Raw genomic sequence first — 72089 nt, forward strand, 5'->3', positions numbered from 1 at the left:
TGAAGTTGTGTAGTCTGTGTTACAGGTCTTACAGATGCACATTCTGAATGTTCTTAAACGAAAAGGCAAGATTTAATATAAGTGATCTTCATGTGAAATATGATGCTCAATAAAATACATAAAAGTAGCCACACACTCCTTACAGTTTCTTTATCTTTACAATATGTCACTGCCTTTTTTCATTCTCTGTGTAGGACTCAGGTGAAGCCTGCTTCACTTCCTGGAGGCATTAAATATTGTTTCTCCAATACACGCATATCACAGTAGGTAGCCAATACTTTATTAGTAGGCGGGACAATCTGAAATGCTCGCATTTGATTGGCTATATAAAACTGACCTTTTAAAAATGTTGGCTATTTTGCCTATTTCCTGGAGAGAGGGCTTTTATTAACATTTTTCTCTACTATTTCGCATTATAAAAGTGTTTTTTTTATTGTTAAGAAGGATTCTTTCCGCTGTGATGCACTTGATCAAAACCTTGTCTTTGTTTTAACTTCTTCACTACCGTTGTCAGCAATAGATGTCAAACAATTGTGACAAAAGATTACCCAAGTGGACAAAATGAGGTTTAAAACCTACAAACATTTTCAGCAATGGATGTTAAACCAATGCAACAAAGAAATCTCTAGTATACAAAAAGTGAGGGTTTTTTTTTTCAACAGGAACAAAACACAAGAATTTCTGAAATGAAATGTTGGCTGTAAATTTAGTATGGTGTTATACTTATAAAGCGCTTTTCCACCTTTCAGCACCAGTGTAACAGCGCTTGAATAGTAGGCTATTTTAATGCTTGTTGGCATCCACATAGCCCTTTCCCACTGGCCAAAAAACCCATGTCAACCCACTAACAATCAGCTTTTGGTGGCAGTGGGAAAGGTGCAGCGACCCGTGTCAATCAACCCGCCAAGCGACTCGCGTTAAAATCACCTTGGCTCTGATAGTCATGCAGTGTGAAAGCAAAACCCCAGGTCCAGTCAACACCCTAATCTACGTGGTGACGTAGGCTCTTACGTGATGCGTCATAACAACGTGCCAGTCGCCTCCCATTTAACACGCCCCACAACCGTAGTTACGTCGATGCTAACAACAAAGCTAGTAGAAGAAGAAGAATTCACGTCGCCTGCGTTGCCTCAGCACAAGCAGAGTGTTGATCCTTTGCTGCATTTTGACCATTTTGAGGGCAGTAAAAAGCATGAAAACAGAGAACACAAACGGAAACGAGGCTTCCATGTTGCTCTGGATTGTTTACTTCCTTGAACTGAATGAATTCGGTCGCACTTGTCTACGTTCATCTTAGTGTGGTGACGTCACGTAACCTTACGCACGGCTGAGGAGGGGTGGGGGGGTAGACGGGTGAAAAAAACAAAAAAAGACACAGGGTTTTTTTTGGGCAATGGGAAAGGTGCCAAATGCCAATTTCTAGTGGGTTGCATCGGCTTGGAAAAAAACACGCGTTGACCCACTAGTTTCACTGGGAAAGGGGCAACAGAGTTGTAAAATAGACTCTGAATTATTCCTTAGACCTTTCAGGAGTGTAATATTTTAATGGCATAGTTCTTTGGTGGCAGTCACCACTTGACCTATGTTAAGATGACAGATATCTTGCTTATATGAGATACAGTAATAAAAACAAAATGCTAATGTATCCCTGGCCCAACCAGCTACTACTTCTCAGCTACATTCATGTGAAACAGCCAGTGTGATTGTGTTCCATGTGTAGAGAAAGAAGCAGTGTGAAGCAACAACAGGAGAGTGATGAGGTTGGTTACGTGTAAACATCAGTGAGGGACACAGACTGCACTATGGCAACAAGCTTTTAGGGAGATAAACAGACACACCATCAAAGCTGGGAGGAGCACCAGGTTGCTATAAAATCTTCTTCAAATTTGAACAATTTGAGGCAAAAACTGGTTTATTCCTTATATGTCGCTGCGTCTGCACTTTTATAACTAAGCAGTTACAGTCACTCAACAACAATGGGGCTTTTGCAAGCATTCTGCACATAAAAGCTCAAAACAACAAGGGCGATATTCTCCTCCAATAAATGCCACTGCCAAAAACGCTGCAAACAGTCAATGACAGAGCCACGCAATGTTCAATAACGTAATAATAAAAATGACTAAAAAAGGGTGGGAAAGTATAATTTAAGAGAAAAAAATTGATAGAAATTAGATGGAGAGATTGTAAAGTGGAAATAAAGTACAGTGGTACGACATACGATCACTTCGACACACGATCTTTTCGACATCCGACGTAACATTTGACTCGCTATTTGTTTCTACATCCAAAGATATGCTCGAAATATGATAATATATGACAGCGCTGCAGTTTGTTTACCCGCAAGATGGACACAAGCAGATTTTCTTGTGAGAGAAATCAGCACGGGTTCCACAGAAGGTTAGTGTAGGTGGTGAAAAAGGTGACACTTACCATTGAAATGAAGTTGGAAATGATAGAAAAATATGAGCGTGGTTTGCGCATCGGTGAACTGGCTCAACAATATGGTTGTAGAATGTCCACGATCTCGACGGTCCTCCTCCGACCTCCGTTCGCCACGTGCTGCGTTCAGCACGCAAAACCCCTGCCACATTACAACCCGATTTGTTACATTATTACAGGAATTATTATTTTCATTATATTACTATTATACATTTTTATTGATAATTTATTGGTTTTACTATGTGTAATTGCCATTTGTAATAGTATTAGCAGTATTTATTAAGGATTTAGTGTAGGTTTTCGGGCTGTGGAACGAATTCATGGAATTATAATTTATTCTTATGGGAGAATCTTGCTCTACATACAACCATTTCGACTTACAAACAAGGTCCTGGAACGAATTAATTTCGTATGTAGAGGTACTATTGTATGCTGACATATATTGTTTTCAAGACCTCAATTATTGTTGAGGTCAATCTGACGTGAATACATTTGCTGTGAGAAAAATAGAAGAAGGCATAGTGAACTCATTGATAGTCAAGAAACACAATGAGGTAAAAGTACATTCACTGTTTTTTTGTTTTTGTTTTTTTCATTTTGCAGAGGACCCCCAACGTCTACACTGTGCTTTGTCGCACTTTACGTGCGTGGATTTACACTTTACATAATAGGTCCTGTCAGAATGAAAAAGAAAGCTTGTGACAGAACTTCTGTTCCTATGACAAATGAAAGGAAAGGCCACCTGTAGACATTGATTTTGTAAAGATATGAATATTTGCCAGAACTACCGTTAAAATGGATTAAAGGTTACCGTCTGCGTCATTTTGTATATGCCAGCAGACACAATGGAGCCTGCTTTTTCTTATCTAAACTCAAGGGCTAGATTGAGAGCACATGCAATGCACATCTAGTTCATAGATTGCATCGGTTTGGTTTTTGGGTATTCCAACTGTTAGGTTCCTTGTTGATGCAATATAAAAGCCCTTTTTTGCTCCTATTTTTGTTTTGAATGAATATGATTATTTGTTTTGAATAGTACAGAATTATCACCTGACTGGACCAACGTCATGTCATCAATTTACCTTGATTCAATTAAATATCGTCTGGGTCCTTTAAGATTTCGTTTTAACTCTCATTGCTTTATACTGACCATAAATAACAGTTTGCTTATAGGTTCTTAACAATTTCAGATGTGTTGATTAATAAAAAAAAATAATAATAAGTTGCATCACACATAGTTAATTGTTTTTGCAAATGTGTTCAACAGTGCCCATTAAAAGAAAAATGACTTTGTGCTCTGATGTAGTTTCTCTATTTAATCCCATTATCCTGGCAAGTGTGCTTTAGTAATTATAGTGAGCGTACCATGGAACCATTAAAGTAATATATACACACACATACTGTCGCAACATAACATTTAAGGATGATCAAATAAACCTTACGAAGGTAACCTAAATAAGTTTCTATTCTGGGGGACATCCTTAGACCAAAAGTAATTAAATCACTTCACGTTATGTCTTATGGAAACACAAAAGGTTGATTTATGAACAACTTGGAAGTCTTATTTCAGTTTTTGTCCATTACAGTTACTATGAATTCCCAGTAAGTCAACATCTTCATTAAGTGAAGTTCTAGGCTTCTTGGAAGAAGACCGTGACACATCATCTACATCAGTGATTCCCAAACACATTAGTGTGCTGAGAGAGGCCATTAGGTGTGTAGCGAGAAATATCCACTTTCATTTAATTGGTCCCAAAATTATTTAAGATGTGTTTTTCTTCAATTCCTGAAAGCTATCAGCTTTGTGTTTTCACAGATTCAGACTTCACGCTTACCAACTGTACAGTATGTGTGGGTGAGTGCGTGCGTGTGTTTGCGTGCATGCGTGTGTGCAATAAATTTCAGTAGATTCAAATCATGAAGGCAACTGAGTAGCAGCAGTGCCGATTATAGCGTGCCAAAGATGAGAAATAACAGATTACACCACCATAAAGCCACTTTATAGTGTTGAATATCGACCAGTTTATTTATTCGGGAAAAGAAACAAATAGAGGTCGTAACTTTACAGTGCAATGGCCCGAACGGTGCTATATACAGTGGTACCTCTACATACGATCGCTTCGACACACGAACTTTTCGACATCCGACGTAAAATTTGACTCGCCATTTGTTTCTACATCCGACGACATGCTCGAAATACGACGACAATGGCAGCACCGCAGACGAATGCACGGCGGATTTTCTTGTGTGACAAATCAACACTGGTTTCAGAAAAGGTTGGTACAGGTGGTGAAACAAGGAAAAAGTTGATGCTTACCTTCTAAATGAAGATGCAAATGACAGAAAAATATGAGCGTAGGGTGGGCATCCGTGAAATGGCTCAACAATACATCTCCACGGTCCTCCGCCGACCATCGTTCGCCAGTCTTTATAAGTTAAGCTGACAATTCTTATTGTGGTAACATCTCCAGAGAAATCGCCAACTTCGCCACGTTTTTATCATTTATTTCACAACTTATTCAAAACAAAAACACCTTCTGTCTGCCGCAATTGACGGTGTTAAGAAAACATTCAAAGTGAAAGTGAAACTCAAGCTCACCGATCTGCCTCTGGCACGTCAGCACCGCGGTGCGTTCAGGGTCAGCAAAAAACGTCCGCCACATTAGAACCCGATTCGTTACATTAATACAGGAATTATTATTATTATTATTATTATTATTATTATTCCGATTTTGATTTATAATTTATTTGTTTTGCTATGTGTAATTGCCATTTGTAATAGTACCAGCAGTATTTTTTTAAGGATTTAGTGAAGGTTTTTGGGCTGTGGAACGAATTAATGGAATTATATGGTTTCCTATGGGAAAATCCTGCTCGACATACGACCATTTCGACTTACAAACAAGGTCCTGGAATGGATTAACTTCGTATGTAGAGGTACCACTGTACTTTCCTTGTACTGTTATGTAATGTACATGGTGCACTGAAATCCCAAATTTGAGACTAAAACTTTGAAAGCTAATTTTGCTGAGTTCACTGCTAAGTGTGTTTTGGTGGGATTTTTTTTTACTATCGGAAAATGATAAGGATGTATGTGTAGACTAAAGTGTTTGGATTGTAGAAAAGTCGAAAGCAGTAGCAGTGCTGTTAAACTTTGCTGACGCTACCTTTTCTTTATCTTGAGAGTTGCGCATCTTATACCCAATGTACAACGATACCCTCAATTAAAATGGACAGAATTTGTTACAAGGTGCAAAACAGTTCAACCTTTCATCCTCAGAGATTTTCCACAGTGCATCAAATCTTGTAGTATTTCTTAATAATTGCTTTGCACTGTAGCCACAGTAGCTTGAAAGCACTTGGATATGGCTTAAAGGCTTTTCACAATGCGCCACAGCTGCAGGTCTTCAGTAAGCTCATTTGCGGTCTTTCACCTATGGAGTTGATTCTTATTCCTCGTGAATCAGGATGCTTTAGAGCAGCTTGGACCATTTGAAATGGTTTAACAGTATACAGTGGGGCAAATAAGTATTTAGTCAACCACTAATTGTGCAAGGTCTCCTACTTGAAAATATTAGAGAGGCCTGTAATTGTCAACATGGGTAAACCTTAACCATGAGAGACAGTATGTGGAAACAAAATACTCAGAAAATCACATTGTTTTATTTTTAAAGAATTTATTTGCAAATCATGGTGGAAAATAAGTATTTGGTCAATACCAAAAGTTCATCTCAATACTTTGTTATATACTCTTTGTTGGCAATAACGGAGGGCAAACGTTTTCTGTAACTCTTCACAAGCTTTTCACACACTGTTGCTGGAATTTTGACCCATTCCTCCATGCAGATCTCCTCTAGAGCAGTGATGTTTTGGAGCTGTCGTTGGGCAACACAAACTTTCAACTCCACAGATTTTGTATGGGGTTGAGATCTGGAGACTGGGTAGGCCACTCCAGGACCTTGAAATGCTTCTTACGAAGCCACTCCTTTGTTGCCTTGGCTGTGTGTTTGGGATCATTGTCATGCTGAAAGACCCAGCCACATCTCATCTTCAATGCCCTTGCTGATGGAAGGAGATTTTCACTCAAAACCTCTCGATACATGGCCCCATTCATTCTTTCCTTTACACAGATCAGTCGTCCTGGTCCCTTTGCAGAAAAACAGCCCCAAAGCATGATGTTTCCACCCCCATGCTTCACAGTGGGTATAGTGCAATTCAGTATTCTTTCTCCTCCAAACACGAGAACCTGTGTTTCTACCAAAAAGTTCTATTTTGGTTTCATCTGACCATAACACATTCTCCCAGTCCTCTTCTGGATCATCCAAATGCTCTCTAGCGAACCGCAGACGGGCCTGGACGTGTACTTTCTTCAGCAGGGGGACACGTCTGGCAGTGCAGGATTTGAGTCCCTCGCGGCGCATTGTGTTACTGATAGTAGCCTTTGTTACTGTGGTCCCATCTTTCTGTAGGTCATTCGCTAGGTCCCCCCGTGTGGTTCTGGGATTTTTGCTCACCATTCTTGCTATCATTTTGACGCCACGGGGTGAGGAGGGAGTTGAAAGTCCGTGTTGCCCAACGACAGCCCCAAAACATCACTGCTCTAGAGAAGATCTGCATGGAGGAATGGGCCAAAATACCAGCAACAGTGTGTGAAAAGCTTGTGAAGAGTTACAGAAAAGGTTTGACCTTTGTTATCTTCAACAAAGGGTACATAACAAAGTATTGAGATGAACTTTTGGTATTGACCAAATAATTATTTTCCACCATGATTTTCCACCAAATATATTCTTTAAAAATCAAACAATGTGATTTTCTGTTGTTTTTTTTTCCAGATTCTGTCTCTCATGGTTGAGGTCTACCCATGATGACAATTACAGGCCTCTCTAATATTTTCAAGTGGGAGAACTTGCACAATTAGTGGTTGACTAAATACTTATTTGCCCCACTGTATGTCTGGTTTCTACCAAAGACTTTGCAAAGCCTATGGTAACTTGGTAAGTCTAAAGGGTATAAATAATTTTAGACGTATGCCACTTTTTTGCTGATATGTCAACAAAAGCAAAGATACATTTAGATATTTCCTGACATTAACAAAGCTGGAAACACAGCCTAAATACAGTTTGGGTACTAGCTAGCAACATGTTTTGGCAGCAGTGGAATGAAACCTCACACATAAACCAAAGTGGTTGTGTTGGCCACTCTAGCATGAACAGCACGCACAAGCTGATCAAGTGTTCATATTGCTTGAGGTCAGCGTTGTTGACAGACCACTCCATTATTTCAATTCCCCAAACTGTTAAGATGGTTTCTGATAAACACCACTCTGTGGGCGTCACTACTGTCATCTTGGTGAATCGAGTTTAAACTATAGTCCTAAAATGTGCATGCTGCTTGTTGTAGAATCCCAGAGTCATCGTGACATCTCTGCAGGGAGAATTTTACTCCCCACTTTCTACCATGCAACACTCCAATTAGGCAGATAATTGTTGGCACCTGGGAATAAGTGAGGTTTGAAACAGTCCAGAGAAACGGAAGAAAAGGCAGTTTGACATAGGGGCTGTTTACATGGTGACGCTCAAAGAATACGACAAATTTCATGTTAGCATTTATATGGTTCTGTCTCCATTCGAACGATGCCCCAATTCCGCGTGAAAAAGGATGTAGTATTCATGCCAGGCCCCAGAGGGCAGTGCAGTTTTACAAAGCCACAGCCAATGATGCTCTTCCTTGACAACAACCTCCTCAGCCCGGAAGACAATATACCCGCCCACTCCAGCAGTGCCTTTTTTAAAAATTATTTATTAACCTCACACACATTTTATTTTGCATTTTTATTCAATGTTTTTCTGTATATTTAATTTTTTTCTCATATTTGTTGTCTGTTTGCGGTTCTTCACCAGTGTTCTCACAGATTCAGAGGTTTTTCGTTGTCTGTCATTTTGACTGACAGTGTCATAAAAATCCGGTCATAATCTATTTTTACCCGTCACTTACATTTTTAAAATGATAATAATGACATATTCAATAGTATTTAGTTTTCATTCATTTTTAATTAATATTCTGTCCGAACAAGCTTAAAAAGAGGCCAACAGACAGCGGAGTGCACCAATCAGCGACGGGCAGACGTGCTGTTAGCAAAGCGACGAGGGCAGGACGAGGGACTTGCGCGCGGAAGTAAACATGTGAGGAGAGTGGAGTTTATTCAACATGGCTAGCGCGAGACAGACTGTTGTCAATGACTCGTGTCGATGTGTTTTAGCTCATTTAAAACTGAATTTACTGTGGATTGGAACATATTCTCGGCTCTCCCGTTCGCCATCCCTGTTGTTGTAGAGACGACTTTCGGCGCGCAAGAGTGACGTTGCTCGTGAAGAACATGTCACGCAAATAAACAAATCTGATTTGTCGATTGATTTTGTACCTACTCGAGAGGCCGTTAATGGGCTGGGTCCCAGACTTTTCTCTCAGTGTTTGAAAAATACAGGGAGAACAGTCTGGCCGTGCCAGGCAAACACTCAGTTGCCTTGACATTTTTCCGAGTAAGGCCAACGACGTCATGCATCAAGAGAGACAATAGCTAATTAGTATGCTCACTCGCCACCCTGTGGTCTGGGGTGTGAATTGCAACCTGTCAAAATGACAGATGGACTTCAATTTTTTCCGTCACCGTTTTAAAAAACCAGTCAACGACGGAAATTATTCGGTTAACGTGACCCCTGCACAGATTACTTGTAAAAGTGATTCAATTACTGATTACACCTCAAAAAAGTAATCTAGTTACTTTACCGATAACTTTATATCAAAGTAACTAAGTTACTTTAAAAGTAATTTATCGGTAACTTTTTACCTATTTTTCTCCCTTTGCTGCCTCAACATAAAAATGACAAAAGAAAAATGTCATCGCATGTAATTGATTTTAAAGGGGAAGATCAGATTTTTTCACAAAAGGCTTAATCTTCAAGTTAGCGGGGGTTTAATTAGTCGATGAATTTAATTTCAATCACCATTTACTATAGGTACACGATAATTATTGGTCCGATAATTATCAGTCCGATAATAGGAATTATGACGTCATCCCAATACAAACAATAACACAATTAATAGGCCCGATAATATACAGGTACAGTATAATATTTTTGCTACAGTGTCGGTGGATTGAGATGTGTGCGTTCGTTTCCACGGTGAAGGTGTGGCACAAACTAGGCGCTCCTTTTCTGTTACGTACCGATCAAGCGACGGCAGTGTGCAGCTGGCTAGTAGCAACTTTTTCAAGTTGTCAGTGGAAAACGCTTCACGCGCAATTCGTAACAAATGCAAAGCCGAAGTTACACGAGGAGGGGAAAAAAGTGTTGAGCTACAACACAGCTTAATTAGCCACTTAAAAGATCATAATCGCTTCGATTGTGTTTTAAAAGAATATGAGGACGCGTGAGGTGCGAATGAAGCTGCCCATCCAATACCGAAGCCAGCTAAGAAAGCCAGGGTTGTACCATTTAACGAGGCCTTTGAAATGTTTCACAAAGATGACCGAAGGCTACAGCGATCACAAACATGATCACAGAAATTATGGCGCTAGACAACCAACCCATTTCCCTTGTTGAGGACATAGGATTCAGGCGGCTACTTCGTCATTTGGAGCCCAGGTTCATTCCAAGCAGTCGCCACTTTTCAGATGAATGTTTACTTTCAAAGTATGAAGAGATTGCCACACGCTTCCATACTTCGATCGGCAACCATGCATGCATGTAAGTTTCACCACAGACATTTGGGCGTGTAATGTTAGTCCTGTCAGCATGCTTAATATGACGGCGCAGTGGCTGGAGAAGGATTTCGTGCTGTGCAGAGAAGAACCCTCATGCCTTATTGAAAATGGGTTCACTCACTGACCGTTTATATGGATTATTATAAGGCAAGCCATTAATCCTTTTTGTTCTACCATATTTTTGATAATGAAGAATGAGTGATGAGCCTTACTATATAATGTTTGCATTTTACAGTGTTAGTTATAAGTTAGTTATTGAGAGGCCTTTTGGTTATTGATAGGCTTGCTGTCCTATAATTGCCAGGTTAAGAAAGTTGTTTCATGGACTAAGACCACAAGTCTCCTCTCCTGTAGCACCAAATGTTTTTATCTGATGGCAAGCACAATACCTGTTGGGTTTATGTTTTAGTTCAATGCTCATTTTTCAGGGAACACATCTTCAATGACATTGACTAATTGATTGTGATTGACTCAAATTATATTGATTTGGAAAAATAAATATTGGCACTTTATTTGAAGTTGAGACTGTTCTTGTCTTTGTTTCATCCATTATAATAATGTTCATGTCATCATGAAAAATCCGGTTAGGTCAAAGGCAAATCTATGTTTTTTGTTTTTTTTTAACCTCCAGGTGTTCAAAAAGTCAGGTGAATATACATTTTAAAATTATATATTTATTATCGGTTATCGATATGGGTATCGGCTTTGAGGAGCAGGAAGTTATCGATATCGGTATTGGTTTCAAAAAATGGATATCGTGCATCTCTACCATTTACCGCGCTAGCTTAGCAACTCCGGAGCCCCTGAAACTAACAAATAACTGACAAACTGTATGGAATTTGTTGAAACGCAATCAAACAAGTACTTATATAGCGGATTTTATCCATTTCCCTATAAATGTCGCAATCACCGCTGTGCTTGTGCTTGGAACTACTCACACCTACATGAACCACAAGACCACCCACGGTGAGATCAGAGAGTATTACAACTCTCTTTCTACATGGCTCTGGTGGGGGCGGCCGGGAATGTGCGCGCACAACACGGAATTACGCCGTACACACACGCAGTCAATTTGGCTACTATACGTGGCGGCAACTAAGCACTTTACACTCAATCGGACTTACAACACATCCCAAAGATGCTAAACCTCATGACATACAGTAAAAGTGCAACACGAATATGATGTAAATAATGCTTGCAGATTTGGCGAGGACAAACGGGAGCGATGACTACCCCCGTCGCAACGGCAAAGCTACGAAACGGCCGCGCATGTAGTGGCTCCAACCTATCGCTGGAAACCTCCAGAATGAAGGTAAAATATCGCGTTCTTTCATGGACACTAGGGGTGGAACGGTACACAAAAATCTCGGTTCGGTACGTACCTCGGTTTTGAGGTCACGGTTCGGTTCATTTTCGGTACAGTAAGAAAACAAAATGCAAAATATAAATGTGCTAGTTGTTTATTACACACCTCTGTGCTTTCAACAATAGGAAGATTAGCCTATACAAAGCTAGAATTCTGCTCAAAAAGTAGCGGGTAGCTTTCTTTCTGGAAGAAAGAAGAAAAATGAAGTCCTGTGCTAAAGAGAAAAGCAATCCCAATGACAAAGATTTTAACATGTATTTTACAAATGAAATGCCTCAATGAATATTTTTTTTTTCTTATGAACGGTTTTCAAAAGCTTTATTGGTGGATTTTCTCAAGTTAAAGCGCCACACAGAAATTAATAAATTTTAATTGTGTAAGCACTAAGCAGGATCAGTCTATTATTCTTATTATTTAATTACAGGTGTTTTAGCTCATTTCAATTTATTTTATTATGTGTTTATATTTTACAAATGTGATGTATTCATTTACATTGTATATTTTATGTTGTATATCTTTAGTTCCTATGTGAATATTAGTTCCCACTTGTTTTGTTGTGGTAGGAGGGTTTTGTATTGAACACGTGGCCGTGTTGGTTATTATGATAGCAGAGAAGACAGCAGTAAATCAACAAAGACAAGTCAACTGTGCCCCGATCTGCTACTCAAGAGATCTGATGGAGTCAAAAAGTAGGTTACGATTGCATATTAGTTTGAAAATCGACCAGATCCACCGTATTTTTACACGACTTCCGGTCTGCCAGATCCTAGCTACCAGTAGTAGTATTGACGCGTCAAATAATAAACTCTGCCGTTCTTTTCGTGTGCGTCGCGTTGAGCCGCTTCTGGGACGCATCTAACACGCAGCCGCACTGCGACTGATGTGCATTGGCTGATCGACTTTCACGCCCGTGTTTCACTGTGTTCTCGCGGCGGCCACGTTGTCGCGCCGTTGACGTTTCTGGGTCATATACTGTCCTACCGTGTTGGTCCTCATTATAGTAGAGAAGACGGAGTAAATATAATCTATACAAAGAAACTGTAACCCGATCGACTCACAGCTTCGAAAAGTAAGGGTTATATTACGTCAGAAACTCATTCGGTACGCCTCCGTTCCGAACCAAGCACCATGTACCGAAACGGTTCAATACAAATACATGTACTGTTACACCCTTAATGGACACACACAGATCAACATTCTGTCGCACATCCCAAGAGGTGGCTCCACCCAGCTCGAATGTGCACCCGCGCTCCTCACGTCATTCTCAGTCCCAAAACACTAAGCGCATGTGACGCCAGATCAAAACAGGAAGTAACTATGAGTGGTTCCTATGGAAACGAACACATAGTGGGAACCTTTCTAACGTTTTCTAATCGAAATGCTCTTCGTACATGACTATAATATTCTTCATTCTACAGTAAGTACATACATTATGAGGGAATAACAAAACTAACGCACAGACACTAAGGAAACTAACTTTAATCAGATTACTGGTTTGGAAAAATGAGCATTAGATTGCTCATTACTGAAAGAAAGTAATTGGATTACAATAACGCGTTACTCAGTAATGCGTTTGTGACAACAAAGTTCTTCACAAGTTTAAATGATTGGATAACATTGTTTGTCAATAACAAAACAAAACAAAAAAACTCAAAGCAATGGCGTCCATGCATTTATTTTCTCTATCTTCAAAAGGCACAAAAATGTGAAAATAAAATATATATTTAAATTCGAAATATTATAAAAACAGTAAATTAAAGCCACCGTTCCGCCATGTTTGCGTGCACTCCCCGCAATCGAATCCTTCCTCTTGGGAGCCTGGAATCAAAAGTTGTGTCTTCGTGTTCCGTTTTCGCCGTCTCCATGTGAAGGCGGGGCCATTCCGCAACACAATTGTTGCGTCTTGATGTCGCGGCGCCACCATGTAATCGGCCCACTAGACGGCAGGGGCAGAGATTGGGGCTCCAGGGGGCCTAGTTTATGGGTCTGAAGGGAGCCCAGGTAAGAGCGAGCAGGGTGTAAAAATGTATGATGATGTGTGGAGGTCTAATATCGTGTTTAAGCGGGCGTACATATAAGAGCTAAAATCTAACTCTCCGGTAAACTTAATTTAAGCCCCAGTCCGGAAAAGTGCAATCCTACGAACAGCTACGAAGAACCCTCAACCTCCCAGAGGTAGAGGATCTGAGCTTGAGGATGACAGAGGGTAAGAGGGACGTTTATACATTTATACATATACAGTATATGAGTAGAACAATGGCCTGTCGTTGCCTGGGTGAAAAAGTGAAAATTGGCTTTTATGTTAATTTTTGGAGTCCATTAGAAAACATCCAGCCACAATGAATCCCTTAAGCCCTTTCACATATACCTGAGCACTGTTTAAATCACGGGATTTAAACGGGTAGCCCTTATGTGTGAAGCAATTGTCGACTGACAAGGAGATTGCGCGTACATTTAACAGGTCTTGTCTTAGTCTTATGTCCGGAACTTTCCCGGGATGAGGCATGTGTGAAAGCAGGCGTTAAATTCACAGGTCACAGCTCAAAATCTGATAACGTAAATATCATATCGATCGTCATTTCCTCTTTCTTTGCAGTAAGACGAAAAGCGGTAAACAAACATAGCAAATTATCAACATGGCAAACTGGAAATAGTAAAATTACACTGAAAACATAACGAAATTAAATAGCTACTGGAACGTAAAGCCGAGGAAGAAACGTGTGGTTTATTTTGTTGCCGATGCGGACCCAAAAAAAATGACGTCATGTCCAGGTTATAAAATTGCGCCAGCTGCCTTCCCCGGACCAAGTTGGCAACACGGGACAAATCTGTCAAAGTGTCCAACCCGCAGTATTCCCGGGATATCTCACAATGTGTAAAAGCAATGACTTGGTAAAATCCCGAGTCACTTTACACGGGAATTTACCGGGATATAAATTTTAAAGGGGCTTCAGTAATAATCCAGAATTTTTTTCTTTTAATCCGGCATCTTGTTGAGGAGTACTCAAAGCCACAATTAATCATGACAGCACATAAAATTTTTATACATGAAACCGTAAAAGGAAGACAACTGCAACATTGCAACTGCAAGTCTTTTGTGAGTTTTCATTCCGCACTAAATGGAGGCCTGCAGAGATCAAACCCATCTACACTCCCTGAAACATAAAGTACAATAAAACTTTGTCAAAATCCGCCCAGCCGTTTCGGAGTCCATAGGGAACGAACGCACACACACGCACACGCACACACACACACACACACACGCACACACGCAGACAAAGTTCCATTTATATATAAGTATAAATAGATATACATACACAAAGCACTTTTTCACGTTGGAGTTTGTTCCACTTTAAATGCAGCTTTCTGTTCCTAGGTAGTTGTACTCTTTTATTGTTCTCATCATTTATTCTTTTCTCCTTTCCAATGAAGCTCTCAAAACATTCTACTGAACGCGTTCATCTTCTTACCCGAAACTGCAGCAACCATGTGGACGTTAGCCAAGTTTATCTCATCTCGTATAAACATTGCAGAAAGGTTCTTTGACCAGAGCCACAGGTACGTCATCATCTATGACCTAAATTCCCTTTGAGCAAAGCAGTGGATGACATCAGTAGAAGCACAGAGATTTCTATAGGATACATATAGTTGCTAAGTTGACTTCATGTCACTGGCATTGTTACACACTGATGATCGGACATCTAATCAGGCCTACATTGATCCTGATCCCCTGGAGGGTTTGTCCTTTCATTCAAAGAGTTCCTTGATGTCAGTGGGCAATCAATGTCTTTGCAAATGTACCACTTTTATGGACAGAGTGGCAATCTTTACTCGGATGAATGAGGAGACATGTCAACCAATTAACAAGCCAGGTGCAGTCACTTCAGCATACTGTAGAATTCAGTTGAATGCACATGTACTGGTGGAGTAAGATATACAAAAAGCAAAGAAAAAAGAGCAGAATAGCTCATAAAATCCACCTCCTGAAGCTGACATGGTGCTTACATTATATACTAGTACATACATACATATAGTCAGGAGCACCCCTTGTGATTTTGCAACTTCACCCACTTAGAAAATATGCAGAAGTCTCACATTTCAGTCACAGATGCATTTCCACTTATAGAGACATAATCTTAAAAAAAAAATCCAGAACTCACATTGTATGATATTTCAATAATTTATTTGTAATTTACAGGGGGTCATAAGTATTTGTACCCCTGAGAAAATCAGTGCTAATATTTAGTGCAGAAGCCTTTGTTTGCAATTACTGAGGTCAGACGCTTTCTGTAGTCCTTCACCAGGTTTTCACATATGGAAATAGGGATTTTAGCCCATTCCTCTATACAAATATTCTCTGGATCTGTCAGGTTTCGGGGCTGTTGTTGAGAAACATGAAGTTTCAGCTCCATCCAAATATTCTCCATGAGATTTAGGTCTGGGGACTGGCTAGGTCACTCCAGAACCTTGATATGCTTTTTTACACAGCCACTCCTTGGTCAGCTTGGCTGTGTACTTCGGATCATTGTCATGTTGGAAGATCCAGCCACGACTCATTTTCAAGTCTCTCACTGAGGGAAGGAGCTTGTGGCTCAAAATCTGACGATACATTTCACCGTTCATCCTTTGCTTTATACAGTACAGTCCTCCTGCATCCTTTGCGGAAAACAGCCCCAAAGCATGAGGTTTCCACCCCCATACTTCACAGTGGGGATGGTGTTCTTGGGATTGTACTCAGTAAAGTTTGCACCAAAAAGTTCTACTTTGGTCTCATCTGACCACATGACTTTCTCCCATGACCCATTTGCATCATTCAGATGTTCCCTGGCAAACTTCAGACGGGTCTTCACATGTACTGGCTTCAACAGTGGAACCTTCTGAGCAATGCATGATTTTAAACCATTGCACCATAGTGTTCTACTGACAGTACCCTTTGAAACTGTGCATCCATCTCACTTCAGGTCATTGACCAGCTCCTGCTGCGTAGTTCTAGGCTGAGCCCTCACATTTCTCATGAGTGATGCCCCACGAGGAGAGATTTTACATGGAGCCCCAGTCCGAGCTAGATTATCAGTCATGTTTAGCCTTTTCCATTTTCTAACAATTGCTGCAACTGTTGATTTAGTCCCACAAAGCTGCTTTTCAATTATCCCACTGCTTTTCCAGCTTTGAGGAGCTCAACAATTTTTTCTCTGGTGTCTTTCGAAAGCTCTCTGGTCTTGCCAATGGTAGCAGTTGGATTATGATGACTGTGGAGTGCACCCTCAGCCTAATACTTGGTAGCTTTAGACAAAACAACTGCAAACAACCGCTTCCGGTATCCCTCAGTGAGTTTCTTACAAAGCTCTGCTGGAATTGTAGACCATTCTCCTTTGGGCAACTGCTCCATGTCTCTGAGATTTCAAGGGTACCTTCTCCAAACTGCCATTTTCAGATCTCTCCACAGGTGTTTGCCGCCCCTTTAGAATTCTCCAGGGCTTTCTGTCAAACCATTTTCTAGTGCTTTCTGAAGTGTGTTTTGGGTATTTGTCCTGCTAGAAGACCCATGACCTCTGAGGGGGACCCAGCTTTCTCACACTGGGCCCTGCATTGTGCAGCAAAATTTGTTGGTAGTCTTCAGACTTCATAATGCCATGACACGGTCAAGCAGTCCAGTACGAGAGGTAGCAAAGCAACCCCAAAGCATTAGGGAACCTCCGCCATATTGACTGTGGGGCTATTGTTCTTTTCTTTGAAGGCCTCGTTTTTTGTTTTCCTGTAAACTCTATGTTTATGCCTTTTCCTAAAAGCTCTACTTTTGCCTCATCTGACCAGAGAACATTCTTTCAAAACGTTTTTGGCTTTCTCAGGTATGTTTTGACAAACTCCAGCCGGGCTTTTTTATGTCTCTGGGTCAGGAGTGGGGTCTTCCTGGGTATCCTACCATAGAGTCCCTTTTCATTCAAACACCGACAGATAGTACGGGTTGACACTGTTGTACCCTTGGACTGCAGGACAGCTTTAACTTGTTTGGATAATAGTCAAGGTTCTTTATCCACTATCCGCACAATCTTTCGTTTAAATCTCTCGTCATTTTTTCTTTTCAGTCCACATCTATGGAGGTAAGCTACAGTGCCATGGGCTTTACACTTATTGATGACACTGCGCAGAGTGGACACAGGAACATTTAGGTCTTTGGAGATGGACTTGTAGCCTTGAGATTGCCCATGCTTCCTCACAATTTTGCTTCTCAAGTCCTCAGACAGGTCTTTGGTCTTCTTTCTTTTCTCCATGCTCAATGTGGTACACACAAGGACACAGGTTGAGTGAACTGTAATCCATTTTAACTGGCTGTGTGATTTAGTTATTGCCACCATCTGTTATGTGCCACAGGTAAGTAACAGGTGCTGTTAATTACACAAATTAGAGAAGCATCACATGATTTTTCAAAGGGTGCCAATACTTTTGTCCGGCCCATTTTTGGAGTTTTGTGTAAAATGATAACGATTTAATTTTTTTCCCCATTCTCTTTTGTGTTTTTTCATTGCAAGCAAAACAATGAAGATATTACTGCCAAAGCATTTGTAATTGCAATCATTTTCTAGGAGAAATTGAAAATTATCTGACAGAATTGCAGGGGTGCCAATACTTTTGGCCAGCAGTGGATAAATATATATATACAGTGTATATGTAAGTGAGTACACCCCTCGTATTTCTGCAGATATTTAAGTACTAGGATATCTTTTCATGGGACAACACTGACAAAATGACACTTTGACACAGTGAAAAGCAGTCTGTGTGCAGCTTATATAAGAGAGTTCATTTATTTTCCCCTCAAAATAACTCAAAATATAGCCATTAATATCTAAACCCCTGGCAACAAAAGTGAGTACACCGCATGGGAACTACATACATCCCTAGATATCCAAATTGAGGACTGCTTGTCATTTTCCCTCCAAAATATCATGTGACTCATTACAGGAGTGCTGTCAGCATTGCTGCAGAGATTGAAGAGGTGGGGGTCAGCCTCTTAGTGCTCAGACTATACGCCGTACTCTACATCAAATTGGTGTGCATGGCTGCCACCCCAGGAGGAAGCCTCTTATGAAGACGATACACAAGAAAGCCCGCAATTAGTTTGCGGAAGACATTTCAACAAAGAAGATGGATTACTGGAGCCATGTCCTATGGTCTAATGAGACGAAGATTAATTTGTTTGGTTCCGATGGTCTCAAGCATGTGTGGCGGCGACCAGGTGAGGAGTACAAAGATAAGTGTGTCATGCCTACAGTCAAGCATGTTGGTGGGAATAACTCCCCGCCCCCACCCCACCCATCTCTTCAATCTCTGCTACAATGCTGACAGCACTCCTGTAACGAGTTTCATAACATTTTGGAGGGAAAATGACAAGCAGTACTCGATTGAGACATTTAGGGATGTATGTAGTTCCTATGCGGTGTACTCACTTTTGTTGCCAGGGGTTTAGATATTAATGGCTATATTTTGAGTTATTTTGAGGGGAAAATAATTGGCATCACAGACTACTTTTCATTCTGTCAAAGTGTCATTTTGTTAGTGTTGCCCCATGAAAAGATATACTTAAATATCTGCAGAAATGCGAGGGGTGTACTCACTTTGTGCTACACTGTATGGTGGGGTGGGGGGCAGACACCTGACGCCTCTACAAAATGTATTATAATATCAAAATATATTCCTTTAAATTTACTGTATATATGCGAGCATATGAGGAACATACAAGCCTTATAAAGACATGTTTCACTTCTAAATATTTTCTTTTGTATTCCTTCATTGTATTCCACCAATTAAATTCCCTATGCTTGCAATATAAAGGAAAATCTGCACTAGTGAAACGTGAAGAAACTGAAATAGCTTCTTACAAGGGGAAATATAATTGACTCACTGGACTGGATATGCTAATCATACCTCTGTCTTTAATCAGAAGACATGCTGCATCCCCCCACCCCCATTTATAGAATAATTTAATATCCTTGTTCTTGTTCTGCAGTATTTCACGATATTTTAATGGTTTTGTTAGCATGCATCTTTATCCTGAAAGAAAGCATGACGTGTAAATCATAAATAAATTAAAAAGACCAGACCAGACCAGACATGATTGTACCCTATTCTTTTTCCTTGAGTAAGAATTCCTTATTTTTTCATTGTCAGAGTCTAAAATGAAAAATTGATGCATACTATCTGCATGATGAGATGTTTATTGGGAATGAAGCGGAACATGTAGTGAAGTGTAGGTTGTTCTTACATTCAAACCGGTTATAAACAGCCATATGGCATATATTCTATATGATATAATCAATCATTGTTATATGACTACCTCTCAAAATGTACTTTTGTACACTTGGAATTCATTGCAATGTACATAATTTGTAGCCATGCAAGCAGTGCATGCATTGTAGTGATGAGGATTTTCATTTTTTGCATTCCATACCAGCAGCGTTTCTCTGTCTGCCTTATCAGGTTTTGGGCTCAACATTAACAAGCCTGCATCCAATTTGCAGTTGCTATCCTGTGGTGAAATAGATTTCAAAATGCTGCATCCCCTCGTGCAGAACCACGATGCTTTGTTGCCACCTGCTGTAAAGCAAGCATTTTGTTCCATAACATGACCAGTTGCAAATAAGACAAGTATTTTCATCATTCTGTGATCTTATGTCTAGGGCACAAAAACAATCATTATCTCAATTATTGAGACGGTTTATTGGAATCATATAAAAAGTTAACAGCTACAATTTGAACGATGACGAACAAACGTGGATCAGCAATATTCATGAAGGGAATAATAATAATACTAGTATATGAAATTGAAAATGCATGGTAAAAACCCCAAAATTATAGAATAAAGGGTCCACTTTATTTCCATCATTACAACACTCAGTGGAAAATGAAACAACATTTTGTGAGAAATTCTTAATCTTAGAGCCATTTTATTCACATTATGTTCCCTCATAATACTCGGTCATTTTTATTTATGCTCAGTCTACAATTCCTCACAAAGCAAACTTTCATTATTAGCATGCTTATTAAAAAGTCAAAATTCAAGTAACAATTGTAGAAATACAAAATGTTCAAAATCACATCACAAACCTCAATTATAGACGCCCAATTATTTAAAAAAAAAAAAAAAAAAAAAAAAAGAAGAAGAAAAAGAAACGTTGGTTTCACCAGGAAGGCATCAGCAGAACTGAAATTTGGAAAAGCAAATCAGGTATTTAAAAGTTTTTTTAACGCACACTGCTCAAGTTTACCTTCCAGCGGTTCCCGCACTCGTTGCACAGGACAAAAGTTGTCATGGGCTCGTCAGCGCTGCGTGTCTGCACCTGTACAGCATACACAAATGAGAAAGAAAGAAACCAGTTTCTTGAGTAGTTAGGATCATTTATACACCTGTATCTGCAGATTTTGAAAGGCAACACATGTACAGTGGTATGAAAAAGTATCTGACCCTTTTAGAATTTCTCACATTTCTGCATAAATCACAATCAAATGTGATCTGAACTTGGTCAAAATCACACAGATGAAAAAAACAGTGTTAGCTTTTACTAACACTACCCAAACATTTATAGGTTTTCATATTTTAATGAGGATAGTATGCAAACAATGACAGAAGGGTGAAAAATAAGTAAGTGAATCATCACATTTAATATTTTCAACCAGACGCTTCCTGTAGCTGCAGATCAGTCTGGCACATCAATCAGAACTAATCTTGGTCCATTCTTCTTGACAAAACTGCTCTAGATTCTGGCCACAGGTTTTCCTGCAAAACATCCTGATAAACTTTTGAATTTATTCTTCCGTTAATGATAATGAAATTAGTGCTTTTTTGCAAACTTTAAACAAGCAACAATGTTTTTTTAGACAGCAATGGCTTCCTCCATGGAGTCCTCCCTGTCTGAGTACTCTGCGCTGAACTCTTGGCGTCATCTTTGGTGGATGGCCACTCCTTGGGAGAGAAGCAACAGTGCGAAATTCTATTTGTAGACAACCTCTCTGAGTGTCTATTGATGAACATCCAGACTTTTAGAGATAGTTTTGTATCCTTTCCTATTTTTATACAAATCAACAATCCTTGATCGCAGGTCTTCAGACAGCTCTCTTGACCGAGCCATGATGCACATCAGACAATGCGTCTCATCTAGACATTTCTTACCAGGAGTGTGTTTTATAGTGGACAGGGCAGCTTTAAACCACTCATAAGTGATTGGGCACACACCTGAATTAAATTGTTTGGTAAAAATTGGATTCAATTGTCTCCTTGGGCAGAGAGTTCACTAACTTATTTTTCCCCATTTTGTCATTGTTTGCATGCTATCCTCATTAAAATATGAAAACCTATAAATGTTTGGGTGGTTTTAATCAAAGCAAACACTGTATTTTCATCTGTGTGGTTTTGACAACGATCAGATCACATTTGATGGTGATTTTATGCACAAATGTGAGGAATTCCAAAAGGTTCAGATACTTTTTCATACCACTGTAAATCACATTATTTTGTCAGACAACTACTTGTTTGTGACTTACCTGATTATAGGTGCAATTCTTCTTTTTGCACTTGCCGCACTGCAGCAAGTCGGTGGTGGTACCCCCAGTTTTTGCCATCTGGTGCTCCCTGATGGCCTCCTGGGTGAGGACGTTCCTCAGTTGTTTCAGCTCATCGCTCGCCATTTCCTAATTGGCGGTGTAGTGAGGCAGAGCACAAAATTTGGTGGAAGTATAAAGTGAAATGAATGTGCAGTCATACTGTAAATTACAAGTTGGTCACAAAGTTCATGGGAAGTGATAAGCGCGGTTAGCGTGTTGGCAATCTTACAAATTTTGGTATCAGAGTGTCAATATAATTTTTTCAATTGTTGTCATGCTCATCACTTTCCAATTCAATGTGACAAAAATTCTGAGTCTAGTCCTGACATTTGTTTTACTTTAAACAATCATTAGAATGGTTTGATTTAAGTAAGTAACTTTCACCATTGGCACTTAAATACTCATTGATGTTTTCGGGGAGAGTCGGAGCAGGGCAGTACAGTCCAGGGCTGGCTCCCCCTTGATTTCAATGCATCATACACCGAAGATGTGGGGCGGCTGGGACTAGTTGGGGGGTGGGGAGTTTCGGGGGTGACGTGACAGTTTCCTCCTCACCAGTCGGGATCCTGGCAGCCACAGTAAAAGGGGGGTAGGGAGGTCCCACACTTTTTCTCTGTGGCGTGGCACCCGGGGCGTGGCATCCTCTTTGTCTGGGCTGCCGGTTGCGGGGGTCAGGACTCCAGTCCCGCGCCATTGCGCGGCGGCTTCTCGGCCCTTTCCTGCTTTTGCCTTCCCCATTCTTCTCTGCCCGGGTATCCTCCTTGGGCTCCGGCACAGGTCGTTGGCTAAGTGCTAGTGGGTTGGCGGGGTGTCGCCCACTCCGGGTGGGGACTCTGTCTTGCCCCAAGCCTAATGGGCTGTGGGGATCCCGCAGAATGCTTTGTCGGTTGGGGGGTTGCGGCGGTGGCTGGTGGGCTGGGTGGTTTTGGGGGCGGGAGTTGGGGACAGTGGCGCATCCCCTCATCTCTTCCCTAAAGGCCGGTTAGTGGGTGCACGGATGGTCTGGGGGCCACCCTGGATTTCGGGGGGCTGACGGCTGCCCCCTTGTTGGAGCTGCGGGAGGAGGAGGGATAGGCTGCTATGGCTCACCCCCCTGATTGGCTGGGTTGGGGCTGTGTCCCTAGGAAGGCCCCTGCGCAGTATTTGTACTTATCTGCAGGACTATCACACGTCTGATGGATTCATGCATGACAGGGTGCAATTAAACACACTCAAGTAGAGAAACTATCGATGCCAGGATTAACAATCAGGCAGCATAGAATAGGATGTCAACATATCCACCCTTACAAGTGATTCACATAATACTGGGTTCTACACCTGACATTGCTGATTTGTGTACGCTCCACCCCACCTAATGACATCCCTTTCTGACTGTCGCCCCCTCCTTTTTCTCCTTGGTCATCATGCGTCAACCGGAAATACAATTAGCTAACGATAGCACTACTATTTTCATAGTTAGTGTAGGCGTTGAATGTATTTCTTCTTGTTGTTGTGCTTCTCTTTTGTCTCTCTATCCTTTTTTATTTTCCTTTCTGCCCCCCACCCCCGTTAGATAGCAAGAAAGAAAGAAAGAAAGAAAGAAAGAAAAGGTTTGATTTAATCCAATGGGAATTTGTATCATTTACCAACGTTTTTGGAATATAAGTCACACTTTTTTTTCCTAGTTTGACTGGGTCTGGGTCAGTATATTTGGGAGAGTGCAAGATGTCTTTTTTTCCCATTGACAGCCATGAGAAGAACACTCCAGACATGCCCTCTACTTCCAGAGTAGGTGGAGTTGTACGGGAAGAATAGTGATGGATTTGGTAGTGATTTGATTTGTGATCGAGAGTTTGGTAAGCATGTTATGTTGCCTTGGTTAGGAAATAGATTGACATCTTCAAATGGACTGAACATCAATTGCAGCCAATTAGGTAATTATTCTTTTTTATCCAAATTACCTCAGCACTCATAGTGGCAATACGGTTCAAATCAATGCTTCCTGCGAGAACGTTCCTGCGAAGACCAGGGTTCTTTGGGTCCTTCAGGTTACTAATGCGGCTCCTTACTCTGTTCTTGTATTTCATGTCAGTAGCCTTGATCTCCTGGTAAATATGTGGTTCAATATGTTAAGAAAGAATTGGTTTCCTGACTGAACATGGAAGGTTGGTCAATCATTCACTGCCATTTTTCCAGAGGTAATGCGAATATTTGACTTCCATAGCCGTCAATACGTTATTCAAGGATATGATCTTCGATCTCTGCTGCCATCATTTCACAGTTGGTGCCAAAGTCTTTGTAGTCATCTGTGAGCAAAACAGAAATCACCACTTTTAAACATTTGACCTTTTCAATAGTGGTTAATGAAAAATAAGTCCTCACTGTCAGTGCGTAGGGCAGCTGCCAGCATCTCAATGCACTTGTCTCGGATTGAGTCACCGGTAGTCAGGTGAGGTGGTAATGGACCCCCGATGGAGGTGAAACCAGGTGACATCGGGCTAGTGGGAGTAGTTGGAGTTTTAGGGGCTTCGATTTTGCCCTTTCTGAATGAAACAAGTTTGTCAGTGACAGCTGCAAATTGCAATCAATTCAGACTAATAAAGGGTAAATATTGCTGTAAGGCTACATACAATCTGGTGTAGAATGCCCGCTTACATATATACTATACATAACTTGAACATAATACTTTGCCATTAAATGATTAAATATTTTAAATTAAAATTAAATTTGAAATTATATAAAATAATTTAATGACATTATTTACTAAAATACTATACCATTTTAATTTTCCTTCAAGAGGCACTAAAGTTATTTTCCAACATTTTAAAATGTTTCATGCATAAGATACGTCAAAATGTGCCCGGGTTGACGTGTGTTATCTATGAAGTTTTTTTTTGTTATTTTGAGTGATTTCATTCTGCAAACAGGTTTTGAAATTGGTCGCAGTGTGACGTCACATCGCGTCTAATTGCATCGCATCTCCTGTGTAAGACAGACACCCGCAAGACGACGATGACCTCAAGCCTTGATGCACTGTGTGACTGCCGTCAAGTGAGTGAATATTTTAGGTAGCAATAATAAAGAAATATCTGAGCATTTTGGAACCAGGAAGTCCTCGCAAAATCATGACTGAAATGTGCCTCTCTGCGCACAAGCGCACACGCAACCCTGCAGAAGCAGAAATGTGAAGTGAGAGATTATTGTTGTTTTTGTATAGATGTGAAATAGCAAAGCATGGTGATATTGAAAAACAATTGTTAACCCGTGTCTTCGCGATGTGTCAAATTAACCGCTGGAATCGCAGACGCCCACGAGCTTCCCGCCGACACACCCACTCCACTGATGACCAGTAAGAGCAAAAAATATTCAAATTTGATCAAGTCAGCTGCACACGGATAAGAAAGTACACATCTGTAGAAGTAGCTTTTCTAGTAGCTTGAACAACTACATTCTGGGTACTTCCATTGCAAAGGTTTGCGCAAACTGTGTAAAATGGCATCCAAGGTTATAACAAAAAAGTTTAAAAATAAATCATTAGTGCCACTTAAGTGTAAATATGTGATGGAGGTTTTTCTAGCATATCTGGTTTAATCTAAGCAATCTGGTTTTATTTCCCCTCTTGAAAATAATATTTTTGAAATTAATCTAATGTATCTTTTTCTATTTTTATATATGGCGGAAAACAGACAGGGTTGAAAAAGCAATTTCTGCTCTTGCACCCCTCTTTAAAATAAACTGCTTTATTTTAAGCCAAAAAAACTTTTGTGTTTGAGATAGCAATATGTCTTTATGCTGCCATAGCAGTTTCATGGCGCATTAACCCCCACAAACTATTTTTAATTTGTCCGTTTTACCCTGGGGACCCTCGTTTACAGGCACTGCGCAACTACTTTTGTTTCAGCCCAACCATAAAAAATAGTTAAGTAATTATATTTATTATTTAAAATGTCATTTTTAGCTTAGAATCATTAATTGATGTCTAATATTTAGTTTTAAAAAACTGGGTTCGCATATTTTAAACTTTTAAACAAATTACTTCACAATGAAAAAAAAAATAGTGTCTGTAAATAGGTCACGGATATCTACCTCATAACTATCGCATAGTTGTATTATATATATATTTTTTAATTTATTTATTTTTTGTTACTGTCGCATTTTCCCCTATATTACTGTGGTTCACCCATATAGACCCTACTCACCAACGTCACAGAATGACGTGGCGCTGTATCCGGCCACCATATTGTCCGTCATTGTTTATCCGTATTCTCAATGGTTTCAGTTTGTCGTGCAATTCATGGAAGCCCCGGTGCTTTCAGAAGCTGTAAACTCATTGGATGCGTTGCATAAAAGGTGTTACGTGGAAAAGCTTCAGTCTATCCATTCGCCAGATATATATTTGATGCCTAAATCGATATTTTTCAACCCGGTGTCTTCGCCCTCTCTGCCTGACATCTGCTACCCTGATATCTACAACTATCTTGTCCACACAAAATCAGCCTATTCTCACGAAAGTTTGAAAAACTTTAAGAGCAGCACTCTAAGCAACATTACCCCGTGTGACCCTTTACTTCCAATTTTCTAAAATGGCGACAATCATTAAAAAAAAAGTTGATGGATATTGGACTATTTCTTCAATAAAACACGCAACAACTGTGTCTGCCTCATTTGCAAAGAGACAGTCGCTGTTTTCAAAGAGTTCGATGTGACACGATAATGATATTACCGAACAAGACACGCTGACATGTACGACAACATTACAGGGAAGATACGCAGCGAGAAATTATAGCAACTTGAAGCTAGTTTAATTTCACAGCAGCAGTATTTCGCAAGAGCCCGAGTGTCGAAAGAAAACGCCACAAAGACGAGACTGTTGAAATTATGAATTTAAAAAAATAATAAAGCAAATGTAAGACACAGAAGGGCTTGCTAAATTTTTTTTTAAATATATTGTTCTATGTAAATCAGCCAAGGTAGCCCCCCGCATTTTTACCACACCAATTTGGCCCCCTTTGCAAAAGGTTTGGACACACCTGTTTAACTGATGATCCGTAGACGAGGCCAGCTTCTTTCACTTGGTACATGCTAAATATTATTCAAAATGTAATGATGGTGGAAGAAATAAGCATCTTGAATTTGAAACTGTATGTTGTCGGCGATTAGCCTCGCAATGATCTTAATTGTGGTTGTCAGCCCAAAACCCTCTAAATATATATTAAATGCATCTTACCAGATATAAAATGACTATTACATAATCCGTGGTAATCGTTTGGAGCCCAGTTTTCTCGTCGAATTGCAGCAGTCCATCTCGCTCTCCTCTCCGGTCTCTCGGAATACGGTAGAACTTCAAGTCTCTCCGTCTATCTTCTCTGTTATTGCAACCAACCCCCACACACGCCTTCACCATTTTGATTATTAATGTTAACGAGCAGAAAAACACGCCATAATAGGAGGAATTTACGTAGCGGTATGGCGCGGAGGCGTGGTTGTGACGTCATGTGAGTAGGGTCTATAATCCCCAAAAAGTCCAGCTGTGGCCATTCACAGTTGTGTCTTGACAAAGCTGCATGACACGCACACAGCACATGCTGCACAGTTTTTGGATCAAAATAAGGTAAGTACGTGATAATATCTCGTTAAAATCATGGTTTCTTTAATTTTGCTCTCTCATGCTCTCACCTCGAGTTAGGGTCTAGGGGTTTGAAAAAAAATTTTTTAATGCCCTCCTGCTCCAAATTCTTTCCAATGCATATAGGACAATTTGGAAAATTTGACCAAATTGGGGGTCTCAGAGCGGAACTTCAAGCCACCTAAGTGTTTTCTGCCATATGCATATACCATATATTAGAATAACGCATGAGGTGTAAATACCGTTCATTGTGGTCACTTGATGGCTTTATTTGTTGAGAGCCGATTTGAGAGGCTTTTGAACCATGAGACTCTCGCCTGTCAAACAAAGTCAATATCGTCAAGCGCCAAAGGTTTCAAGGCCAAGAATGGTTTGTGTGCTGTACCTTTCAGATGTAACCTTCTTTGCAGATGGTAGATTATTCTGCTTTGTCTCAGACTCGCGCCTAAATAACAACACACTTGGGTAAACACTTTTCCATAAGAAACAAAAACAAAATATCTTGTTCAAACCTGGCGGGTTTAGAATCAGTTGAATGGTGTTTCGATGGCTGGCTTAATTTCGAGTCAAGGGAGTTCTTTCTGTAAGAAAGACAAGAAAAAAGCTAGAAAAAACACTATATTTGGGTCTTTAGTCATTCTAGTAGCTTTGTGTTTAACTGGCAGGAATTCACCACACAAAGTGTTTTGTTTCTAAATTCATCACAATCCTTCTGTAGCATCTCTTGCTACGTATCCATATTTTCCCTCAATTTTACTTCATGTACAGTAGGTATGAAGGAACATTGTCCTTAAGGTGGCAGGTGGCACGCAAGCATCTCGCATCAACAAAATCCCCCATTTGCCCACCTGCCGCTCATCTCGCCGTCTCCGGTGATAGAATTTTGTATCGAAGTGCATCTCAATCATTTGTGGTTACAAGTGAACATGAACCATTTCCTCCAGTTTTGCTATGGTTTCTTTAGTTTTTACGGTGTATGTACGGCTGCCCATTCTCTCTCTCCTCCTGCTCGCCAGACTTTAGTCCTTTTAGTCCTTATGGTAAGTGCCTGTATATAAATAACATTGTTTTTATGCTTTTATGTTCTTTTCCAGATTATTTAGAATTAAAAATGACGCCTTGAATTATTGTTTAGGGGTAACGTGGTAAGTCATGGGAAATGTTGCACGCAATAACTGGAATTCATGTATTTTATATGGAGAAAATCAAATCATGATACCAGCAAATTCACGTTACAAGTCGTGAAACGGATTGGGCTTGTATAATGAGGGTTCACTATACATGACATTTTGCTCAAGGCTAAACTAGACAATCCATCAATACCATATCAAGATCTGCCCAACAGCCAAACAAGCACTGTCACACTAGTGCAGTGTTTTTACACCGGAGTGCCACAGCACACTACTAGTGTGCCATGAGAGATCGTCAGGTGTGCCGCGAGAAACTATCCAATATCGCTTTTTTTTTTTTACGTCGCTGGGCATAGTTGAAGGTTGCGGTCGTGTGCAGATGAGCGAGGTATTGCTCGTGTCATGTTCTAGAATTGCTCGGATTTCTAGCCATCAGCCACCTTGCTGTCTGCGACAATGTGGAATCCAGCACGTCTACTGTACATCATTTGATTAGACCCGTTTGGTGTGGAAATACCGGATTTTTCGGACTATAAGTCGCAGGTTTTTTCATAGTTTGACTTATACTCAGGAGCAACTTATGTGTGAAAATATTAACACATTATGATATCATTTCACATGTTATTTTGGTGTTTTGGAGTGACACTGATGGTTTGGTAAACTTGTTAGCATGTTCTTTATGCTATAGTTATCTAAATAACTCTTAATAGCTATGGCCACGTTCGCGTTCTGCTTTTGGCAATGTGTGCTCAATTGTATTATTGACTTTTTTTATATTGAAATGCATGCTTTTAGTTTGTGGCGCTTTCACGCCCACGTTGGGGCGCACTTGCACTTGTTTACGCAAAGAAGAGCGCTCACAAGCCAGAAGAAGGTGGACAGCTACGCAGCGTCTCTGTGCGAGTGGGCGAGAGAGAGAGAGAGAGAGAGAGAGAGAGGGAGAGAGAGAGACACACGGCTGCGAACTGACGTTCATTGTTTATGCTTGTAAAATATTCCTACAGAGGCAACGCCTGTGTTTATCATCTTTTCTGTTGTTGTTGTGTGTTTTCCACCCACGATCGGACACTTAGAACCAGTTGTATGGTTGTTTGAACGATGTGCTAATGCTACCGAATGCATGCTAACCTGTAATAGCACCTAATTATCATTTATGTACATTGACGCGAACCTGTTTGGTATTGAGGACGAAATTGATTCAGCAAATTATACGGACGTCCAGCATCATAATTTGAGAGTTTAGCTCACTGTGTAGCCAGGACCGAGCCATAGCGTCCTGGTGAGCACAGTATATTCGCATTTTGTTGTTCACGCACTGTACACTGTACACTTATTCAGAATGTTGTTCTCTATTGTATTTTTATATTAAATTGCCTTTGAAGATGACATATCCGTTCTATGTGTTGGATTTTATCAAGTAAATGTCCCCTAAAAATAAGACTTATATATGTTTTTTTTCTCTTTGTTGGGCATTTTATGGCTTGTACAACTTATACTCGGGTGCGACTTGTAGTCCGAAAAATACGGTACATGAAAGTGTCCTTTCCATTTTATCCATATGTGACGACTGTCAATCAAACTGTGTTTTATTCCAACACATTGTCGAGGACAGCAAGGTCGCTGATGCCTAGAAAACCAAGCAGTTCTTGAACATGACACGAGCAGCTCTCCAACAGCGCCATGGTGCCAAGTAAGCTTAAACATCATCTACAAACGAAACATCCGTCGTTTCAAAACAAGTCGGTGGACTATTTTGTTCGCCTTTGTGAAAACACAGAGAAACAGGCAACTTTTTTGAGAAACTCTAAAAAGGTAAATGAGAAAACTCTCAAGGCCAGTTACCTTGTTGTTAAATCCAAAAAGTCCCACACTGTAGCAGAGACATTAATATTACAGGCCTGTAAAGCCATTGTCAGTGAGATGCTCGCCTGATGCGATTAAAAACATTGCTAATGCCCACTGTCTGATGATTATGGGCTTTTCAAGCCTAACTAATAAAAAATAACTGAGAGACTGAGAGCTGTTGAAAAAGATTCCTGCCAGGGTATCGGCTTTGTGTTCATCTAAACAGGGACACGTTTCACACTGAGTAAGTATAAATATTAAGAAATTATTTTATAATTGAATATAATGTAAATGCACACAAAGTAATTTTGGAACATGTATTTCTTGTGGTGTTCCGTGAGATTTTTTCCAATATATGAACGTGCCATGACTCAGAAAAGGTTGAAAAACACTGCACTAGTGCATCTCCAACCTTTCTTTCCTGACATCCACTGACTGTTTTGTAGCCACTTTGCTATCCAAACTGTATTTCCTGTAAAGAAAAGAACACAGAAAACCTTGTGACTTGGCTGTGTTTGCTCATTATCTTGAGTTTGCAAATTATTTTCACAAATCTAAAAAAAATAATAACTTAAAATAACGAAGTATAAAGGCTTTTTTTCTACTGCTTTCCCAATTGTTTTATCTTTCTTTATGAGTCACTCAATGGGTGTTCATTTTCCAGACCTGTCTCTTTTCACACAGTCTGGTGTCTTCTGTGAGGCCGTTTTATAATCTGAGGTTTCCTTCCTGTGGTGACAAAACATCACAAGGCTTCAAAGTATTCTCTTGCCAGAGTTGCGGCCTGATGTGATCCAAATCCCACCTCTCCTTTTTCCCATCCAGCGAGGGACGCTTTGGAGGAGGTGGGGGGTGAAGATGAAGAGGCAACGGAGGCAGAGGAGCATTAGGATCTGGGGGCTCTTTTCTAAAAGGACAAAACAGCTTGAGCGACAAGTCAATCGGGTCATGGGGAGAGCTGACATCTTCCGAACACACTGACCTTGGTGGCGGAGAATGAAGGTTAAAATGGAGCGGCGCGCATGGGGTTTTTGGATCATTTGGAACTTTTCTAATGTGAACAAAATGTCAACTTGCCAAAGAGAAATTCATTCACTGCACAGTCATGCATGTGAGCACATCATATGAATGTGACCTCTCTTTCTTGGATTCCAGGGAAGCGGCCTTAGCCTTTGGGGAGGCAAGCCCTGAAGCGTGAGAGCGCCCCAGCGAGGAGTCTTTACCATCCTTCCTGAACAAATTTCATACATGAGCAGTCCTCGACATCAACACTCCCATGTCGCAACATGTGCCGGTGCTAAACATGCTCGAGAAGACGCACAAAACTGGGCCAAGGCGGCATGCAGCATGCATATACGAACGAGGCCATCGTGCACTGTGACTCAGGTTGATGACCTCTCTCTCTTTCCGTCCACAGAGGGGCGCTTGAGCGGGAGAGGAGGCCGAGCGGGTCGGGGAGGTGAAGGAAAGCGAGTAGGATACAAGATGCTGCTGTCCAGAACTCCTCTCCTGAAATGAAGAGGCTCCTTCTGAATGATTCACTCCCATATGTCATCACCCAGTGATAATACATTTTTTTCCAGATGGCAAAAGAAGAAGCGTTCCCCAATTGCACCGCTAGTAAACAAATTTCTCTATGTAATTTGACAACACCAGAGGAATCGATGCAATCGTGTAAAAGGTTTGAATGAAGGATTTGGGGGAAATTCTCTTAAGCAGCTTGAAAGAGTAAACTATCAGATAAACGGAACCATCGCCCAAAACAAAACTTTTTAACAAGTATATTGATTCAAAAACTAACGAGATGGATTATTCACCCATATTTACCATGTGTTATAGCATATACGTACATAACTAGGAGATAACAATAAATAAAATGTCTTAATCTTGGTCATATGATCAAATTGTGAATAAACCATTTTCATCATTATAGTTTGATTGGGTTAACTATGAGTGACGCTTTTTGACTTTGGTAGATAGTCTATTTCTCTAGCCCCTTTCAGACATACACTGAACTCCATTTATTCATGTATTTATTTATTTTTAACCTGTCTTATTTAGCTGCTTGACACGGAGAATGGAGATCTGACTGTCTGATTGATCTGAACAGTTTTAATGTATCACATGGGACTATGACATACATCCATTGTGATCATTCAACGTACCTCGTTTATAAGGAGAAAGCAGCGAACAGGAAGGGGTTATGGGGGAACAGAAGAAAAGAGGGAGAAAGACAGAAAAGCACAAACAACAACAGAAATACATTAAACGCCAACTCTAACTATGAATATGTTGTTGCTATTGTTAGCTAGTTGTATTTCCGGTTGACACCATGTGGAGGGCCTGATAACCAAGGAAAGAGGGGGTGGGGGTCTGAGAGATAAGTGATTGGGAGGGGTGAAGTTTATATAAATCAGTCGTGTGGTCTAGAACCCAGTATTTGTGTGAATCCCTTGTGAGTGTATGTTGCCATCCTATTCAGTGCTGTCTCATCGCTAATCCTGACACCGAGGTTTTCTACTTGAGTATGTCTTATTTTACTTAATCATGCATGAGTCCCATCTTACATGTGATAGTCTCGCAGACGGGTGCAGATGCTGCGTCCATGGCCCTTCCCCACTACGTTGAAATCCCGGAATATAAACGGGTAGCCCTTATGTCTGAAAGAAATTTCCCGGTTCGACTGAAACGGAGACGACACAGACATTTGGTCGCGTTCTAGTATAATTTCCGGGACGTGGCATCTGTGAAAGCAGGCGTTTCATTCCGGGATTACAGCACGAAAGCTGATGACGTAAATATCGTCAATTCGCCAATCGCCAATCGTCATTCCCTCTATCTTCGCAGTAAGATGAAAAGCGGTAAACAAACATTGCAGTTATCAACATGGCAAACTGGAAGTGGCAAAATTAAATAGGAAACATCACGAAATTAAATTGCTACTGGATCGTACAGCCGGTTAAGAGACAGTCCATCGTCCATCTTTGGAAATGTGTGGTTTATTTTATTGCCGATACCAACCAAAAATTACGTAATGTCCGGGTTATAAAATCCCGCCAGCCGCCCTCCCCGTACAGAGAGTGCCGAGTTGCCAGCACGGAAAAGTCTGAAAGTGTCCAACCCCAATGTCTGAAAGCCATGACTTGGGTAAATCCTACATCACTTTAAATGGGAATTTACTGGGATATAAATCTGAAAGGGGCTTCTGTTATACATCTACTATAATAACTATAACTATAAATTATCCGCTCGACCTTTCTGTTGCTACAGACCTTCAGTGTTGCATTATTCTTTTTAAATTTACAACTTCCACTCAAGTTATTCTCATTATCTACAGATTCTGATGGATTAGATTTTAAGAATTTAATATGAAATAATCCAACAGCACAAACCCAAATAATTTTTGTTATCGTTTCAGTGCAGATCAGCGGTTGTTTCTTGCATTCTGCCACCTGTAAGTATCCAAGTGCTTGTTGAGTGCAATCATTCTGAATTGGCCTGGGGCATATTCTCACCTTTCAAATAACGGCTTTTGGACACCAGCCGGTCTCTCCCTGTAGGCGTCACTCACAGGTTTGTCTGGCAATGTGTTAATAAGCCTCCCATGTCTGGTCTCTTTGTTTTTCACATCGTCGAACTTTCTAGGCTCTTCACGTTCTCTTATCTCCTTTAGATTGTCTTGTATGTGCTTTTGTCTCTTCTCGGGCTGGTTGTTTTCTGCTTCTCTGGGCTTTTTACCTTCTTCTTTAACTGTTTCTTTGAGTCGTTCCTCATGCAGTTGCTTCTCATCCACAAACTCGTCTCTGTGTGACCGTTTATTTTTGGGCTCATCAGTATGTTTTCCTTTCCTGTGTTTTATGGACTGATTAGCATCAGGTACTGAATCATGTCTCTGTGTGAAGTCCAATCTCCTGTGACCAACAAAAAAACAATAGATGCTCTATTTTTTTTCTATAGGTAGTGAATATGTAATACGTTTTTTTATTTGTCAATATGCAAGAGAACCACACGGCAACGTGAAGAATTGTGCTAAGCTGCCTGAAAACAATTAGTGAGAGGAAAATAATGGTAATTGCTTCATTTGCATTACAAAAGTGAGATGGGTCCACTAACTACATTTTGCATTTAATTTGGGCAAAAATGCTGAAGAGTTCTGAATTAATAAACAGGAGATGATGAATGTTGATCAAAGATTGTGTCAAAATGAGACTATGTTATCAGCCTTACATGAACAGTACTTTTGTACGAGTGTCTATTCATACCCAGCCTCTCAATAAGGGGTGTCTTAATTCAAGCACGCGGGCAGATTGTGCCTTGTTTTGTTTTCATGACGCTCTGCAATTCTGAACTAATTATAAAATACCTTACTTCCGTTATTATTAATTCTTACTTTTGACAATCAGTCATGAACGAAGGAATTAATATACACCAGGAATTTTACAAAGTCAGCAACTAGCATGCTACTTAAAAATAAATCTAATCTAGAAATTTCCTCAACCACCAGTTAAGATGGTCATAATAGATCATAATAACCAGTCTTTGTGAGAAGCTCCATTTGAAAAAAAAAAAAAAAGCTTTGAATTTGCACTTCAGCACAAGGGGGATGGAGAAAATTGTAAAATGTGCACAAATGCTGAGAAAAGTCATCTTGCTGAAATTTACTTAGAGTACAATGCAGGAATGACATCAGAGCAATATGACTGGATGCTTGGTGTTGACATCATACAATTTGTCAGTAATATTGCAGAAAAAGTCTAATCTTATAGGGCGCTTTCACACTAGCACTGTTTGGTCCGTTTTAAACGGACCAGAGTTCTTTTTCTCTTATAGTCTGCAAATGTGAATGCGTATCCGAACTCTAGTTTGGACCAAACAACCGAACTCTGGTCCGCGCAAAAATTGTGGGTCTCGGTCCGCTTTAAGCGTAACCTGCTTCACTTGTGAATGCAACCGGAGCAGGGAGCGCTTTGCTACTTTATGTGCAGCGTCAAAGCATGGAGCTGCGATGCTCTAGGCCAGGGGTGGGCAAACTATTCCACAAAGGGCCGCAGTGGGTGTGGGTTTTTGTTGCAACCCATTAAGAGGACACCTTTTCACCAATCTGCTGTTTTACAAGTGCAATCAGTCAATTGCAGTCAGGTGATTCTCTTTTCTACTGAAACCTCATTGTTTAAACTATCTGTGCTGGGTCAGCTGGAACAAAGACCAGGACCCACTGTGACCCTCGAGGACCGGTTTGTCCACCCCTGCTCTAGGCTGTGCATCCCTGGAAGCAAAAGTACATTGCGATCAAAATGTTGTGCTGCACTAAGCAGTTGCATTTGACACACAGAATCAGGTTCTAATGTGCACGCTAACAGTGCTCACTGGTTTACTGATATAACACTGACAAAGTGGGACGATTGTTGGCAATATTCGGCACGTTTTCACTGAAAAACAACCAAGCGGCTTATCAATGAGATTGGGGTATAATGTCTTTAAGTGGCGTCTTAATTGATTTGGCTTCCGGCTGTCCGCTATAATCATTTTTAGAAACAGTAAACAGTGGCCTTTCCACGTCTACCACTGTATTATATGTCAAAGCTTATGGCAAACGGCCCGAAAAAAGCGCATTCTCGGCGGCCAAGGGAGAACCGTAGGTGAGGGCGGTCGTCGTGACGATCCCAAGCCGAAAATGGCACTTCTCAGGCGGACACGTGAGAGCCGGAGAAGACGGTGGGTCGCTGTGTGACTCCGGCCGGAAAACGGCTTTCGAAAACGGCGCACAGCTCTCCAGCTCTTCATGAATCTCTTCCGTGTGCTCTTGCTTAGTTCAAAAATACTGCGCGCACTTTGAAAATGAGAGCGCCACTGCCACCAACTGAGTGGATGTGCAAGTACACTTTATTCGAGTACGGCAAAAAAAAAAAAAAAAAAAAGCATGTTCCCCGAGGTCACACGCGCCACCCCTGGCGTCGCTCTGCGCCCCCCTGGGGGGGCGCGCCCCACTATTTGAGAAGTACTGGTCTAGGGTGAAAGCGCCCTTAGAAGTACTAATGGCAATTTTCAATAGTAGAGCAGGAAACGACGTGCCATTGGGAGTTGACCTGACAAGCTATTGTCCAATGTTTGACTGATGCAGCAACAAATTTGTAATCAGCAGTGTTATGTCCCGATCACATATTTTTGCACACGAGTTTGAGTCACCTGATTTTGAGAATCTGCTGATACCGATCAGATACTGAAAAAAAGTGTTGAAAAAAGTTTTGAACATGCTGCTGTCCCACCGTGCCGCCTTCATAATGTGAATTATTTTTAAACAAAAGAAACGTAGAAAATTGCTTGCCTTTATTGAATCCTTCATTGAGTGAGTCCACTCAAATCTGCTCACTTACACACACACAATGAGTTGCCACAGCACACTACCGTTAGTGTTTAACAAGCTAAACGATTACTGACGCATTCAACCCCCTTGAAGGTAGCGCTCCCAAGCTTTTCTGGCAAGATCGGAGCTTCAACGCCTGTATATCATCGTTAACTTTAACAAGCAAACTCCAGTGGACTGCTGACCAAGAAAAGCAGCAGGAGGCAGCGTGAGAGGCTGTACGAGCTTGAAGCAGAAAAACATAAATACATTTTTTAAATTAAAAACACGATCTTTTTCATCCGATTCCGATCCTCTGAAAAATGGCGCGATTGACCCGATTTCTGATCGCATGATCTGATCGCGACATTCCTAAGAAATACTGTAGCGTTGTGGAGGAAAAAGTACAGTTATAGCCCCCATACTAGTAAGACCAAACTATCCAAGACCAAGACTTCCCAATGATAAGAATTTACCGAGACAGAGATTAGATCGTAACATACGATTTTAAAAAAAGAAAAAATTCCATTAAAGTTGTAGTCATTTACAGTGGAATGGACTAAACACAAAAATTGATTTTGTTTTTTTTTCCTTAAAATTACATTGACGACGTTGAAGTGGTCATCTTTACAGAAGAAACAGTCCGCCCCTTTGGCAAGTCAAAGAGCCAGATAAGGTCACGACTTTTGGTCGAGAACGAGGCAAGACCAAGACTCTCAAACTGTGGTATCGAGACAAAAAGCAGTCTTGAGAATTGCAACACCACTGATAGAGATGGGAATCGAAATCCAATTCCAATTCCGAACCGGTTCCTAGTGTTTCGAGGCCTCGACATCACAATGAAAAAGCCTTAACGATCCCTTTAATGATTCCTAAAGACGCGTATTGCGTCATCACGTGACGTGTCTTGTTGTCCAGACGCATCAAACTAGCATGGCGCCAAGAACCACACGCTCCAAAGTTTGACTACACTTCACCAGGAAATAGGGTGAAAATGAAAGGTTACGATGGTTTAGCACGATCGAGCATTGCAGCCGTAAACATAACAATGACAGCACATAGGTTCAAACGCTCGAAAGTGTATCTTCACTTCACGAGGAAAAATTACAACAAAGCGACTTGCAGTCATTGCAAGGTGGAGATAACTGCATCAAGAGGGAATACGACTGTACTGTCCTCACCGAGACGCTAAGCCTCAGTCCTGGATATTCAGCTGGCTAAACTCCCAAATGACGATGCAGAAGACATTGATATAATTTGCTGACTTTATTCAACCATCACTTGAAGAGTGAAACCAAAATAGAAATGAAACAAATCAATTTCGTCCCCAATAACAAACGGGTTTGCATCAACGTAAATCAGCGATGATTAGCTGCTAATAAAGTAATAACACAAACGGTTAGCATGCGTTCGCTAGCATTAGCACAAAGTTCAAACTACTACACAATTGGATTTAAGTGTCCGATTGCGAGTGGAAACACACAACAACAACACAAAAGATGATACATACAGACTAGGGGTGTGGATCTCCATTACTGTGGCGATTAGATATGCATCTCGATGCGATATAATTTGCGATACACTGAATCCCTGCCCGATACGATAGTTACGATTAATCCATGTTTTCAATACGATGCGATATGATTCACCCTCTATCCCACTTTGATATGATACAATACAACCTGTTCCCGATACAATGTGATGCACTTTGATAAAGTGCGATACACCTGTTTGTGATGCTTTTTGATAAATTAGTTCAATCGAACGCGATTCAATGTGAAGCAAAAATTATACATCATATTTTATCTACTAAGCAAGCAAACAAACAAAAAATAATATGGCAATTAAGTATGTTACAAAAGGCTTTGGTTTATTAATATAAGAGTAAAACAAAACAAATAAAGATAGCTTAAAGATGCTGTACGTGTAAACAGTAACATTAATCACTCTCAATAAGTGACTTAAAGTAACACTTTGCAATGTCTACATACCTGTCTGCCAGACAAAACCTAATATGAAATACACACAACTGTTTGTGCAAAGAAGACCACAAACAACTTGGCAGTGGCATCTGCTGTAAACTGACCACTCTCACTGAGTGTTTTAAGTGTAATGTTATCTATAACCCAAATAGTAATATGAAAAACAATAACAAATAATGACCTTTCACAATTAGGTCTATCTTTAACAAATCACAACTGCTTGTGAAAAGAACAATACAAACAACTTGGCAGTGACATCTGCTGTAAACAGACCACTCTCACAGTCTTGTTGTTAGCCCCCTGCATTGTCATTTTCGCGACGTCGATACCATGCTGTCTTTTCCATTGAGTTCCCATGTTTGTTGTGCTGCCATTGTAAGGTTTAGAAGCGCGGCATTCTTTACAAATAACGTGAGTCTTGTCAAGTCTGCCATGTTTCTTGTAAAATCCATTGTACTGCCAAACGACGGATTTGAACTTTGAGGGTGCATTGAAAATCTGATCAACTTCAGCGCCACTGCTGCTTCCCTCCGCCATGTTAACTTGTAGCACTAGCTGATGGTGCATTCAAGATACCTCGGAAAAAAGGACAGAATGCAGTACAACGTGGAAAATATCGATACAACGTTGAAGATTACCGATAAAACACACAGCGAACAAATGCATCTTGATTTTACGCCGTCTTTGCACCGATGTACAGTGAATGAATTGATACACTCGCATCGCACACCTTTTTATCTCGACCACAATCCATATAGATTATTTTCCACACCTCTATTACAGACATTGCCTCTGTTGATATTTTACCAACATTAACAAAGAACGTAGGCTCGTAGCAGTGTTTCCCTCTTTCACTAACTCACTCTCTCGCTTGGATGCTTTGTAGCTGCACTTCTTCTTCGCGTGCAAGCGCGCTCTTCTTCACGTGAGTGCGTTCTTCTTCGCGTGAGCAAGCGCAAGGGCGCCACCACTTGACCGTAAAAGCACCATTCATTCATTCATTCATTCATTCATTCATTCATTCATTCATTCGTTTATTCATTCATTCATTTTCCATGCCGCTTTTCCTCACGAGGGTAAAAACAAAAAGGCATGCATTTTAATACTATGGTAAATAATATACTTTAACACATATTGTCAAAGGCAGAACAACGACCTATATGCCAATATATACCAATGTTTCAGTAAAATGTTACACATGTTACACATGTTAAAATGTTACACATTCTTGTGTATTTGCCACTTTTTGTCACAGTTAACATTGAGGCATTGGGCTTCTTTTGACCTCGTTGTGAGTTTGTAAGGTTGTGACTTCTGATTAAACAAACTCGATGCCAATCAAAACGTTTGTTCTTCTTTTTCCCCAAATTAGAATCGATAAGAGAATCGATAAAGAATCAAATCGTTAAGCAATATCGATAATGGAATCGGAATCATAAAAATCGTATCAATTCCCATCCCTAACCACTGAAATGACCTCACTTTTTTTTTTCTTCAGTGATAACTAGTTTTTAACAAATACAATAATAGAAGCTCAAAACAGCAGTTTTTTCACATGTTTAACCACTATTTTACAACCAAAATTAAGCAGTGAGGCCCCAACTGGGAGGTAATGTGACAGAGTTGCCCATGACTAAAAACTCACTGACCTCGGTGAGTTGTTTGGAGACACTGCTACAATGCTGGAGTCCAAACCGTTCTTCTCCTCTGCTGCTTTCTCCATAGGAGCATGGCTGGAGTCTGCGGGTGTAGTCAGGGGAAATAATGTCTGGACATGATCTGCTTTACGCCTCAGTGATTATTGGATCTACACATGACATACCCAAAAGCCTTTTCCATTCCTTAATGAGGACTTTTGCCAAAGCAATGACCTCTTCGTCTGCGCAGTGCTTTCTGATGCTGTTCACAGACATGCCAATCCTGGTCTCCTGAAAGAAATTTAATGGAAAATTGACATTTTAGGACACACTTCACGTAACATTTCCATTAGAGTTTAGGTTAACTGAATTCTTTATCTTTCAAATATTAATGTAGGAAAATTCAGTTTCCAACCTTTTTGAATTTGTTCAACCTTAACTCAACCTCTCTTGCCTACCAAAGCATTTTGTAAACTAGAACTGAGAATGTACTTCTGTATGAACGGATACCATTTCTATATTTCTTTCTGTTTTAAAGGGAAACATGTTCCGATACATTTCTGACCACATATTCACACACTACAGTGAATTTATCAGGCTAGTGCAATGTGTGTGGGTAAGAGGCAGAGGCGTAACAAGGGTCCCCGGGGGCCTCAGGCAATAAGCAACATGGGGCGCTTCTGAGTCACGTGACACACATACATGATGTGTACATAATGAACACAAAGGTGGGGGGGTGTGAGTGCGCGCTGCGTGCACGTGCGGTCATCTTGGCCATAAAAGTGGTGAAAACTAAGCACTTTACACTGACTCATATGGATGTACTTACAATCGTTCATGGACACACACATTTTAACAGGTGGCCGTCCTCTGCTCAAAATGCGCACTTTACGCCTATTCCCACACCCAGAATACGCAGTGCTTGTGACGTAGGACAATGACAGGACTGGTTGCTATGGGAACGGACGCATACCCAAGGAATCTTGCTAAAAGGAGTATTAACCCTTGAGAGTCGAAGGACGCGCCGGCGCATCCTCAGCGCACGTCGTCTTTGAAGCGCCCTCACGTTTTAATTACGTCACCCACATGCCGTTGGTTGGTCTCGTTTTAAAGTGCGGAAGTTGCGGTTTACTCTCATTATTTGAAGTCAATCGACCAACTAAAACGTGAGATATTGTCATTTAAGTTTTATAGTTTTATTTTCGACCAACTAAAACGTGAGATATTGTCATTTAAGTTTTATAGTTTTACTGTCCTCTCAAAAAAACATTAAAACGCTGCATGGATCATTTGTTTATGTCTATATTTCCATCATTTCTTGTCCTTTTTCAAAACGGAAGCTCCATGAAAAAAACACAAATCAAACGGACCTTTTTGAAGTCACAATGGAAGCACAAAATGCGTTTTTTTTTAAATAATTATAACTGCCATGCAAGGTTCCACCGAACGAGAGGGAGGAGTGTTCTGAAGCAGCGAGGTGGCGAGCGACGGCCGTTTGGATCGAGCAGCGACTTTGTGTGACTTTGAGAATGAACGGAAAACTAAATTTAGCGCAAGCAATTGTGCTTTTTGATCAACTTGAGGAAGAGGATGGTCCAAATTCGTCATCATCGTCTTCTTCGGAAGAGTCCTCGAGTGAAGATAGTGTCGGATTTGAACATGTGGGTGACGCCATGACGAGCAGAGGTAAGCCAACTCACTTTTTTTTTTTTTTTTTATGCAGAAAAAGTTTCTTTTGAAAGTTTCTTTTGATATTGCAAGACAAATTTAATTTTGATGCAATATAAGTGTGTGTTTGTGTATATAATAATAAAATGTGCATATCAGATCAAAGTCGTACGTGCACTGTGTGTATCCCAGGCATGAATTTATAATTTGTGGTGTTCTTCTTTCTATATGAAGATTAGGGATGTAGCACATATTCAGCTATGGTATTCTTTCTATTGTCATACATATAGATTTCCATTATTATTTATTGCTGTATATATTTTTATTTTATACTTTATCATTTTCATAAATACTGACTTTTTTTTCATGTACATTTATAGTAACAATGAAAGTAAAGTGAAATGAAAATGGAAGGGTGGAAAGAGGACCGACACCCCATGGAAGTGTGGGCTGTGTGATGTAGCCCTGTGTCTAATTCCAGGACGAAACTGCTTTTCGGAGTGGCATGCCTGAAAAAAATTTAACTTATTTATTGTAAATATTTTTGAAAATACTTTTTTTTCCAATGTTATATATATATTTTTTTTTCCTCCACAATCAGTCTTCTCAATTTGTGTATATAAATGTGTGTTCAAGAAGCTTGATTGTGTGTACATAGTTTTCATCAGGTGATGGGCCGCAATACCTAAACTCATAAAGAGATGGCCTCTAAACACTTTTTGTGTTAGATGGTATATTTTTTCACTGTTCTTCCCTGTTTGGTCTGCTGTATATAACCTATTTTGACTAGAGCATGTATAAAGGCAAAAAACGCCGATGGCTATACCTGTTGTGTATGTTGAATTGTCAAATATAAGACTATTTATTCTAAATTTTTTTGGTTGAATGTTCGTCCTAACATGTTGAATAAATATTACAAAGTTTCAAAACGGTTCGTTACGCATGTTTGGTTGTCAATTGGACATCAATATTAAAAATTTTGACAAAACGATTTTGGAATTTTTGGTCTTTTTGGGCCCAAAATGATGATTTATAATTGGTCAGTGAAGGAAACAACAGTTTGGACATGAAGTTCAAGGTGTCACAAAAAAAAGGGACCAAACCATGCCATCGTAAACAATTCTTTCTTTGAAATATAAAGGCAACTTCAAAGGCATGCAAAATCAGACAAAATAGGCCCAGACCTTAAAGGGGTTAAAATTGCTAATAAAATCGTTTAGGATTATTTTGTGCATGTATGTTATATTTTTCTTATAGAGTATTCGACGAGGAATACGATAGGCCCATTAATAGACTTTTTGGGAAAAATCACCATTTCTTTAAATAGTCACATGAATAACGAGGTGGCCTGTGAAAATCAACGTAAAACAACTAAGCAAGGACTTTCCAGAGAGAACTTGGTGAGTCACTCTTTAAACAATCATGTGGTATTAATAGCTGTTTGAACTTTCTTAAGCAGTCATATTCTACGAGACATTGTTAGTGTCACTTAATCTGTTAAATGATTCCATGTTAATGACACACTCCCTACACTTGTTGCTGCGGCAGTGCAGTAAAGCTGCGTGTGCAAAATCTGTTGGCCCTCTGGGGGCCCCTGCTGGCTGGGGGCCCTAGGCAATTGCCTGGTTTGCCTAATGGGACACGACGCCTCTGGTAAGAGGGTGTGCGTGTGCACGGGTGGAGGTGCATGTGTGTTACCTGTAGCAGTTTAAGCGTCATGTTGAAACTTTTGAGTTCCTTCAACAGGTCCATGGCACCATCCTGCATGTACAAACACTTTTAAATACATTTACAATCTCACTACTTAATTATGTGAATTAAAAAATACAATGTGACAGACTGCTGCATAGTGCTACACCAAATTAAAGGAAAACATATTTATAAGAAGAAAGCAATTTACATCAATCCTAAACAGGTATGAAATATGTAAGCGTCTCTGCAGCGTTTAACAAGCCAAATTTAAGACTTTTTAAGACCATAATGAATACAATTTAAGACCCATTTCACATCAATACAGGAAAAAAGTAAAAAAGACGAAGTAAAATTGGAGGACCGGAGTTACTTGCAAAGTACTGTATATGATTTTTTTCACAGCTCTTTCAAATTGAACTACAAAATGCTTAGCCAACTGAAAACACCAGGAATTTCTCTGTTGTGAATCAAGACTTGTAAACTCTGCAGCCAATGGCCCTTGGCCACTTACCCATGGATGCAAGTACTGTAATCCTGTTTTAAGTTAAAGTTTTCTCAACTGCTATGCAAACTAAACTGTCAACACATAACTGCGCGTGCACAGCAAGACATGGTTGTGTTTAAGAAATTCTGAAGGGGCAGCACAGGTAGTTCCGCTTTGTAGATACGTTATAGAATCCTCAAAAATCGAAACATTTAAGAGCAGGACTGAAGTTTATACATGTTCTAAATAAAAGTAAAGTTATTAGATTTTTAAGACCTTTCATCCTTGTATTTAAGACCTTTTAGGAGACTTTTAGACATTTTAAGGCCTTACATTCATTGAGTTTAAGACTTTTTTTTACTTTTTAAGCCCCTGCGCATACCCAGTTTTATTAATGTTGATACCACTTGTCATAATACATATCATAAAGACAGTACAACACGATGTACTAAAACCACAGCTGTCCAAATGTTTTACAATGGGGGTCATACGTATACCAAAAAAATCAAAAGATACAGGGGCTACTTTAACACTCTTGGAAGTCATTAAACACATAAAAGACTAACCCTCGAGTAATTCTATACTGTATTATGCCAATTTTGAGGGAGGTACAGTGATCCCTCGCTAGTTCGCGCTTAAATCTTTGCGCCCTCAGTTCATCGCGGAATTTGATTTCAGTTATAAAACTAATAAATACAGATGAGCTGTCCCGATCCAATCACGTTGTCTCACTCACCCTTCTGGTGCTTTTCTTCGTCAGGCAGTGCCCTGGAGTTGCTTATTAAAGTTAACGATGACTGACTGACATTAAGGTTTGATCTTGCCAGAGACGCTTGGAAGCCGAAACTTCAAAGCGGTCCTTTGCCTATCTATAAAACCTGATTTAAACCAATAGTAATAGTAGTAGTTGTCATAGCTTATATCAGGCATCACAGTAATGCAGAAGTAGTGTGGCAATTTGTACTTTAATGTATGTCGCAAAAGTAACTGCCTCAGCATTGTTCCGATTATAATGAATGGGGTGTTCAAAACAAACACGAATGCTTGCATATTTTGTTGGAAATGTGTTATTTTGTTTTTAATTCATGTTCAATATTTGGATCATGCATGCATAGGCGGAGTTTGACTTTTGGGGAAGGGACAGGCACAACATGTTGATGACCTCGAAATGCAGAGTCAGCATTAAAAGTAACTTACAGGAATATTTATAATAATAAGTTGAAAATGAGTGGGGGTTTTTTAGCTTCACTTAATTGTTTGAGTTCACATCATTCATAACTAATGTGTGTGTGTGCGCTCCAGCTGCCAGGGGATACAATTTTTGACAGGAGAGGCTCTGTTGTACAATTAGCGTCTTTAGTGGGGCAAATTGAAACTCCGCTCACCATTTAGGCGCTGCTCTCTGGCGTTTCGTGGTCCACATTTTCATTCCTTGATTCTTGCTCAGCATTGTTGTCGCTTTTGAAAGCTTAGGTTTGAAAAACTTACATCCATCTTGCTTCTTCGAGTTTGAAAAGAGTCTTTTTTTGTTCATTTCACTCATTTTTGTTGTTTGTTTTATTGCTTTATAACTTTTATAGACAATATGTTACCGGAAAACTCTTAATTTTAAAATCATATGTAGGAACGTCAATTACATGCAATGACACTTTTCGGCCATCAGCGGCTAACTCCGCGTATGCATGCACGTATGAATTGCATATGGAACGCTTTTTCAGCAAATTTCAAGCACTTGAACCCTTTCATGGATGAAAAGTGCTGTTTTTTATGCTTACAAGGCATTCCGTGAACACATTAGCTGCGACTGACGCTAGACAACCAGTCAATTTTGACTAGTTTGCCCCTCCCAGCAACAAAGAGATTGGACGTTTAGCAACGTCAACGACACTAAAACGAGGATTCACACACAGTTAAAATGAATTTGACGTCTATGACCATTAATGGCAACCACTGAGTTAAATACTATGAAAAAGAAATCAACTTTAGATTGATACTTGGGGCCGTAACCACTAACCAGTGTAAATTTCTGTATTTATTAATTTTAATTTTTTAAATGGTTTTTATTAACATTGTATTAATTAATAAAAGTACTTATAATTTTACAAAAAATATAAAAAATGCAAGATTGATTAATAATTTAAAAATATAATAATTTGTAATAGTATTTTTTTATTTCCAAGAAAAACTGGCCACTTGCTTTACAATGGGTTAAAGGTCTTCAGTGCCAACTTTTGAAAGCTGTCTGTGTCCCTGAAAGGGTTAAACGTGCGATTTCGAGACACGCAACTGTGCACGAGTGCACTTGCATGTGCAACCTTCAACTAGTGCACAAAATGGACTTGTTTATGTGTCGTTCAACACATGCACTACCATAGCCAAGCAGTGGCAACACTTGACCCTCATAAAGTTGCAACTGCTCCCAGATCAGTATTTTGCGAACACCTGTTGATCGTTTGTTACCAGCTCCCTTGACAAGTGGCCGCACACATACGAATAAAGAAGTATTCCGATCGGTAGCGCAAGTTCATTTTAAGTTGCAACAACGCAAACAAGTCTATTAACGCTTCGTCAAGAAGACATTGTCCTCCCACTGCACTACAGCACAAAACAGCGCGCCACCTCTGGGTGTCCAGCGCCACTCACCGTGTTATTTCGTGACACCATCTTTTCCAGCTTCTTGGCAATCCGAATCAGGTCTTCTTCCCTCGTCATGGCTGCATCGAAATCACCTTGCACAGGTAAAAAAAAAAAAAATGTTGCGTGCAAAAGAAAGCTTTAAAAGTTGTACTCGGCCGCGGGTCGGACTTTACGCACGGCGCACTCCATTCAGCCAGAGGGCGTGGCCGTTTCCTCCCCCCAAGTTGACCAACTCGACACATGACAGCTAAATATAGACTTGTAGTGGATGGACACATCGGGTCAGCCGAAAGTAGACAGAAGGGAACTAATGCAAAAACGGGAACAATTTTAACAACTTTAACAGTTGACTCATAACATTAAATGACTTCCAAACATAGCAAAGTTTACTTCTTTTTTTTTTTTTTTTTTTTTAATGGAAAAAAAAAAACATGAAAGGTAACACCAGTTACTTTGCCAAGTAACTAATTACTCTTACATTCAGGTAACTGAGTTACTAAATTACTTTTTGGGAGAAGTAATTTGTAACTAATTAATTACTTTTTTAAATTAATTACTTTTTTAAAGCAAGATTAACAAACCTTGTCACAAAGATGAAGTCTGCAGAATGAAAAGTGACAAAAGCTCAGATTTTATTCTGCCAATTTGTTGCCGAACAGTTTGCCTGCAACTATTGCTGATCACTTCTCAGAATTAGCAAAAGAAATTTTCCCTGACTCAAAGATTGCATCGGTGAGTTAATTTTATCAATTCACCTTTTTAATTTATTATTGGACACACTAACGAACTACCTTCAAGTCAAACTGAATTGCGAGCTGAAGTGCAGCCATCAAGACATGATAGAAATTGCCAAAAGTGCTACATACAATTATAACAAAAGTCACTGTTAAATTTTAGTAATCATGATGTAGCTGAAGATATTGATTGTTCTTTGATTGCACCAGGTTATATGTTACAATATTACCAATAAATTCAAATTATTTAAAAAAAAATATTTTATTTTTGTTTCATATGTCACGCTATATACAGCGTTGTAAGATTAGTCACCAATTTCTAAGGGCATACGTCACTACTTGTAAGATTGCCAACGGCCTCGGGTTGACAGGTACGGGTCGTGCGTGTTGACTGGAGAACATATCTTTATCAGTTTTGTTGAAACTGTTATTTCTGATTGTTATGAACGCATCACTGGAGAGACGTTAAGGTGAACAGTACACGAGTTCTTCAACTCATACATTTAAACATCAATGCAAAGTGAGTTAACTCAGTTAACTTAATTGGGAATTCATTCGTTCATTCATTCATTCATTCATTCATTCACACAGTTAATTATATTTTAACTGCACATTAACTCAATGTCTCATTGTGAGTTCATTAAGATTAATATTTCATTAATATGATAGTACATGTAAAATACAAGTTTGGCAACTACTACTTTTGAATTCATTATTCATTATCATACAGAATGCAATTAATCACATTCTCACAGTTATTCGTTTTAAAAGTGCATTAAATCACTGTCTCCCATTGACAGCGGTAGACACAGTAGGCACAGACTATTGCGGCCCTCAGCAAAAAATCCCTGGGGCCCCCAGCCCACCTGTGCAGGCCGCGACAATGTGTTTTTTGCACATAATAAATGCACAATAAATATGTAAACAATGTATAAGTATAATGTATGTATTGGCCGACAATATATCTAATATTATAATAGAAAAAAAAAAACTCTTCCCACATCCTCACTCCAACTCCGCTGGTAGGGTGGGTGGCTGTTGAAGCTCGTATCCTCTACTTGAGGGTCCTGGGCAGTATCTTTACTGCTCCTAGGACTGCACTCTTCTGGACGGAGCTGTCTGATGTTTCTCCAGGTATCTGCTGGAGACACTTCTCCAGTGTGAGGCACACGGCCCCCAGTGCTCCTATGATCATGGGCACCACAGTTGCTGTCACCTTACAGGCTCTCTCCAGCTCTTCCTTGAGCCCTCTAGTTTCTCGTGTTCCTTTTTCCCTAAATTGCTATCGTTGGGGATGGCTACATCGATCACAACGGCTGTCCTCTGCTGCTTATCCTTGATCACGATGTCCGGTTGGTTGGCCATGACCATCTTATCAATCTGTATTCGGAAGTCCCACAGGATCTTAGCCCTCTCATTTTCAACTACTTTGGGAGACAACATATATATATATATATATATATATATATATATATATATATATATATATATATATATATATATATATATATATATATATATATATATATATATATATATATATATATATATATATATATATATATATATATATATATATATATATAAATATATATATATATATATATTTTTTTTTTTTTTTTTTAAATAAATAATGTCAAATAATATAAATTTAAACTTATAATTTTACTTTTCACGAAATACACAGGGTCCAATGACAGTGTCAAGTGCAGGTTCTTACGGTAGATGGGGTGAAGCCCAGCAAGGGGTGTTTACTACTGCAGTGTCATTTCCCTGTTCAAATGGAACAACACTACTATAATTACAATCTATCTCACATGATTAGTAAATTATTATTATCATAATCACTGGTTCCAGCTCACCCACAAGCCTAACAAGGACAAGTGCTATTATATTACTATTTATAACCCATTCAGTAGTTTTTTTTTTTTTTTTTTTTTTAATAAATAGTAGGGCTGTCAAAATTATTGCGTTAACGCGCGGGAATTAATTTTTTTAATTAATCACATTAAAATATTTGACGCAATTAACGCACATGTCCCGCTCAGACAGTATTCTGCCTTTTGGTAAGTGTTACAGCAAGGTTTTTTGTGCTGTCTAACAGCGAACTCTTGTGGTCACTTTGCGACATGGTTTATTGCTTTCTTGCCAGTTCAATATGGCTGCACGACGTCTCAGGCTGACGCCTACGTTGTAATGTTGTGCTTATATGATCCTTGGACAAGATTTGTCCGTAAGTATGGTTGTTGTAAAGAATGTACATATTATGTTAGTAAGCAAAATGTTATATTTTTTGTATGAGACGCTTTTTGTTTATGTTTAGTGAACCTGTATAGCGTGCTAAGCTAACGTTGTTGCTAATGCAACGCGTGTGTACTTTTTTTTTGTAGTTTCACTACGGTCTATAGAGGACAGTGGTTTGAGGCCATTTTATTAATAAATCAGATGAAAAAGGAAGAAGTCTGATTATTAAGGCATCGTTCACTAGCTGTCTAGCTTTGGGAAAAGTAGACGCTTCGGAGTGAGGACAGCATAGACAGATTTAAATGACAGTAGAGTGAAATGCCCACTACAGTCCTTATGTACCGTATGTTTAATGTATATATCCATCTTGTGTCTTATCTTTCCCTTCCAACAAATTATTTTACAGAATATAGATATAATTTACAGAAAAATATGGCATATTTTATAGATGGTTTGAATTGCGATTAATTGCGATTAATTACGATTAATTAATTTTTAAGCTGTAATTAACTCGATTAAAAATTTTAATCGTTTGACAGCCCTAATAAATAGTCATACATTTTTTGTGGGTTTATGTCCAGCAATTATGTAGTAAAGAATGAAATCCTTTTTTAAATTATTCTCTTGAAGCTAAGGAACTCTCTGAACTTGCTCCAAAGCGCTGACTCCAGTTAAACTGTCATCATAAAGCCACTATTTCGCTCAAAATAGAAAATAATTGAAGTAGTTACAATACAATTGACATAACAACTAATTTGCTGTTGATAGTAATGAAAGACCTATCTATTTCAACTAGGTTTCAGTTCAATGATACTGAAACATAATCATATCCCGCCAAATAACAGTGACACAAAACACATTATAACGTTAATCTGGCAGGTCCACTATTATGGAACCCTTAATAAGGTTTCCATGGCAACAACTAAAGGTGCTGGGTGCTGTCTGCAAAGATAACAATTACTCATACCGTATTGTATAGCTTACAAATTGTGTCTTCGCTAATGGAACATTGGTTCATTATTAGAAACTTACTAGCGTGGGTTTGAAATGCGTTGTGTCTACACAAAGGAGGTCATTGTCTAATTATTAACCTTAGCACACTAAAGTCTGCATGCCACAGTACACTACTCCACATACTATTTAAACAACAGCACATACGCTACTGTGCCAAAGACACTAGACACTGTTTACAACACTTTTTTTTTTAGTCACAACTTCCAAAATATATGGAGAGAAATATTTGCTTCAACCTGTATCCAAACACACATTATACTGTACATTTTTGGGATACATTTAAGTGACTACCACTAGGGCGCGCTGTTGTGTTTCTTAAATTTCTGCGTAAATCGACTGCGTTCTTCTCCTTTTAATTTTTGACCATCTTTTAAAGCTGTGGTGAAGGATCACAGTTTGCAAGGCCCTGCTGGCCACAACACTATCAAAAGCGATTGTCTAAATGAGCGAAATTCTAATATTTATGCCCTGTATTAATTGAATCACAACAATTTTAAGTTGTTATTATGATGTATTCTATACATAAGTATTGTCATTATTATTATTTTTTTTTTTAATACTTCAGTAGTTTCACTTTTGTGTGGGGGGGGGGGCAAAACATGTTGATGACCTCGAATCGCAGTGTCAGCAAGAAATTAACCTTACAATACATATACAGTGGGGCAAATAAGTATTTAGTCAACCACCAATTGTGCAAGTTCTCCTACTTGAAAAGATTAGAGAGGCCTGTTATTGTCAACATGGGTAAACCTCAACCATGAGAGACAGAATGTGGGGGGAAAAAACAGAAAATCACATTGTTTGATTTTTAAAGAATGTATTTCCAAATTAGAGTGAAAAATAAGTATTTAATCACCAGCAAACAAGCAAGATTTCTGGCTGTCATAGAGGTCTAACTTCTTCTAACGAGGTCTAACGAGGCTCCACTCTTTACCTGTATTAATGGCACCTGTTTTAACTCATTATTTGTGTAAAAGACACCTGTCCACAACTCAGTCAGTCACACTCCAAACTCCACTATGGCCAAGACCAATGAGCTGTCGAAGGACACCAGAGACAAAATTGTAGACCTGCACCAGGCTGGGAAGACTGAATCTGCAATAGGTAAAACGCTTGGTGTAAAGAAATCAACTGTGGGAGCAATTATTAGAAAATGGAAGACATACAAGACCACTGATAATTTCCCTTGATCTGGGGCTCCATGCAAGATCTCACCCCATGGCGTCAAAATGATAACAAGAATGATGAGCAAAAATCCCAGAACCACACGGGGCGACCTAGTGAATAACCTACAGAGAGCTGGGACCACAGTGACAAAGGCTACTATCAGTAACAAAATACGCCACCATGGACTCAAATCCTGCACTGCCAGACATGTTCCCCTGCTGAAGAAAGTACACGTCCAGGCCCGTCTGCGGTTCGCTAGAGAGCATTTGCATGATCCAGAAGAGGACTGGGAGAATGTGTTATGGTCAGATGAAACCAAAATACAACTTTTTGGTAGAAACACAGGTTCTCGTGTTTGGAGGAGAAAGAATACTGAATTGCATCCAAAGAACACCATACCCACTGTGAAGCATGGGGGTGGAAACATCATGCTTTGGGGCTGTTTTTCTGCAAAGGAACCAGGACGACGAATCTATGTAAAGGAAAGAATGAATGGGGCCATGTATCGAGAGATTTTAAGTGAAAATCTCCTTCCATCAGCAAGGGTATTGAAGATGAGACGTGGCTGGGTCTTTCAGCATGACAATGATCCCAAACTAACAGCCAGGGCAACAAAGGAGTGGCTTCGTAAGAAGCATTTTAAAGTCCTGGAGTGACCTAGCCAATCTCCAGATTTCAACCCCATACAAAATCTGTGGAGGAAGTTGAAAGTCCATGTTGCCCAACGACAGGTCCAAAACATCACTGCCCTAGAGGAGATCTACATGGAGAAATGGGCCAAAATACCAGCAACAGTGTGTGAAAAGCTTGTGAAGAGTTACAGAAAATGTTTGCCCTCCGTTATTGCCGAAGAAGGGTACATAACAAAGTACTGAAATGAACTTTTGGTATTGACCAAAAACTTATTTTTCACCATGATTTGCAAATAAATTCTTTAAAAATCAAACAATGTGATTTTCTGTTTTTTTTTCCCACATTCTGTCTCTCATGGTTGAGGTTTACCCATGTTGACAATTACAGGCCTCTCTAATATTTTCAAGTGGGAGAACTCGCATAATTAGTGGTTGACTAAATACTTATTTGCCCCACTGTATACTGTATATATATATATATATATATATATATATATATATATATATATATATATATATATATATATATATATATATATATATATATATATACACACATACACACACATATATATGGCGGAAAACACTCAGGTGACTTGAAGTTCCGCTCTGAGACCCCCAATTTAACCAAATTTCAAAATTGTCCTATAAGCATATGTGATACATCATTGGGAGGCTTAAAATCTCTATTTTCTGGGGGAGGAAATTTTTGGAACAGGAGGGCATTTTAAAAAATAAATAAATAAATAAAAATAAACAGCAAAGCCCTAACTGGATGCGAGAGCACGCGAGAGCAGAATTAAAGACGCAACGATTTTAACGAGATATTATTGTGTACTTACCTCGTTTCGATCCAAAAACTCCATGTAGCATGTATCATCAAGTGTCAAGACACAGATGTGAATGGCCACAGCCAGATTTATGGGGGATTTTATGGTAACATAACAAGGGTAGCATCTAGGAGAGGTCGAGATGTTCTTTTTCATATATTTATCCATTTATTTACCCTTTTAACATTTTTTTTCTGTGTTTGCATCGATTATTTATCATCTAACATATTGGGGAAAATGTGACAGTAACAAAAAAAAAAAATACAACTAAGCGATAGTTATGAGGTAGATAGCCGTGACTTTTTTACAGACGGCATTTTTTTCATTGTGACGTAATTTGTTTAAAAGTTTAAAATATGCGAGTGAATAATTTTTTTAAGTTGTTTTTTTATAAATATTAGACTTCAATTAATGATTCTAATATTAAAGTGACGGACATTTTGATTAATAAATATAGTTACTTACCTTCTTTTTATGGCTGGGTTGAAACAAAAGCGGTTCGGTGACGTCTGTAAACGGGGGTTTCCAGGGTAAAAGGCATTAATTAAAAATACATTGGGGGCCTAATGCCCCATGAATCTGCTATGGCAGCATATAGACATATTGTTCTATCAAACACAACAGTTCTTTTGGCTTAAAATACAACAGTTTATTATATAGAGGAGTGCAAGAGCATGAAAAATGCTTTTTCAGTCTTGTCTGTTTTCCGCCATATATATACATATATACTGTATACACTGTATATATACATATTACATCTTGATACTGTTGGTGTTCAATCCTCGGTTGAAGCTCAGGTGTTGTCGAAGCTTGTGAAGCCTCAGGTTTGAAGAAATGTTAAATATCTATCTTGCCTCCTCAGATGTAGTTTTGGCTAAGCAAAGCAAGAGAGCATCTGTAAGGTGCTCCTCGCATGATCTGTTCGAAAAATAATTTTGACCCAATATGAAATACGTTGTAGGATTATATTTAATTTAATCCATTTTTGTTGTTTGTTTTATTGCTTTACAACTTTTATAATCAACATTTTAGCGTCTAGGTCTTTATTTTAAAGAGGAAGTTCAGAATATTTTAAATTAGCCTTAATCTTCGAGTTAGCGGGGGTTTATTTAGTCGGTGAAGTTGATTTTAACAAATTCTGTGCAGTTTGTCAGTTATTTGTTACTTTCAGGGCTCCGGAGTGGCTAAACTAGCGCGAGTTAGTGGTGCTGTGTAGCATGGCAATAAAAAAAAACAATGTTAACAGATCTAACAAAGTCAAACAAATTCAAAATGCAGATCATTGTTTGAAATACCCATGCGGCCAAAACAACGTCGCACTAAACTGCCGTAACTCATTTCATTCAGCGGTACTATTTTCTTTTTAGATACGTGATGCGACCCCAATAGAGAGGAGTGCTTCGGCAACTCGTGCTCAGTCTGCTGGGGAGTCCCTTTCGTTCCCACAAAAAAAAAAATCAGCGGGGACAAAACCGATGTGATATCACTCCGCCCTGCCCTAGACAGCCTGTTCCCTGAAGAGATGCTGGATTACAAATGTTGCTGTTCATATTACAATTATTGACATGCAATGGTACGTTTTAATAACTTTATCCTGAAAACATAGCCAACACTATCGTTTGCATGGGTCATCGTTGATTCTCATGCGTGCATATGTTGTTTTTTTTATTGGTATGTGAAGCACACATCATTGACTCGCGCGATCTTAGCCACTCCGGAGCTCTGAAACTAACAAATAACTAAGAATCTACACGGAATAATTTGAAATCAACTCCCCGACTAATTAAACCCCCTTTAAGTCGAAGATTAAGCCGTTTGTCAAAAATTCTGAACTGTCTGTTTAAATTCATTTATGGGAAAGTCAGTTACATGCAATGGCATTTTTTGGCCAACAGGGGGGGCACTGCCCTCCTATCCCCCTAAATCTCCACCTATGTTCACTAGATAAACATTGATCCTGAACTGCTCCAAATGTTGACATTGTTATGTGCTGTTATATTGTAGTGCATTTTTGTATAAGATTATGCTTTTCATGACTGCAATATGGTAATGGTGGTATTAATATCTTTTCAGATACTTCCCCCCTACCACTTCAAATGAATTTGACGTCTATCGCCATAAATTATATGAGGTGTCTTAATCTGGGTAAGCCCCACTGACGGCTCAGGTGACCATTTTAGTGAAATGATTTTCACACTGCTACGTAGGTCTCACCTCATTTAATTTCTGAATTACAGGCAAAATCTTTATAATAAATCATTGGCTGCAAATGATGCTTAAAAACAAACCAGTTTTGCTCTCGAAAAAAAGGGGTTTTAGATTGACCACAAAGTAACTTTGGCATATTGCCGTTCTACCACACAAAATAAGGACAGAGATCAGCAGCCTTCATACAGCTGCAACTACTTTATTGTTATTTGACTTATTAGCTCTCATGATCATTCAATGCCAGCCATCACAGCTAAAATTAACTTGACGTCTATCGCTGTCAGTGGCAGTGAATGAGTCTATTAAAAACGAATCTTTCAGAGCCACATGGTAGAATATAGTATTGTTCTCGATGGAAAATTTCAGCTCTAACTTTTGAGACCATCTTGTTGTTTTTATAACAGTAAAATAAAATTTCAAAAAAGGCCATATATGAGAACACTGACAGAGCAATGATGGAATGAAAGCAGTTCTAACTGTGGTAATAGTGGGGGGAGGTGAAAGTGCAGACTAAAAGCCTGTCTTCAGTAAAGAGTATTATCTCTTTGCAGTACTCTTACGCAACCGGTCAAGCGTACGAGCCGACCCAGCCTCGGCCTCAAGGACAGGCCGCCCGTCTGGCAGGTAGTGACGTTGTAGGCCAAGTGGAGAAGTGGGACACTTGGCTGTGACATAAGAGAGGAAGCGGGCCGAGAGGAAGAGCCGGTGACCGAGATCAGTCCCGAACATCCTTTAGCTCTATGTACTAAAAGCATTTGTGGCAGGAACAGAGGGGTGCAACTGACCTAACTCAGACCTTTGACCTCTTTCTCACTGATCCTTTCAAACTTAAGAACACAAATGAGTTTACATTTTGTTCTTTAACAAATCTACACAGTGGACAGGAACTGTCCTTTTAAATGTGTCAATTCATCTTAAATGTAAATTTTAAAAAATCTATGTTTGGACAAGAGACATGAAAAAGTCTGCTTTGGACCATGAGTTGTTCATTTTGCTCTCAGCGCGCTCCACTTTTTCCGCAGTTTTGTTATGATACAGCCATTTTCCAAAATAGATTAAATTCCTTAATTTCCTCGAAATTATACACACGACTTCCCATAATGACAAAGTAAGTATTCACAGCCTGAATTTATTTCAGATAGAGAACAGAATGTCACATAAACCATGGATGGACAGACAGAGGCAAAAGTTTTTTTGTTGCTTCGAGTTCATAAAACGTGGTTGGAAAATAGGCAGTTAGTTAGTGTCATTATTCATTTTGTATTTGTCAAAGATGTGTTGAAAAGGTAGCACAAAAGGCAGCACTAAAAATAAAAACAATGAAGGAGCAGAGGTGGCAAAAGACAAGTACTCACGTGAACCGTATTATTTATATTATATATATATACACAGTACATACACACATACATACATACATTGTACATAAGATAATAATTTGTTTATGTCATATACTGTACGTACATAAGGTAGGACGAACGTACTTTTGTACTTTGCACTAAAATACTTGACTACATTTCAAAGTGCGTACATTTACTTGAGTGTGAGTACACTTGCCACCTCCATATAGCGACACACCACATATTAATTACATGCATCCCAGCAGAAAGTATCTTGGTTACTCACTTAAGCCACTTTCACATATACCTGAAGAGCGTTCAAATCCCGGGTTTTAAACGGGTAGCCCTTGTGTGTGAAAGCAATTTCCCGGGTCGACTGACACGGCGATTACGCGGACATTTAACAGGTCGCATCTTAGTATTATTTCTGGCACTTTCCCGGGACGAGGAATGCGTGAAAGCACGCGTTTGATTCCCGAGTCACAGCATGAAGTCTAATGATGTAAATATCATGGCGGGCCGATCGTCATTTCCTAAGTAAGACGAAAAGCTGTAAACAAACATCCCAATTATCAAAATGGCAAACTCGAAATGGCCAAATTAAACTGAAAACATATCGAAATCGAAAAGAGCCCAGGAAGAGAGTTCATTGTCCATCTTTGGAAATGTGTGATTTATTTTGCTGCCGATTTTTGGGTCCGCAACTTCAGAAACAAGGTTGTACCTCAAAGCAAAAAACAACGGAGGAATGCGTTCACTGGTTTATTAAATACAAACAAAAATACATGCGAACGCAGATAAGGGGGAATAACTCAATGGGTCTGTGACAGTAGGTCGACAGGAATCAATAATACTAACCTAAGCGGTAGGCAGAGAACCGATAGGGCAACAAAACAAATAGCTACACTCAAATACCAGCACAACGTAGGGGATTTCAAAACAAGGGCGGGTGACGAACAAGCTTGCAAATGTACGAAATTTGAGAGTACAAGGTGTCTAATGGCACCCAACAAATTCATCTCTCGGCACCCTTCTCTTGGATCGCCTGGGCTTAAATACAGTCTTGATGGGCTTGAAATGGCTGAAACTGGCTTGGTAACGAAACACGATCTGACCAACAGAATGTGACAGCCTATACCGACCAAAAATGACATAATGTCAGGGTTAAATAATCGCGCCAGCAGCCCTCCCTTCATAGAGAGCGCCAAGTCGGCAAGTCTCTGAAAGTGTCCAACCGGCGTCATTCCTGGGATGTCTCTCCATGTGTGAAAGCAATGATGCGAGCAAATCCCGCGTCACCTTCCACAGGAATTTACCGGGATATGTGTGTGAAATTGGCTTTAGAGTCTTTCCATGCATGCGGAGGTATGTGTAAACTACTCACAGAGTATGTGTTGTGGTAGTTGATAAAATTAGGAAAAAAATTTAAACATTACATTTATGGCAGCCAAAAAGTAAAAAAGTTGAAAATGATGCATTTTATTTATTTTTTTAAAAGGGGAAGTTCAGAATTTTTGACATTAGGGTTGATCTTCGAGTTAGCGGGGGTTTAAATTTGCAGTATGCAGTTTGTCAGTTATTTGTTTGTTTCACAGCTCCAGAGTGGCTAGGCTAGCGTGAGTCAATGGTGCCTGCTTAGCATGTCAATAAAAAATGATATAACCAGATGTAACATAGTCAAACAAATTCAAAATGCAAATCATTGTTCGAAATACTCATGCGGCCAAATCAATGTCACACCAAACTGCCGTAATTAATTTCATTCTAAAGCAGGACTATTTCTTTAGATGCGTAATGCGACCACAATATACAACATAATGCTCTGTCTGTGGTGAAAAAAATACAATGTGATATCACTCAAATGTTGCTGTTCATAGTACAATTAGAACTTTAACCTGAAAACAGAGCCAACACTTTTGATTGCATGGGTCATCGGTGATTCTCATGCGTGCATATGTTGTTTTTTATTGGTATGCTAAGTAGGCACCATTGACTCGCGCTAGCTTGACCACTCTGGAGCCCTAAAAAAATAACAAATAAATGACAAACTGCACAGAATTTGTTGAAAACAACTCCATTGACTAATTAAATTTGCAAGTTTAAAAAATTAAGCTTCATGTCAAAAACTCTAAACTTCCCCCTTTAAGTGTAATAGCGGAGGAAACATTTTATCAATGTTGGTATTATTTTAGCCAATGAAATGCAAATGTCCCTGATTATCTGCCCTTCTTTATGACATCAGTAATACCCATTGTCCCATGCACGTGTGTTCAATCTATCAAGGTTAATTTGTATGGGTATAATTGACATCACAAAATTTTGCACCGCGACCCTTGTGAAGATAAGCTGTTGTACAAATGAATGAAGTAAGGAAAATGACTGTGCTCATAGCAGAATCATTTTTTTTGTGTTTAAACATCATTTTCCCCATGATCAGAGGTCTAAGAAATTTGCGATTTGCATACTTAAATACTTTGAGGACTACTTTGAAGGCCATTTATGTTAGTGTTGTCCTTCAAGCTAAAAGTGATAATACCACACAAAACAAAAAGTGAAGTCAACCGCAAAAGAATTGGCAATGATATTTGGATTTTGTACTATTTTATGTTCACAAGAGGTTTGCACACCAGGAGTAAGGACAACTATCTGGGATGATACAGCAGTGGGTACACAAAGATAGGTTCAAACATGTAAACAAAGATGTTATTCCTCCTGGAAACTGCATAGTGTTTTGCAGAAGAGGAGCAGATTACTCTTTGGCTTATTCTGTCCCTCCTTCTCCTCCGTGCATTTGTGGTGGATTGTGGGATCAGTGCGGTAACATAAATGCATATGTGTGCATCCCCACACAACGCAGTGAAGCACCCCAAGCTTCTGCAGTTGCCTTTGAAAGTCTGTCATTACCTTCATGAGTCGGACCACATCAAGTTCAATCTTGTCTTCGCTTCAAATGCGGTTAAAAACTTTGTGGCGTCTCCAAGAATATGAAGAAAGAGGTCCAGCGCCCCTCGCCGTGGACCCCTCACACATATCGGAGATGCAGACGGTTTGCTCTCCATTCACCTCGCTCTGCGCTGGTGTCTCTTGACAGTCGCAGACCATAGACGCCAGGCTTCGCAATTATGGCAATTTTTGGATGACATCAGACCAGAAAATGAATGATTTCATTTAGCTAAGCATTTTCTTCTGGTTCTGGTGTGGGACACACAACCTGTAATAGAGGACGTCTAAACAGAGAGGGAGAATTGTTAGGTCGGTCACATCTGCACTTGGCTGGAAGGTGAATCTCGTGCGGCCGAGGTTGCCCTCCCTGCTGATAATAACCGCAGTTTGCCATTGGCACTCGTAAAACGACAGCTTAAAGGACCACCCAGAGACTTAAAGAAACACATTTAGTTTGGACTCTTGGACACAAATATGCAGCGGCATTGCTGTCCAAAACGCCTCGTAATCAATGATCTAATTAATTCGCTGGCTGTTGGTTTCAGCCTTAATTAAATTTGACATTCTCAAGACATTTTGGTCAAGTCTGTTATTGAGACGTGCTGGATGAATGAAGTCAGGTTGTATAAAGTGACATGTTCCTTGCATTTTCACTTTCGAACAGGCGCATCAATATATTTGCCCAGTGGAGAATTGGCCATTTGGTCAACACTTACTTTATGTATATTTTTAAATCACTGCAATACTGTTTGTCCCAATACAACTAAAATAACTAAATGATAACCCAACGTAAATCTAAATGATGCACTGAGCAATGGGAGCCTAAGCAGGCCCCCTAACTAGCTTACCATTATTACATGTCACCAGAACCATGGTGGGAATGATTCACCCTATAGCTGAACTGTGGCTACTCCATAGATGCCTTTAAAGGGCACAAAAGACTGGAAAGGGATACGCGAAATATGTACTATAACTTATCCGCAACCGTCAATTACACACAGACAGAGAGGAAAGACACTGAATCATTTGTATAGTGTGTCTGCAAAAAGATCTTGTGGTTCATCCCAAGGCTGCGATTTCATCTTGAGGCTCTCTTACACACAAACGAGAGAGCACAAACCCTTTGGCTGGAACATCCTTTTCAAAATAAACAGCCTGCTGAGAACACAAGAGAAATTGCCATTTCACGCTCTTACTTCATGCTTGGGTTGGACGAATTGACAAAGCAGGGCTGCTCCTCTGAACAGGTGAAATTGTGTTAGTGTGCAAATCCCTGCTTACTCCCATTTCCTTTCCAACTAATCCAATTATAGCGCCGCGGTTCCAAAGGCCGGACATCTTCGCTTCCTCCCTGCATCAGTAGCCCTGGCTTGTGCCTGCAGGTGAAACCAAAGACTTTACCAGAAACAGACTCAACTCTATAATGATGCAACTAAGTTAAAACACTGAAGAAAAGCATCCATCCACATTGATGCTCAGATTAGAGGTGTGCATCGGCACTCCCCTCACGATTCGATTCGATTACGATTCGGAGGGCCACGATTCGATTCGATTCGATTTGATTCGATTCAGAGGGTCACGATTCGATTCGGTTCGATTCGGCAATGCATTGCGATGCATTAAAGCCTGGGATGCATTAAAATTCTAAAGCAAAGCATATTTTTCGTGAATCATGAGCCACCACAAGCGGACAGACATTAAACAACTTTTTATTGGCTCTTGTGTCACTCCTGGTTGAAGTCAAATGAAAATAGTATACTTTCATATATATATATTTTTTTTAATCAGATCACAGCATTTAATTAGTGCTTTGAATGAGACCAGGGCTTTCTCTTTTTTTTTTTACACACAGGAGTCGGAGCTCGGAGCGTGCAACTGTAGACCGTGGACGAGCGTAGACGGCGCGCGGCCGTTGGCCGAAACGTAGACCGCGGTCCGCCTCCTCCTTTTGCTGTAGATAATCCCGCGTCGCCGTTGACCGAAACGTGGACCGCGGCCCGCCTCCTTTTTTCGGCCGCGGCCAATCGGCTCTCCTCGCCTACGACCGCGGACGCCCGTGATTGGCTCCGCGAACGCAGACCGCGGCGGCCCGCCTCCTCCTTACGACGCGCCTGCGGTTGGCCCAAAAGACGCAATCGGCGAAAAGACCCACGCGCTCAATTGACAAGCCGAAAAGGTAAATATTGTGTATGAAATTCGCCAAAAACGATGCAAACCGAGTGTTGTTTTTCAATTACCGATTCGAGCTAACGCTAGCTAGGCTAGCTGGTGTGTGGATAAGCCGTGTTGTGCGCGTTGCGCCGCGCTAATAATAATTAGCCGACGCATGTAAAGTTAACGTTCAATGACTCCGTGTGCTATACGTCTTGTATTACTTGTAACTAGTCACAAATTTAACCGATAACTCATTCATTTCACTTCTGTTCAATGCATTTTTTGTTGTGACGTGATCCTCCCTAGTATGATGCCCACACTGTAATTGCTCCCTATTTGGATTACAAAAAAACACTAAACAAAACAGAAATACTGTACTACATAGACGTCATCATTTTGTAAGTGGGCCAATTTTGCATTTTCCCCAATAACTTCGTTTTTATTTGGAATTTGGGAATTATATTAACTCAAGACACCCCTCTCAACATTTTAGCATCTCTGAACATCAAGTCATTTTTCTTTTTCTAATTGCCAGCTAGGAATGGAGGCATCCTCTTCACAACCGACAAAAACGCAATTTTATTATTACCATCATCTAGAATTTTTCCTCCGTGTCATGTCCTGCTTTTGTGTTGACACTTGCCTTTGTGTTTCTCAGTGTACATCAGAAGCGATGACCGGCCACCACGCTTTGCTGCCTAAACTGCGCTTGAGAAGTACATGTACAAACAAGGTATTGTTCTGGATGCCTTTTAAACAAAAAAAAAAACATCTCCTTCATTTAAAAAATGAATTGAACTATATTATTACTTCTTGTCTGATGTGTTTTTTTTTTTTTTTTTTTTTTTACACCTAACAGGTAGGAAAAACTGCCTTGCCGTCACCGCAGCTCCAACAGGCCAGCAGATCCCCGGCCAGCTCACGGTGACCTTTGGGAAATACAAAGGCAAGACCTTCATGTGGCTTACGGAGGAAGATGTCGGCTATGTCAAGTAGTGAGTATATATAAGAAATTGATAATAGGCAGTGGATTGTGTGTCTTTGTTACCCAAAATAAAAAATGTCGGTTTAAAACAACTACTGCATGCTCTCTTAAAAAGTCTCCTCGATGGCCACGTGAAGGAGAGGCGACGACAGAAGGGAAGGTGCGACACCAAAACTGGGGAGTGGAGGCTGAAGGAGCAGCTTCTACGCTACGTGGATATGTTCCCTCCGGTGTCATGCCACTTGGAGCAGAACATCGACCGGGCCATCTGCGGGCATGGCCGCTTCCGGTCCTTCACGTTCGAGGATATGTGGCAGTTTTATGACTTCTCCAAGCTCATCCGTAACGATCTCCAGGCCGAAAGCGCAGAAGAATGGAAGATGGCCCAGGAAGCCTTCTGCTTTGTGCGTCAGTGGCTACTGATGACGGAGTAGGACATCAATGTCACGTTAAGAGATTTCGATTGTACATCCTCACAAAGGAGGAGGAGGTTAGTAGGTCGATTAAAAAATAACATAATTTCCTTTGCCAGTGTTTTAATGCATTTCAGGGCTTACCCGTGATATTTATTTTTTGTTCTGTAGCGAGCTAAAGGCAAAGTTGCACCAGCTACGCCCCTCACGTCAGCTTGTGCATCAGCATTAGCAGCATTATCAACATGACCTGCTGTAGCAAATACACCATCATCAGCAGCGGCAGTAGCAGCAGCACAACAACAAGCACCACCACCACAAGGTGATGATGAAGACTGGCAATGTAAAATACTACGCGCCTGGGCGCTTTGTGGCCAATCCGCACAGGGTCAAAAAAAATATTCCAAAAAAAAAAAAAAAACAAACAAAAACTACACGGTCAAGGCGTCCACGTCCAAAGGACTTTCTGGCAGGTCTTTTGAAAACTTTGTAAATTTTAAGGAGGCGGTCAATGACCTTGTAAAATAAAACACATTGATATGTACTTCATGTCTCAGCTACTTTTTACACACACAAATATGCAGTATGTTCGGCATAGCATATAGTCCTGTATATTGTGCACTTTCCCAATGAGTGCAGACAGAAAATTAAAAACCTAGTCCTTATTTCTCAACACTTCAATATCTGCAAAACACTTGCTTATCATTAAACTTATTTAAGACTCAATACAGGCTGCTTAACTTCTACTGTGTACTATAGCTCCTTTATTGAAATACAAGAAAAAAACTGGAATTTGAGTGTTATAACAAATACATTTAAAGCATAGAGATTGGGAAAAGTCCTAATGCCCTTAATTGAAAGTGGAGAAAAAATAGGCCAAGACAACACAACAGCTAAAACGCAGTAATGATGAAATCTATAATGCTGCGCTTCGGACGACGACGTCACTTGAGGGAAACAACGTCAAACTTTGGTCCCGCCCTCCCGCAGCCTCTGAACAGATGCTCAACCACCCTGCGGAATGGAAAGATGCCAAGACCACCCAGAGGTAACTTGTTACCTGTTGGGCAGAATGACCTCGTGAATGAAAATTTAAAACCTAGTGACTTACTTCTAATGGAATACTAGTTTCTTAACACTTGTATATCTGATTAACACTTGCATATTGCAGTTTGCTATTGGCGTAGTTCAGGAGTCAGCTATCTTATTTATTTCAACATCATCCTTCGTACACTGCTTAGTTTAAATTTATTTTTAGGTAGTAGTAGTGTATATTATTTATTTATGTATTGACATTAATTTATTGTGTGATGCACTGATAGGGTGTTGCTATTTTTAATGTCATTGTACTATTTGAATGACAAAGCCTATTCTATTCTAACATTCAAACAGCCGTATTCAACCGCCTGCTACTACCACAGAAAAGACAACACACACAAATTGACCTAAAATATGAATGAATCAGCTCATCTGTGAATACGTATTTTATATAACAAACAAGGCATTTAGGATTCTTTTACATTGGCCAAAAACACACTTCCTTAAAATAAATTCCTATATGTAATCTTTAAAAAGCTTTGAAATGTCATAAATATTCTTAATTCCAGAATAAATATGGTTCAAAACATTATTTGAAAGCAATTTTTTTTATTTAGGTAAAAAATGAACAACTTTTAGATGTATGTGCTTAATAAGAACAAATGGCAATATTTACTGAAGTAAGTAAGTGGAATAATCTCACATTCATCTGTTAAATAGTCTTTAACGGGCAAAACATGATGGAGAAAATGATTTGACTAGACTATGTGGGCCTAAAGTGCAGTAAGCAACCGGAATTAGTGCTCATTGTTTAAATACACTTTAAACTCATTCATAAACTGTTTAACAAAAAACTCACAGCTGCCACCCTGGAGGGGATGTTCAATTGGAGTGGGTTGGTCACACACAGATTGCAGACCGGAAGGAGTACTGGCCAATCAGAGCAGGGTTGGGGTTCCACCCCACAGTCTGGACTGATGACCAATCAGAGAGGGCGTATTTAATTGTAGGGCAGAATTGATACAAATCAGTCAACGTTTCGCGATTTGAAGACAGAGGCCGCATCGCGCTCGACCTTTGACCCTTGACTCTAAAGTTTGGCCCCGGACCTCAACGTTGAGCGCAGGTGTCGCTAGAGTTCGATTGCACTTCACGTGGGAGGAGGCCCGATCGCAGTAGCAGCCTTTCACACAGTGCAACATCTGAACTCCTGTGCAAAATCGGTAATAACAGTCACTGTATTTTAGTCACAACGACCCATCAATAAAAATATTCAAGTAAATATTAAAGAAAACGACAAAGAAAATATTGTAGTGCAGCAGCATCTTTATCGCAATATCAATCCAGGGATCAGTTCAGTTGCATACAAAACATCAACCAAATTGCAATGTAGAACAAAAGTAAAATGTAGGCCTAGCCTATCTTATCTCTATATTTCTCACTCCCTCTTTCTCCGTTTCAGCCATTGTTATGTTATGTCCTATCTCTCTGCTCTCTCAATTACAACTGCGCTTGTCTGTGACGTTACTCCGGTGAGGAAGTGGATTTGGGTTCCTCGTCCCCCCTGCATAGAGGTTAGATCTTGTGCCCGAACCCGACCCGACCCGAAATGTTAAGCATTCACGTTTGGGTGGGTCGGGTCGGGCCGCCGCGCCGGACTAATAAATTATTTAAAAAAAAAAAAAAACTGCGCAGAGGGCTGTGGCGCAGCCCTCTTTTTCTTCTTCTCCTCCCGTTATTTCGTTGTGTGAATGCTTTTATAATTCTCATAAAAATATGTAGACTATTTAAATATTGAGTAAACTTGCGTTTTTTTCCTGCCAACTGAGAATTCGTTACGAAAGACACTTTTTTTTATGCACACAAAGGCAAATGTGATCCTTTTGAATCTTCTCCTCTGTGTGTCTGTAAAACCGTGGGTTTTTTTTTTTTTTTTTTTTAAATTAAACATTCCCAGCGTTATTTCGTTGTGTAAATGCTTTTATAAATCTCATAAAAATATGTAGACTATTTAAATATTGAGTAAACTTGCGGGGTTTTTTTCTGCCAACTGAGAATTCGTTACGAAAGACACTTTTATTTATGCACACAAAGGCAAATGTGATCCTTTCGAATCTTCTCCTGTGTGTCTGTACAACCGTGTTTTTTTTTTAAATATTAAACTTTCCCAGCGTTATTTTGTTGTGTTAATGCTTTTATAAATCTCTTAAAAATATGTAGACTTTTAAAATATTGAGTAAACTTGCGTTTTTTGTCTGCCAACTGAGAGTTTGTTAGGAAAGACACTTTTATTTATGCACACAAAGGCAAATGTGATCCTTTCGAATCTTCTCCTCTGTGTGTCTGCAAAACCGTGTTTTTTTTTTTTATATTAAACTTTCCCAGCGTTATTTCGTTGTGTAAATGCTTTTATAACTCTTATAAATATATGTAGACGATTTAAACAGTAAGAAAACTTGAAGAAATGAAAATAAATTGCTGCTGCTGCTGCGTTTTTTTTTCCCGCATCACTCGGCTCTGGCATGCAAATCTGGTTATAATTGATCCGGCCGGTCGGGCTTCAATACCAGCGGGCCGTGTCGGGTTGGGCTGGAATTTTTTAGGCCCGATCTAACCTCTACAGGCTTGCTTTGAATGTAAAGTAGCTCTCTCTACAGGTAAACATGAGAATAACAATACAAATGGGGAAACCAAATCCATTGCATCACCGGAATTGCGCAGGGAAGATTTTTGAACGTACTTATATATTTTAAAATACACTGAATCAATTCAGCGTGTTGCCCGCATCGAATCGAATCGTCCCTGCCCCGCATCGGGATGCATCGCCGCATCGATTATTGTTGACACCCTTAGCTCAGATCAAGAACACACTCAGAAATAATCACGTGCAAAAAGCCAAAATAGAAACCAGACGACAGACTTGAAGGTGCGTTTACGGACAGGAACATGCATGAAGAAAGAGCATCGTTCATTTTGCGTCAAGATCCAGTGCAGCAGTCAAACCAAATATTGTTGAGTGTTAAAAAGTACCTCAAGACTATGTTGAGGCCTGCTGGGGCTCACCAGCCTCATCATATTTCACTTACAGTGTATGAAGTTTGGAAATGCGGTACATTTGCTTTGAGGCAATTGGAATCACTGTAATGCTTTTGGTGCAGTAGAAACTGGCTAGAAAGGGAAGCAGATGGCTCAAGAGTGTAAAATTAGCAATAAAATTTCAATTTAATATCATTTTAGAGTGGAGATTTTGATGTTCAAAGATATGTATCTACCAACTTGAACGATGGAGCATTTGGTCAGCCGAGCAATCTTTTCTTCTCTCTCGATTTCCTGAAAAGTAGGGTTGCAAGGATTCAGCTGAACAGCGACAACAGCATCTCAGAAAATAATGAATACAATGATATTATTTCAGTTCTTTGAATTCAAACATAAAGACAAAAGTCAGACCTATATCCTTTTAACAGTCAAGCGAACATTTTAACCACATAGAAATGTTTAAAAAATTGACAAACGAAATTAAGTCAACCTACTTGATATCGTTAATTGTATTCATGGTCTCAGGTAGCTAGTGCCTAGCCCAGATGACTTCAGACAGAAAACAGCTAATCCTGAACCTGTCCTCAGAGTACCATTTACTCTCATATTCACAAAGACAAAAATGAATCCACTGCACTCACCAAAGTCCGGTTAACATTCTACTAGCCTTCACCATCAGTAACTTAATAAATGGTAGATACACAACTGCATTTTACCTTGCTTATTTATTGCTCAAACTACAGTTAATGCAATTACAGTGCCTTGCAAAAGTATTCGGCCCCCTTGAACCTTGCAACCTTTCGCCACATTTCAGGCTTCAAACATAAAGATATAAAATTTTATTTTTTTGTCAAGAATTAACAACAAGTGGGACACAATCGTGAAGTGGAACAAAATTTATTGGATAATTTAAACTTTTTTAACAAATAAAAAACTGAAAAGTGGGGCGTGCAATATTATTCGGCCCCCTTGCGTTAATACTTTGTAGCGCCACCTTTTGCTCCAATTACAGCTGCAAGTCGCTTGGGGTATGTTTCTATCAGTTTTGCACATCGAGAGACTGACATTCTTGCCCATTCTTCCTTGCAAAACAGCTCGAGCTCAGTGAGGTTGGATGGAGAGTGTTTGTGAACAGCAGTCTTCAGCTCTTTCCACAGATTCTCGATTGGATTCAGGCCTGGACTTTGACTTGGCCATTCTAACACCTGGATACGTTTGTTTTTGAACCATTCCATTGTAGATTTGGCTTTATGTTTTGGATCATTGTCCTGTTGGAAGATAAATCTCCGTCCCTGTTACGTGCCAAAGACGGCTCGCGAAGGGCGTAACATAAAACAAGCCACACAAATATACGAGTGGACACAAATTTATTTACAGAACAATCAAACTCGCAATGAATATATACAGAATGCCGACGAAGAGTGACTTCAGGGTAAGCCCAGGCCAAAACAACAAACAAAAGGAGCTACCCTTAAACCCCACCCGCTAACTAAACCCTGATCATGTAAAAGGAACAAAGAAAAGACAGTGTCTAACCTAACTTCCTACTCTATACAAAACAGGAGAAAACGGGTTGAACAGAAATGGCGACTTACCCTTACTTGCTTCAGTGCTCTTATTTACAGTGGTGAACAAAAACGATCCAATAACGAATAAACACAAAAGACCTCACCGAAAAAAGCGGGAGTGTATCAAAGTAGCGATCAAATGCAAACGAGCGTGAATGGCGAGCAAATAGCTAGTGAGGAGGACCGCGGCAGAATTCTGTCAAATGCGACCTCCAAGAGCGTTGACAGCAGCAGGTTTAAGAAGCTTGGCGCCTTTTCCCGTGGCCAATCAGCGGTGGTGACGTCGTCGGTCCGTCCTGCATCGATCAGCTGTCGTCACAGTGGGAGGGGAAGCAGCCAGCTGGTGGAGGCGACGATCAGCTGACTGGAAGAACCTCAGAAAATTAACTATTAAACGGCCAGGGGCCGTCACAGTCCCAGTCTCAGGTCTTGTGCAGATACCAACAGGTTTTCTTCCAGAATGTTCCTGTATTTGGCTGCATCCATCTTCCCGTCAATTTTAACCATCTTCCCTGTCCCTGCTGAAGAAAAGCAGGCCCAAACCATGATGCTGCCACCACCATGTTTGACAGTGGGGATGGTGTGTTCACGGTGATGAGCTATGTTGCTTTTACGCCAAACATATCGTTTTGCATTGTGGCCAAAAAGTTCAATTTTGGTTTCATCTGACCAGAGCACCTTCTTCCACATGTTTGGTGTGTCTCCCAGGTGGCTTGTGGCAAACTTTAAACGAGACTTTTTATGGATATCTTTGAGAAATGGCTTTCTTCTTGCCACTCTTCCATAAAGGCCAGATTTGTGCAGTGTACGACTGATTGTTGTCTTATGGACAGACTCTCCCACCTCAGCTGTAGATCTCTGCAGTTCATCCAGAGTGACCATGGGCCTCTTGGCTGCATCTCTGATCAGTTTTCTCCTTGTTTGAGAAGAAAGTTTGGAAGGACGGCCGGGTCTTGGTAGATTTGCAGTGGTCTGATGCTCCTTCCATTTCAATATGATGGCTTGCACAGTGCTCCTTGAGATGTTTAAAGCTTGGGAAATCTTTTTGTATCCAAAACCGGCTTTAAACTTCTCCACAACAGTATCTCGGACCTGCCTGGTGTGTTCCTTGGTTTTCATAATGCTCTCTGCACTTTAAACAGAACCCTGAGACTATCACAGAGCAGGTGCATTTATACGGAGACTTGATTACAAACAGGTGGATTCTATTTATCATCATCGGTCATTTAGGACAACATTGGATCATTCAGAGATCCTCACTGAACTTCTGGAGTGAGTTTGCTGCACTGAAAGTAAAGGGGCCGAATAATATTGCACGCCCCACTTTTCAGTTTTTTATTTGTTAAAAAAGTTTAAATTATCCAATAAATGTTGTTCCACTTCACGATTGTGTCCCACTTGTTGTTGATTCTTGACAAAAAAATTAAATTTCATATCTTTATGTTTGAAGCCTGAAATGTGGCGAAAGGTTCCAAGATTCAAGGTGGCCGAATACTTTTGCAAGGCACTGTAATTAAGTGCTTGTAATTCAAACAATATTTCTGAGCGTTCGATACACATTGTTGATGGATATCTCAGAAATCCGCTATGCTGCCTACAGCCCTGCCTACATCTTTAGTGCAAGGCTAATTAACATCAGCTTGGATCTACCTTGCAACAAAATTTTGATCCCTTCTTTGGCGGTGTAGTGCATGAATACTTTTCAACCCTGATATGCCTATGTTAGCACAGAGTAGTCAACCAAATTTCAAAACTGAGATGAAAATCTACATACACCACAATGTACACTAGAGTGCACCTGCTCCGCCTACAGAAATAGGGCCCCCATTGTCTTTTTAACTAATTCCTCCAATTGACAGCAATAGACGCACAATCCATTGGGTTTGCCAGCCCCTATCCAAAATGGATTGGTCATCTATCGCTGTCATTGTCAGCCAATAGTAAGTGATCAATCTAATATTCTTAAATTTTAGTTTTGCAGGGGAAAGAGAAATTTAAAAGCTAAAGAGTAGATTTGCACAGTGGCCAAAGATTTTCGGCCAAAATGTGAAACAATGCAGTTGCGGTCAGAAACGCTTTTTTCACTAAAATGATAATACTGAAACCGAAAGTTCCGATGGTGCAAGCAAAAAGCAGTTTAGTGGTGAATAAGGATGTGTTGACTCAGTTTAGCTTGTAGCACGTACAGTGGTATACAGTGGTGGATTGTTACTGTACTGTAAAAGTACTTCATTACTGTACTTAAGTGCATTTTTGTGTATCTGTACTTTACTTTAGTACAATTGTGGAGTGGTACATTTTACCTTTACTTCACTACATTTTACAGCAGGTATCTGTACTTTTTGCTCCACTACTTTTCAAATGTTCACCTGCATTACGCGTTACTTTTGTTTTCTTTTTATCTTATTGTGTATTGAGAGATTTCTTTTCATTTCTCTGGCGCAATCAATAAGCACTATACCACCAGCAAATATACCATAACTGAGCACTAGAGGCAGCAAAACAAGTACAAGCAAGATTGGGCAGGTGAACAAGATATTGACAAATAAAAAACATCACAATCTTGTATAGTAGGTGGTGGTATGCACCTGATAATTGCT

The 72089-nt window shown here is 39.8% G+C and overlaps 1 protein-coding gene across 2 annotated transcripts; it reads right to left on the minus strand.

Moving 5' to 3' along the window:
* Positions 1–19901: 19901 nt before the first annotated feature.
* On the minus strand, positions 19902–47394 carry tcea3 (transcription elongation factor A (SII), 3). 2 transcript variants are annotated; one of them, XM_057835450.1, is made up of 20 exons: positions 47193–47394; positions 44072–44134; positions 40891–40996; positions 40718–40808; positions 34259–34654; positions 32139–32252; positions 31879–31974; positions 31726–31794; positions 31549–31650; positions 31410–31472; positions 31156–31215; positions 28281–28349; positions 28154–28213; positions 28011–28085; positions 24525–24685; positions 24388–24448; positions 24104–24254; positions 22104–22250; positions 20831–20902; positions 19903–20766 (listed from the first exon to the last, which is right to left on the minus strand). In XM_057835450.1, the coding sequence occupies exons 1-20, from the start codon at positions 47259–47261 to the stop codon at positions 20758–20760; spliced, it is 2034 nt and encodes a 677-aa protein (XP_057691433.1). In that variant the 5' UTR covers positions 47262–47394; the 3' UTR covers positions 19903–20757. The 2 variants fall into 2 exon arrangements, with proteins under 2 accessions (XP_057691432.1, XP_057691433.1); XM_057835449.1 differs by having other exon boundaries at positions 19902–20766; positions 31549–31794.
* Positions 47395–72089: the final 24695 nt, after the last annotated feature.

Source organism: Corythoichthys intestinalis, chromosome 4 (assembly GCF_030265065.1).
Source record: "Corythoichthys intestinalis isolate RoL2023-P3 chromosome 4, ASM3026506v1, whole genome shotgun sequence".
Taxonomy (NCBI): domain Eukaryota; kingdom Metazoa; phylum Chordata; class Actinopteri; order Syngnathiformes; family Syngnathidae; genus Corythoichthys; species Corythoichthys intestinalis.

What these genes read in the sequence shown, in the direction of transcription:
- tcea3 (XM_057835449.1), bottom strand. Translation starts at nt 47,261, where the DNA reads ATGACGAGGGAAGAAGACCTGATTCGGATTGCCAAGAAGCTGGAAAAG. An exon ending in AAGAAGGTTACATCTGAAAG is followed by an intron (nt 28,086 to 28,153) that starts GTACAGCACACA and finishes TTTGTTTGACAG; the next exon opens with GCGAGAGTCTCATGGTTCAA. An exon ending in TCAAGTGACCACAATGAACG is followed by an intron (nt 24,686 to 28,010) that starts GTATTTACACCT and finishes TGTTTCATTCAG; the next exon opens with AAAGGGCAAAATCGAAGCCC.